This window comes from Myotis nattereri, assembly GCF_964212035.1.
Source record: "Myotis nattereri genome assembly, chromosome: 10".
In the NCBI taxonomy this organism is placed as follows: domain Eukaryota; kingdom Metazoa; phylum Chordata; class Mammalia; order Chiroptera; family Vespertilionidae; genus Myotis; species Myotis nattereri.
Window position 1 is genome coordinate 15432875 of NC_138085.1, and position 71694 is coordinate 15504568.

The 71694-nt window shown below is 49.3% G+C and overlaps 1 protein-coding gene across 2 annotated transcripts; it reads right to left on the reverse strand.

The window, feature by feature from the left end:
• Positions 1-27863: 27863 nt before the first annotated feature.
• Positions 27864-55530, reverse strand: LOC308526502 (uncharacterized protein). Of its 2 annotated transcripts, XM_081101608.1 has the most exons (10): positions 55316-55530; positions 52622-52887; positions 51417-51575; positions 43247-43386; positions 42289-42465; positions 41027-41118; positions 36274-36347; positions 35892-35996; positions 29330-29411; positions 28193-28506 (listed from the first exon to the last, which is right to left on the reverse strand). In XM_081101608.1, exons 6-10 carry the CDS (start codon positions 41106-41108, stop codon positions 28499-28501), a joined length of 351 nt encoding a protein of 116 aa, XP_080957734.1. In that variant the 5' UTR covers positions 41109-41118; positions 42289-42465; positions 43247-43386; positions 51417-51575; positions 52622-52887; positions 55316-55530; the 3' UTR covers positions 28193-28498. The 2 variants fall into 2 exon arrangements, with proteins under 2 accessions (XP_080957733.1, XP_080957734.1); XM_081101607.1 differs by lacking the exons at positions 42289-42465; positions 43247-43386 and adding an exon at positions 38759-38883 and having other exon boundaries at positions 27864-28506; positions 55316-55521.
• Between the last annotated feature and the right edge of the window lie 16164 nt (positions 55531-71694).

The window sequence follows — 71694 nt, forward strand, 5'->3', positions numbered from 1 at the left end:
CCTCCCTTGCTCTCTCCCTCCCTTCACCTACGTCCTCCCATCCACTCTCTCTCTAAAGACCAATGGAAAAAAAAAACCTCCCGTGAGGACTTTTTAAAAAGAAGTATTATGACTGAGGAGTCCAGGTGGACTGTTTCACTGCATGCAGCAGGCCAGAAGCATGCCACTAAGTGTTTGGAGGGGAGCAGGAGTTAGTTGTGTGTGAGACAGGATGTCAGGGAGCCTGTCATTAAAATGGATGAGTAAGGGCAGCTGGTGTGGCTCAGTTGGGTGAGCATCATCCCATGAACCAGGAGATCACCTTCTGATTCCCGGTCAGGGCACACTAGTATGGGCGTGCAGAAGACAGCCGATCCATCTTTCTCATCATTGATGTTTCTATCTCCCTCTCCCTCCCCCTCTCTGAAAATCAATAAAAACACATTGGACAAAAAAGCGGATGAGTAAGGAAAGCTGCCCCCTACATCAATAAACACCCTTGCTTAATAATGTAACCCATGGAAATGGAAAAGCAGTCTAAGACATCCACTCCTTGAGCAGTACAGAATGCTCCTCTAGTGCTATGTGGAGCCCTGGCTCCAGCTGCCACTCCAACACTTGACTGGAGTCCGAGCAGAAAGGGTCCACCGGGCCCTGATGCTGGTTGTGCTGGGGGGAATGCTGCCGTCTCTCCCGGGCTGGACTGGATTCTGACTTCCCAAGTACATTTGGCGAATGTAGCGTCATTTGTCCATTATTCAGTTCATTTACTTGCTGTTTTCTGTGTTTTGATCCTTCCTCCCTTGGTTATCCGGGATGACAATTTAGCGACGGAACAACGCAAGAGTGCCTTTTGGAGCAGAAGGAAGCATGTTGCGGTCAAAGACAAGCCTCCAGTGGCCAGCTCTGCTTGGTCTAACGTCATGAAATGCTGCATTTAATGCACCCACCCTCTCCTCCCTAACTTGCCTCTCCCTTTTTTCCGACCACGAAGATTTATAATCCTTTCCCTTTATCCCCGTCTTGATCATATACCCTTTATTTCTGAAAATTTTTTAAGTTTCTTTTAAAAGAACAAAAAAACTCCAACAACAACAACAACAACAACAAAAGCCCAATGAAAACCAGTTCGCTTGGAAGCAGAAAAATCCTGAACCTAATGGAAACCTCAGTCGCCATGACAACAAGGCCACGCCAAAGCAGGAGTCACCATCGCCCTGACTTAGTGGCTGATGTGTCCCCTACTTGGCCTCTTGCACCGGCTGTAGCTCCTGGGCTGGCACGGCCTGGTCCTCCCTCGGCCTGTCCCCCGTGGGAGCAGTTGGAAACCCGAGGTCTCTCTGGCTTTGCTGTGTCCGCCACTCTGCTCCTCCAGGTGACGCCACGCAGTGGAGGCCTGATGTCAAGCGGTAAGATTTGGGTGCTTCAGACTTCATGGTGGGTGTGACATTGAGTGGCTGAGGGGCAGGGGGGCAGGTCCTGGGAGAGTGAGGAGGGGCCCGCAATCCCCACAGTGGGTGTGGCTCCGGGCCCACAGCCCCGGGGCTGCCTGGAGCCCGATGCTGTGCAAACAGCCTGTCCTTGTGCTCCCGGAGCTCCACCGCACGCCTGTGCCACTGGGATTGGAGAGCCCATCACCTGTCCCATGATGAGGTAGTTGCAGGTCTTTTCGGGGTTTTGCCCTCATGTGTTTTTTTTTTAATTGGGATTCTGTTTAGCTTTTACAAGAGTATACGTTCATGGTAGAAAATTCAGAGATTGCCGAATGCACAAAATACCAGGTAAACTCATGGTGCAGTCAAAGTCACCATGCGGAGAGGAGGGCTTCTTAAACAGAGGGTTGTTCGGGTGGTAACCAACTTGGTTCTCAAATCCTAAGGGTGCCCTCCTGGACCGTGAGGGCCCGGACCACAGGTGTGGAGTGGTCCTAGGCAGACTTGGGTCAGGGTGCTTTGAAATCAGGGATCTGAGGACACAGTGTCTCACAGCAGGTGTGCCCAGGAGTTATGTGTTGGCCTTGTGCCAACATTTGGTGCAGCCTCGTGAGTTGGTCCCCCAAGTTCTCCCAACTGCTCAGAGCCAACCCTGTGAGCGATGGGTAGAGTGGAGGCCTCCACTCAGGCCTGCGGCCAGGGCCTCCCAATCAGACCACAGCCCGTGAGGCGCAGCCCCACCTCTGTCCCTGGGCTCCGTGGGCCCCGCTGCCTCTGCTGCTAGGCCTCGGTGTGGTCGCCCCCCCTTGACATGGGGTGTTGCAGCCCCATTTCTCACTGTCCTTCTCTGCCCCAGGCCCTGGGGACCCGATACTGAAGGGAGTGGCCCTCCACGGAGGCAGCCTTGACCACTCAGATGCCTCTGCTGACCCAACACCCAGGCCTGGCGTCCTGACCAAAGGCGCTGCGGGAGCTGGGGTGACGCTAGGCTGTGAACAGGCTGAGCAGGAGCAGAAACTTTGGTCCTGGCCATGTGGCCTGTGAGGGGCGGCCCTGGGAGGGAAGGGCTCTCCGAGAACCCTCCTGCCCTCACTCCGTCCTCTCCTTCCTTCCTCTCTTCTCTGTAGGACACTCCCAGGTGCCGGATGATCTGCCAAGGTACCTGCTCAGAAACACCTTCATCTCCTGACCACCGGGGGACAGGCAGGCGCACCTGCCAGTAGCAAAGGGAGGATGCCCTCCAGCTCTGTGCCCGCAGGAGGACTGTCAGCCCCTGCGGGGGAAGCTGCTGAAGGCCGGGCGGTATGTGAAGCCCAACTGGAGACCTGCTGAGCCCGAGGCCCACCCAGTGCGCCCTGAGGCAGCCCTGCCTCCCCAGAGCCTTTCTCTGGGCAGAGCCAGGCCACCCCATTCCCCCCTTGCCCCCCCACCTCCCACACAGCTGCCCGCTGGTGCCTGTCCCTAAATAGGGCGGTCAGCCTAGCCTCAGCCCAGCTGCTTGGGACCGCAGGCCACAGGCCGGCAAACAGGAGTCACCTGAAGGCGGGGGTTCTGAGGACTCGAGGGGCAGATACAGCCAGCCACATCCTCTGCCCCAGCTCCTTCACCGCCAGGGTCCCCAGTGCCAACCACTGGACAGGAGGCGCTTCTCACTGGCTCCCCCAAAGGAAGAGAGGCTGGCTCCCCTGCAGCCTCCGCCACGGCCCCGCCATGGCCACGGGAGGTGGCGGCCGCAGCAGCTCCAGCCCCAGCACCACACAGTGACTGCAGCCCTGGCTGCCAGGACGAGGCCTCGGCCCCAGAAGTTCAGGGCAAGTGGCCACCGTGGCCCCTGTCCTGGCAGTGTCAGCTTCTCAGAGCCCGACGGGTCCAGGGCAGGACCAGAGGGAGGGGCTCACTGCCAAGAGCCCACGCAAGTCACCGGACGTGGCTCCCACGCCATCGGGCCCCTGAGAACGTCAGTCATGGGAACAACTTAGAGAGCAGGCGGGCGTCGCCACAGCTGCGTGGGACCAGCAGGTGGAGCTCAGACGATGAGCGTGGCCGTGGGCGACTGGTCTTTTGGACCCGCAGCCCCTGAGCATTAAAACTCCTGACGCCCCTTCTGACCACCAGGGCCCCCTCTCCCATCGGCCTGAGGGGCCGGGAGCGACTTTGGAACAGGGAAGCCCAGACCGGCCAGACGACCAAGACCTCACAGCCCTGGGTGGACCTTGGAGTCGGGCTCACTGTTACCCCAGAGTGTTGCCGAGCCAGGCCTGGGCCCCACACTCCTGAGCCCGGGGCCGTCCAGGCAGGTGGCCTCAGCCTGTGCCTCTCTCCAGCTGGCTCCTGGGCCCCGGACCTGCCCCCGGGTTCACTTTTCTACCATCATGGGCTCTGCCCCGCCTGGCGCAGAGAAGCCCTGCCCGCCCCCTCCCAGCAGAGGCCACAGTGTGCAGAGGGGAGCTTGTGCGAGAGGCGGGTGCAGCCTGGTCGCTAACGCGGCTGTAGCCCCCGGTGTCCACCATCGAGGATGACACTTTGAGTCTTTGTTTCTGAGTCACTCCCCGGGATAGAAACCCAATTTACTACATTCCATACCCGTGTAGGCACTCATGGAATATATGTGTTTTGAGGTGTCCCCCAAATGGATGTTCCACAGGCTGGCTGTCCCCCAAATGTGCACGCACTTTAACAGCTGAGAACTCAGTTTTCCCTCCTTTCAGGGTGAGCGGATTTGACGGAATGGGTGAAGCCAGACTCAGCTTGGAACCAAGAAGATGTATCCTCTGGCTTTGTGATGGGGACACATCCAGGATGAAGTGTCTGGTCCCGAACGGGCCCCAGTCCAGGCATCCAGGGCCGCTGTGGACAGAGGATGCGCAGAAACACCGAACGCAGCGATTCTCGGTGTGTGCGGTTCCATTGCTTCAGCAGCAGCAGCGCCTGGACCACAACTGACGCAGCCACGGAGCCGCACACATCAAGAATCGTTCCTTTGGTTCGGTGTCTGTACGCATCTCTCTCAATAGCTGCCCTCGATTCCTCGATTGCTGGGTGTTGGGTCCCCTCAACTTTATCTTTTCTGTGTCCCCATAAAAAGTCCTGTGGAGACATGGTCTTCGTTCAAATCCTACCGTCTTCACTGATTTCTTCAAATCTGTTCAAACTGAAAAGAAGTGAAAATTAAGTGCGTTATCAGCTGTTAATGTGTCTACATTTTGGGGGGATACTACATGTACATTCAATAGAGAGAATTTTCCATCAGTTGTCTGACCTCTTTGTACCTGTTTTGGGGGACAGCCTGTATTTACATTCAATGGGGACTCATTGTCCATCAGCAGCCCAACCTCTCTTTACCTTTTTGGGGGACAGCCCATATTTACAACCAATGGGGACTCATTTTCCATCAGCAGCCCAACCCACTTTACTTTTTTGGGGGACAGCCCGTATTTACATCCAGTGGGGACTCAATGTCCATCAGCAGCCCAACCTCTAACTTTTTGGGGGACAGCCCCTATTTACCTACAATGGGGACTCATTTTCCATCAGCAGCCCTACCTCTCTTTACCTTTTTGGGGGACAGCCTATATTGACATCAGTTGGCATCAATCTTTCTCTTTGGGAGTCACACCTCTAGTGTGTATATGGCCGGTTTCCTGACACATGGTTTCCGGTTTCCTAAGGTGCTCTCCTGGGATGGGCTTGGCCTGGGGACCCGGGCTCTATAAAGAGGTTTTCCTTTGGCCTTAATGTGCTGACAAAGAACTGGGTGTGCAAAAGTGTTTTGTCTCCGAGTGCTGTGACCTGTACTGATTAGCCATTGATTGTGGAACACAAGGATGGGTTTGTAATAAAATGAGTTGGAGTAGAATTGAGTCCTGCATTTCCTCACCGCTCGTCACTGGCAGCGATGCCCGGGCTCCGGGGTCCCTGCGTCCGTCCCCGGGTCCTGGGCCCCTGGAATGCAGACCTCCCTCGGCCAGGAGGCCAGAGAAGGGGAAGCCAGTTTTCCTGTTTCCCAGGCAGCCGCTCTTCCCAGGCCTTGGTGTATTTTAAGTCCCTCTAAGTGGAATCCCATTTTGATTTGGGATTTCTATCACAGCAGGAGCTCAGCTTACAATGATCCTTGGGTATTCCAAGGCCACTCAACTAGGAAGAGGCCGAGGAGGGAGGAGGACGACAGGTGAAGATCCCCCCCTGACCTGACCTCATGGCGGCCCGTCCAGCTGCCGCCTGCGTGTCCCTCCTCCCTCACCAGCCTCTTCTGTAAGGTGCTTCCTGTGGCCTCCTTTCCCCTTCTTTCCAAGGCCCTGCCCCTGGGGGAGCCGCCCCCTCTGCGAGCTGCCCTCCCCAAAGATGGGAGCCAAACTGAGCATGTGGACCCCTGCAGGCCGCCTCCCCTCCGCCATTGGCTGTTGCAGGGTCTGAACCTGACCGGTCACCCCTGGGAGCTCTCAGACTCTATCCCCTGATTCTCTCCCCTCTGGGACAGCTCTTCAGGGCGCACACTGGCCGGTCCCTGGGTCCCCCCTCATCCTTTCCACAAACACTCATTGGAGTTCCCTGTGTGCTCGCTCCCAGGTTCCACCATGGAGGCAGCCCCCTCCCTGCTCCTCTGCAGGGCTGAGCCACCTGCTCCCCAGCACTGACCGCTCCTGAGCTTCAGGCCTGAGGTCGCTGCCTTAGACCCCCTGCCTGGGCTGCAGGCTTCTCCACTGTCCCTGACTCCTCTGGGCTCCCTGCTTATGCAAGGCCACCAGCTGTCAATCACAGAAGCCAAAACCTGGGGTGCGGGCTGGACCCCTCCTCTCTCTCTCCTTCCCACAGGTAATCGCTCCCCTGAACCTGGGTCTGGAATGGATCTGGAATGTGCCCACCCCTCTTAGCTGACTGTTCTCATCCCAGGTCCCCCCGACACCCCTGTCCCTGGGTCTTGGCAGGGCCTGGCCAACTGGTCTGCCTGCCTCCCACAACATCTCAGCCCCCTGGCACCTCTGGCATCCACCCCGCTGACCTACCTTTGTGAACCTCCCTCCCTCAGCCTCCACACCAGCTACACCCGCCAGGAGCAAAGGGAGGATGCCCTCCAGCTCTGTCAGCCCCTGAGGGGGAAGCTGCTGAAGGCAGGGCGGTATGCGAAGCCCAACTTGAGACATGCTGAGCCCGAGGCCCACCCAGTGCGCCCTGCGGCAGCCCTGCCTCCCCAGAGCCTGTCTCTGGGCAGAGCCAGGCCACCGAATACGCCCCCCCCCCACACACACACACAGCTGCCTTCTGGTGCACGTCCGTGAACACAGCGGCCATCATGGCCTCAGCCCAGCTGCTTGGGACCCACAGGCCACAGGCCAGCAAACAGGAGTCACGTGAAGGCGGGGGTTCTGAGGACTCGGTGTGTGTGGGGGGGGGGAGGCAGTCAGAGAAACAGCCAGCCACACAATCTGCCCCACCTCCTTCACGGCCTGGGTCTCCAGTGCCAACCACTGGACTGGAGGCGCTTCTCACTGGCTCCCCCAAAGGAGAGGCTGGCTCCTCTGCTTCTCACCGCCCCCCCCCCCACCACACACCCACACACACACACACAAACACACACACACACACACACACACAAACCCTATTTGACCAGGTAGTTAACTTTCTGGGGACTACAGATCCGTCTTGTCCCCTGGCTTGAGACACAAGCCCTGGAGAAGCAGGACCCCTCACTGCCTGGCTTAATAGACAGGGGGCCCTGCTGGGGTCTGGCTGGAACTCTGTCCCCAGCTGCCTCCTTTCAGCTCAGCAGCCACCACTCCTCCAGGTCCACGGAGCACATGCAACCTGCCACAGAAGGACAGGGGACCAGCCCAGCTCAGGGAAGGAGCCCACAGGGGGCTCTTGGTCTCGCACTGGAGCTCTTGGTCCCAGGTGGCGACCTGATGGAGCCTCTCCACTCTCCTGCTTTCTCCCAGGACCCTGGGGCTCTCCAAGTCCCACCCTTCGGGAAAGTGACACCTTGGCTGCCCCCACAGAGCAAGGCCCAGGGAAACCCCAATCCTCCAAGCGTTTTAAATACCTGACAAACCCAAGTTCACCCTTGGAATGAGCCCTTCCCGCCCACAACAGCCACTACCACATGGGACACTCCAAGTCCTAGCACCTGGGAGGTGCCAAATAGGCTGGAACCCGCACACAGTTGGGGGTGGGGGGTGGAACGGGGGGTCGACTAGGCTTTTAGGTGGAGTCGCTGGGCAGGTGCGCAGGAGGGCACTCACCTTGGTGACATTGAGGAAGGTGGTCTGGCCCATTGCTGCCCCTCACCAGCTTCCGCTCCAGCTCCTCCCTCAGATGAGCAAGTGGATCCAGCCCACATGCGGGAGAGGAGCGCCTGCAGGATGGTGGCCTGGACTCCAGGCAGATGCACTTGGTCTGGCAGCGGGGGCGGCTCCACACCAGCTGGGCTCGCCCTCCAAAGGCTCCTCCGCCCGCGGGACCCTGGCGGACCCGGACGAGGCAGCAGCAGGAGCCAGGAAGCCCAGCGGTTCCTGTGACTCACGGTACCCCAGGCTTGTCCCCCTCACCCATGTGGGCACCTGTGGCCACATCTGCCAGGCTGGCCTGCCAGGATGGTTTGCCGCTGCAGCGCCACCTGGTGGCGCCTCTGGACAGTACCAAGAGGCCACCCTGGGCTCCTTGCTGCCATCCTGCTGTGCTCAGGAGTCTGGGTTAGTTCCTCCACCCAGCATTGCTTACTGACAGTCTGTCCCTGCAGAATAACTTCAACACAGGACACTTCTGCATTCTGACCAAGTCACTGTCGAGAGCCAGAATTTTCCATTAGGTCACTGGTTTGCTCATCATCATGTACAATATCTGAGCTTTTAATTTTTGACTTATTTTATTAAATATTTTATATTAAAGAAGGAAATAATTTTTTTGTAGATGTTATAAAGGAGTGTATGTCATTATATTGTCTGTGTACCAGGTGTCAGGAAGTTATAGTCAGCGGGTGAAATCTGGACTATTGCCTGTTTATATATGTCACATGAGATAAGAATCATTTTTATTCACTTTTTAAAAGTTAGAAAACAATGAAAAGAATATTTTTGATACATAAACATAATATGAAATTAACATTTTGGTGTCCATAATTACTGTTTGGTGTCCATAATTACCGTTTTACTGGGAGCAGTCATGCACAATCATTTACACATTGTCATTGGCTACTTGCATGTTACAATGGCAGAGTTGAGTAGTTATGACCAAGATGGTATTGTCTACAGAGCCCAAACCATTTACTACCAAACCCTTGACACAGGAAGTTTGCGGACCCTTGTCCTACACAGAGTAGATGAAGGCCGTGTGCGTTATTATTAGCACTGTATTTGGATTTCAAATGATTTTAAATGTCGCATATTGCACACTTTAAAATCAACAAAATATGCCTAGCTAGTCTTGCTCAGTGATTGAGCATCAACTAATGAACTAGGAAGTCACGGTCTGCTCTGAAACCTGGATATTAAAGTAGCATCCTGGATATTTGGTAACATGCCCCAAAGGGGTGTGCTTTAGGGATAAATCTCCAATGAAATCTGTTTCAAGGGTATTTCAAGGATGAACCAACTTCCAGGAACTCTTCACATTTCACCATTCTTGGAAAAAGATATCCTTGATGCCTAAATGTGATCATTTCCCAATTATACTAATTCTAGGAATAACCATATGAAGCCTTATCTGCAAATAGTAATATTGTTGGACTTGGAAGATAACAAGGTCCCTCTGTTTAAAATCCTCCCTGTGTCCCAATCAAAAGAGTGACTCTATTCTTAGTGTTTTTCTAAATATTTACTGTCCTCTGCAATTCATTTGCCCTGTGTACTCACTGTCTTTTAGTCACGCCAGTCTTTAAACTTCCAGATACTTTACATAATCTACCAGATGACTCTTATGGTTTATGAACCTTCTGAAGTTATAAGAAAAAATACTTGCTCATACTTGCTAATACACCTAAGTTCCCAATATTTCAGAAGCAATATTCTAAAAGACCACAAGATGGGGGTATTCCTGCATACAAGCAAATTCTCAAAGCAGTGCATTGAGCTCCCAAGTGTCAAGTTCTGCTTTGTTGGTTTCTGTTTGTTTGTTCGTTTTTCTAAGATTTATTTATTCACTAAGTTATTACAAATGTGTTCTTATCCCCACATTACCCTCCCCATCCTTCCCACTCATGCCCTCACCTCCCTGTTGTCTGTGTCCATTGGTTAGGCCTATATGCATGCAAATAAGTCCTTTGGTTGATCTCTCCCTCTTACCCCCACCCTCCCCTACATTCCCTCTGAGGTTGGTGGTCTGATAGATGTTTCTCTGTCTCTGGATCTGATTTTGTTCATCAGTTTATGTTGTTCATTATGTGTACCACAGTCTCTGGTGGTCTAGTGCTTAGGATTCGGCGCTCTCAAGTTCTGCTGTGACCAATAAGGTAGTCATTACCCACATGAGGCTAATTTAAAATGAAGTAAAAGGAGAAATCACACTCCTAAGTGGCACTAACCACCTATCAAGAGCTCAATAGCCATATGTGCCTGCTGGGTACACTGCTGAGCAGTGCAAAATAAAACATTTCTATTCTCACAGATTTTCTAGTGATTTTAAAATTAATTTCCTTTCATTTAAAAAATGGAGAAAGTTTTAGAAAGTGCTGATTCTTCCTATTATTCATAATGCTGAACAAGTGGAAAAAACTTAAATGTCCAGCGATAGAGTTTGGGTTCTCTGAATTGTGATTTAAACATATGCTGGAATATTACAAAGCCATTAAAATAGTCTTTTCTTAGAATGTGCAGGAAGGTTTATGGCATAATATTAAGAACAAGAGGAAGCAAAAAGTATGTGTACTTATATTTTCATAAATATATGTATATACACATTTGAATATATAATTCCAAATTTTGCAATTTTATAAGAGATATATATATATATACATATACATATATATATATATATATATATATATATATATATATATATATACATATATATATGTAAAAGAAACAAAGGAAAAAGATCATACTATTATCTGTTAACTGTGGGATGTGAAATTATGGCAGATTTTATGTTCTTTGAACATGCCTTTATTTTTTATCTTTTTCCAATATCAGGGGAAAAATGAATAAAAGAAGAAACTATAAAAAGAATGTGAAATTTTTTGAACTTTTGCAAAAGCCAAAATAAGTTTCAGAAGATTCAGTAATTCACTTAAAAAAAAAACACAACTAAAGATTTTTTCGATGTATAAAATGTTTTGTATATCCGCTCAAGCCGTCTGCATAATTCTTGTCACCAAGGCAGGTGTCAAGGCAAGTGTCATTCGTAGGATGCTCCCATGTCTACAGAGCAGCGGAGTGGTCTCTGGATTCTCTCTGTAGCTGCACCTGTCTAAACATTGAGCCCAGGGTGACATTCATTCATTTATTCGGAAGCAGATCTGTAAACATTTTCTATGCTCCAATTGTTCTGAATGAGAGTCTCCTCTGTATCCCTATTGCTAGTCCTTAACCGTAAAAATTCTTTTCCCACTGGTTCTTTAGGAAATTGGTTGAAATTCATGAAGACACCAGCATGAGTCTTAGGAACAGAAACTCATACTTTCCATCAGGGAGGACAAGGAAAACCTGGACACAGGAGGCAGCTTGCTCTGGGGGAGCTGACTTGGCTGGATTTGGAGCCCCACCAATTCTGGCCTCCTGTCTTCAGTTCTCTGAATTCAGTTCTCTGCTTTCTAAAATGGGAGGCACATGGGGACCATTGTGGGATTAGAACAATACATGTAAAGTGCCTGAATTATGGAAGAAAACTAGGTTTTTTTAGTTCTTATTATGCTGATGTTTATTTAACAAAAAAATAATCCATTTTTCCCTTTTATCAACCATTTTGAGCACTGTGAGATTTTACACTGTCTGGCCAGGTGTCAGGCTGTGTTTAACATTTGTGTAGCTGGAGGTGACCGAGGCTCCAACTATCTCTGAAGTCTCTGCTTTTGTTTTTCCTGCTGCCTTCAGATTACCCTAAGAATTCCTTCTCAGATAGGGTTTACTTCATGCAGTATGATTAGTTGGCATGCACTCATACTTCAGAGGGCTGGAGAGTGTCACCCCCAGGGGCAATGGTAAGATTTCTGGGAGGAGGTGGGGAAGGCATGGTTTTCTTAACTAAAATGAGAGAAGAGACTGTGAAAGGTGAGATGGAAAAAAAAAAATCACAGATGACTCGTCAGGCAGACCAAATGTGAAAGCAGCACCTAAAAGAAATGTGGAATTTCGAAATTAATTTTCTCAAATACTTTGTATACACTTGCATGCTCTTGAAAAGCATTTACCTGCCCTGAATTCCAATGTTCTCAAATTTTCCATCGGGGAAGGTCTTTATGGATAGGAAGGAGAAGCAAAGCCTTCTGAGCTCTGGTAACTGTGGGAACAAATGAAGAGATTGAGGACAGGGAACTGCAGATGCCTCCTGCCCCCTCCTCTGCAGCCAGGACTCTCAGAGGGGAGAGGGGGACACACAGACACTGGGGTTAGAATTGGAGGGCTGAGGACTGCTCCCCTGGGATTATCTGGGCAGACTGGGAGCCCCCAGGAGGGATGCTGCATGTCCTCACTCTCTGGCTGAGTAGAACTCCAGAAGGAAACCTGGAGTAGGACCCCAGGCAGGGACCCAGGCTAGCTACTCCCTGAGAGACAATAGGAGATACAAAGACTCTGCCCCTGTTGCCAGAAAAACAAAATAGCTCCGCCTCCCATCCCATATAACACCAATGGGAAAGGCACTGGGTTCATTTAAAGACAGGATTCCCTTCATGAGGCTGAACTCAGATATTAAACTGGGCTAAATATTTTCTTTTGCTCCTCTCCCCTCTATCCTTTGGTGGGGGACTCAAGAGCAAATTCATTTAGAAACAAGTAAATAAGCTATATTGCTTCTGCACATTTAACATACTGAATATATTTGCAACTTTGAGCCCTACTTATCTTTATTCATGCAAAACTGTAACTCTATCTGACATTTCTTCTTAAAGGTGTTTCTTCCTCGCTACAATGTGCAAAGGAAATTTCTTATTATGAAAATAGTGCTGTGGTTTTAGCTGTTGTGTTTCTGTGAAATAAGCTGAGCTTCCTTTCACCAGACACTGAGCAAGTGTCTTGTGAAAATAGCATAAAGGCTCTTGTGAGGAGAGAGCCCTTCCTAGCACACGGGGGCCTTGACTTACAAGTGTCCCCACTAAGGAGTTTTTTGAGATACCAGCTGTCTCTTGGCTGATTTTTTGCATTGAGTTGACAGAGTAATTTGAGTTAAGGAGCACCTTAACGAGCTCCTTAACGAGCTTGGTCTCAGAATGAATTAAACTCGTAAGTCAAGGCTCCACTGTATCTAGTGATTAAAGTAAAATCAGAATTTGTATGTATTTCTTAAAAAGAAACCTTCAAAAGTCATTGCTGAATTCCCACTCAGCACTGGGGGCTCTTTGGTCCTAGCACAGGCCTAGGCACCTTCTGAGAGGGAGATCCAGTACTGAAAAGGTCAGTTCTAGAAATGTCTGTAAAACATACATTTGGCAAATGAATGAAGAAAGAAGCAAAGAAACACTGACAGAGAAGATGTTCCACTCTGCCGACTTAAAGTTTGCTTTCTAAAGGAGGTTTGAAGCTTCCTACTGTTTTTTCAGCTTCTTTGGATTTCTAAAAGGCAGGGCCTTTGAACTCTAATGGGAGAAAGAGAAGAAAGTGCTGGGCATTCAGAATCATGAGCAGTGGGAATATTGGGGAACCTCAGAGCAGTCACTTCATCTCCCTGAACCAGTTTCAATCTGCAAAATAACTAATATGTGATTTTTTAAAGAATATTTTTATCTATTAAATCCACTAGTGTGACATTGGTCAACAAGAACATACAGGTTTTAGGTGTGGGTTCTATGTGACAGGATCTGTATATTGCACCTTGTGCCCAACTGAGGAAGCAACACCAGGCTGGTGAACAGAAGATGAGGTGTAAAGGTGCATCATGGGTAAACTGGTCACCAGAGGCCAAAAGGGCTGGCCTGCGAAGGACCAGGAACAGGAGCCACATCCTGGCGTGAACCTGGTCTGCAGTCAGAGCCCTCTCCTCCCCAAGGCAGGTCATAAAGCAGCTACTGCATTTCTGAACAAGAAATTGAGACATGGGTTTTGACCAAAAAATTAAGATATTTTAAAAATTCATGAATCTATGTGGGATGTCCTAAAGAGGATTAAGATATCATATGTATGTACATGTTAATGAATCAGGTTTATTACAAATATGAAATAAAGGAAATCAAAAAAGAGCTCTTTGCTCAGGAATTCATTCAGCAAGTGTGTGATGTCTACCTGGATCTCGGGGCAGGGCCTTCACAGGTCACCTTTCAGGTGCTGAGAGGGCCTGAGAGACAGACAGGTGAACAAGAACCAAGGCCACACTTTATTTCAGAGGACAGGAAGAGCCATGAAGAAAACAGACTTAGCTTATATGACTAGGGAGCCACAGGGGCACAAAGGATTTCTATTGGTGCCCTGACCTATGACTTTAAAGGCAGAGGTTCACAGGACAAAGTGTGGGGTCCCAGGTGCTGTGGGTCAGAAACCTGAGGTGGTTCATTGGGTTGCCCTCCTCCCAGGAGGCCTCGGGGGGCCTGCTCATGGGGAGGTGGCAGATTCCCTTCCTTATGGCACAGTTCCCTTCTGTTCCCTGCCAAAGCCACTCCCAGCTTCCTGGGGCTCCCAAAAATCTTGGCTTTTGATCCCTTCCTCCAGCCTCAAAGCCAGCAACTCAAATGGGGTCCCTCCCTGGCTTCTCTGCCCCTCCTTCCCAGCCAGTTTTCACTTTGAAGAACACCTGGTTACTGAGGGCCAGGACCTCGGGGGGAGACACACCTCCTGTGCTTTCTGTAGAGGACCTGGGGTGTGTTGGTGTCAATAAATGTTTATTCACTGATTTTTAACAACACCACCACCAGAAAACTTGAGAGGTTGGCCCACATGGCTGACCTGGCATGGTGGCTAGGTTACCTCTATGACCTGTCTTACCATTCTGACCTCTGTTACTATTGTGACCTACTGACGGTGATATACCATAGGGCTAGATGGGGGCTCCTGAGCAAAGTGACTCCCCAGAAGGCTTAGGAAAGGGCTCCCCAACATATTTAAACTGAGACATGGCTGTTGAGACAGAGCTGGCCCCATGGAGACCTGGGGAAGCCACCCCAAAAGGAGAGGCAGTGCCCCAGGGCAAGGACAGCCAGGCTGGCTGGGAACAGCAGAGGGGGGGGGGCATAGAGGGCCCTAGTGTGGGTTGAAAATGCTGTCACAGCAGGAAGGCTTTTAGGCACGAGAATAGGGGGATCTGATTTATATTTTTTAAAGATCACTCGGTGATTTGACATTTGAAATGATATTTGACATGTGTCCTGAGAGCCCGGGAGGATTTGGGCAGATGAAGACGGTGAGATGTGCTTCAGGTGCAGACAGTGGACACGGCCTGGAGGCAGGACAGATGGACACTGGGGACCAGAGCACATGCCTCTCAGAGCCTGTGAGTAATGGGACAGGGCAGGGAACCAGAAGACCCTGCATGGATGGGGCAGGGCAGGGGGAAGGGGTCCTTCCATGGAGAGGACAGGGTAGGGGAGGCAGTAAACCCTCCATGGAGGGGGCAGGGCAGGGAGGACAGGGGACCCTCCATGGAGGGGAGAGGGGAGGGAGGAGAGGGGACCCTCCATGGAGGGGAGCGGGCAGGGAGGAGGAGGGACCCTCCATGGAGGGGACAGGTAGGAAGGAGTGGGGGCCCTCCATGGAGGGGTGGGCAGGGAGGAGAGGGGACTCTCCATGGAGGGTACAGGTCAGGGACAAAAGGGCACCCTCCATGAAGGGTGCAGGGCAGTGGGGACAGGGCACCCTCCTTTGAGGGAACATGCAGGGAGGAAAAGGACCCTCCATTGAGGGGACAGGCAGGGAGGAGAGGGGACCCTCCATGGAGGGGAGAAGGCAAGGAGGAGAGCAGACACTCTATGGAGGGGAGAAGGCAGGGAGGAGAGGGGACCCTCCATGGGGGGACAGCCAGGGAGGAGAGCGGACCCTCAATGGTGGGGACAGGCAGTGAGGAGATAGGACCCTCCATGGAGGGGAGAAGGCAAGGAGGAGAGCAGGCACTCCATGGAGGGGAGAAGGCAGGGAGGAGAGGGGACCCTCAATGGAGGGGACAGGCAGGGAGGAGTGGGACCCTCCATGGAGGGGTGGGCCGGGAGGAGAAGGGACTCTCCATGGAGGGTACAGGGCAGGGAAAAAAGGGGACCCTCCATGAAGGGTGCAGGGCAGTGGTGACAGGGCACCCTCCTTTGAGGGAACATGCAGGGAGGAAAGGGACCCTCCATGGAGGGGTGGGCCGGGAGGAGAAGGGACTCTCCATGGAGGGTACAGGGCAAGGACAAAAGGGGACCCTCCATGGAGGGTGCAGGGCAATGGTGACAGGGAACCCTCCATGGAAGGGACAGTTATGGAGGAGATAGGACCCTCCATGGAGGAGAAGGGCAGGGAGCAGAGGGGACCCTCCATGGAGGGGAACGGCAGGGAAGAGATGGGACCCTCCGTGGAGGGGGCAGGGTAGGGAGCAGATGGGACCCTCCATGGAGGGGAAGGGAAGGGAGGAGAGGGGACCCTCCATGGAGGGGAGAAGGCAGGGAGGAGAGGGGACCCTCCATGGGGGGACAGCCAGGGAGGAGAGCGGACCCTCAATGGAGGGGACAGGCTGGGAGGAGATAGGACCCTCCATGGAGGGGAGAAGGCAGGGAGGAGAGCAGACACACCATGGAGGGGAGAAAGCAGGGAGGAGAGGGGACCCTCAATGGAGGGGACAGGCAGGGAGGAATGGGACCCTCCATGGAGGGGTGGGCCGGGAGGAGAAGGGACTCTCCATGGAGGGTACAGGGCAGGGACAAAAGGGGACCCTCCATGGAGGGTGCAGGGCAGTGGTTACAGGGAACCCTCCATGGAAGGGACAGTTATGGAGGAGATGGGACCCTTCATGGAGGGGAAGGGCAGGGAGGAGAGGGGACTCTCCATGGAGCGGAAGGGCAGGAAGGAAGGGTGACCCTTTATGGAGGGGAAGGGCAGGGAAGAGATGGGACCCTCCATAGAGGGGGCAGGGTAGGGAGCAGATGGGACCCTCCATGGAGTGGAAGCGAAGGGAGTAGAGGGGACCCTCCATGGAGGGGCAGGACAGGGAGGAGATTGTACCTTCCATGGAGGGGGTAGGGCAGGGAGCAGAGGGGACCCTCCATGGAGGGGAAGGGCAGGGAGGAGAGTGGACCCTCCATGGAGGGGCAGGACAGAGAGGAGATTGTACCCTCCATGGAGGGGGCAGGGTAGGGAGCAGAGGGGACCCTCAGTGGAGGGGAAGGGCAGGGAGGAGAGGCGACCATCCATGGAGGGAGCAGGGTAGGGAGCAGATGGGACCCCCCATGGAGGGGAAGGGCAGGGAGGAGGTGGGATCCTTCATGGGAGGAAAGGGCAGGGATTAGATGGGACCCTCCAAGGAGGGGGCAGGGTAGGGAGCAGAGGGGACCCTCCATGCATGGGAAGGGCAGGGAGGACGTGGGAACCCTTCATGGAGGGGACCCTTCATGGAGGTAAGGGCAGGGAGGAGATGGGACCCTTCCTGGAGGGGACAAGACAGGGAGGAGATCGGAACATCCATGGAGGAGATGGGTCATGGAGGAGAAGGTACCCTCCATGGAGGGGGGAGTGTAGGGTTATTGGAACCCTCCATGGAGGGGACAGGTAAGGAGGAGTCAGGACCCTCCACGGAGGCCACAGTTCAGGGAGGAGAAGGATCCCTCAGTGGAGGGTACAGGCCAGGGAGGAGAGGGCAGGGACGGGGACAGAGAACCCTACAGGGATGGGCTAGACAGGGAGGAGAGGGGACCCTCAATAAAGGGGACAGATCAGGGAGGAGAAGGATATTTCCAGGGAGAGGAAGGGCAGGGAAGAGATGGGAACCTCCATGGAGGCGATGGGTCAAGAAGGAGAAGGTATCCTCCATGGAGGGGGGAGTGTAGGGGACAGGGAAGGGAGAAGAGGGGACCCTCAATTTAAGTGGCTCTGCGGGAAGGACAAGGGAACCTCCATGGAGTGGGAAGGGAGAGGAGGAGAGGGGACCCTCCATGGAGGGGGCAGGGCAGTGGGGACGGGAAACAGGGAACCCCAAACAATGGGCTGGGCAGGGAGGAGAGGGGACACTGCATGAAGGAGGGAGGGCAGAGGAAGTGGGGACCCTCCGTGGAGGAGACAGGGCAGTGGGCAAGGAACCCTCCATTGAGGCTACAGGACAGGTGGGGCAGGGGACCCTCCATGGAGGGGTAGGGCAGGGAGGAGAGGAGACACTCCATTGAGGGAAGAAGACTGAGAGGAGAGGTGACCCTCCATGGAGGGGGCTGGGCAGGGAGGACAAGGGACCCTCCATGGAGGGGAGACGACAGGGAGGAGAAGGGACCTTCCATGGAGGGAGAGAATAAAGAGTAGAGGGGACAATGCATGGATGTTTCAGGTAAAGAGGAGAGGAGACTTACCATGGAGGTAACACGGCAGGGAGGAGAGGACCCTCCATGGAAGGCAAGGATAGTGGGAATGGGAACTCTATGTGGAGGGGGAAGTGAAGGGGGTATAGGGAACAGGGAACTCTCCATTGATAGGGTAGGGCAGTGCGGACTTGGAACACGGGACCCTCTATGATTGGCCAGTCAGAGAGTAGAGGGGAATCTTCATGGAGGGGGGAGGGCTGGGAAAGTGGGGATCCTCCATGGAGTTGACTGGGCAGGGAGGAGAGGGGACACTCCAGGGAGAGGGCAGGGCAGTGGGGACAGGGAAACCTCCATGGAGGCTTCAGGACAGGTGAGGGAGGGAACCCTCCATGGATGGGGCATGCCAGGGGTGTAGAGAACCTCACTTTGAGGAGGATGGGCAGGGAGGATAAGGTTTCCTTCATGGAAGGGGCAGGGCAGGGTGACAGAGAACCTCACTTTGAGGGGGCAAGCAGTGGGGAAAGGTAACCCCGGTTTGAGGGAGAAGGGCAGGGAGGAGACAGAATCCTACATAGAGGGACAGGTCATGCAGGAGAGGGAACAGGGATATCTCCATGGAGGGGAGAGGCTGGGGGCATAGAGAACCCTACTTTGAGACAGCAAGGATTTCAGCACAGGTCCTTAGATAGATGGCAGGGCAGGGGAGAGAGGACATCCTCTCGCGAGGTAGCAGGGCAGGGAGGACAAAGGACCCCACATAGTCTGAGCAGGATAGTGAGGTTAGGGCACCATCCATAGAGGGGCCAGGGAAGGGAGGACAGGGGAGTAGAGATAGGTAACAGGGGAAACACACCCCTCCATGGAGAGTCCCCTGTTCCCCCATGGTGGGGCCCTTGTCCCCCAGCCCTGCCCCTTCACAGCATTCCCTGTCCTCCCTGTCCATTGGTCCCTCCCCTGGTCCCCTGCCCCCACTGCCCTGCCTTCCCATGGAGGGCCTGCTGTCTCCGCTGCTCTGACCACTCTGTGGTTGGTCACCTTATCCCTCTGCCTTCTCCTTCCATGCCAGAGTCTTCTGTTTCCCTGCCCTGACCCCTCACTCACAGGCATCTGAGGGGCATATGCTCTGGCCTCTCCAGTGTTCATCTCTCCTGCCTTTAGGCTGAGTGTCCACTCTCTGTACCTGAAGTACATTCTCACCTTCTTCATCTGTCTAAGTCCTACCTGTGCTCTCAAGACACATCTCAAATATCATTTCAAATGTCAAATCACAAACAGGGGAAGGGGGGTGGGGGTGGGAGGTTAGGAGTGGGAAGTGGGGGATGGGAGTGGGAGTTGGGGGTGGGGAGTTGGGGGGTGGGTATGGTAGGTGGGGGTGGTGGGAGGGGAGTGGGGGCTAGGGCGTGTGGACTGGGGAATGGGGGGTCAAGAATCAGGGGGGTGGTGTGCGGTGTGAGGTGTGGGTTGTGGGGTGTGGGTAGGGGTGTGGGTAAGAGTTTGAGGTAGGGGTGAGCGGTAGTGGTTGGGGATGGGAGCTGGCACGTGGGTGGTATGGGGTCGCAGGAGGGGGCTGTGGGTTGGGGGTGTGGTGAGTCCGGTGGGGGCTGGGTGTGGTTGTCGGGTGGCAGGTGGTGGTGGCCTGTGCGGAGTAGGGGGTAGGGTTGGTGGGTGACAGGTGGGGGAGGGAGAAGAGGGAATAGGGGGGATAAATGGTGATGGAAGGAGACTTGACTTGAAGGCAGTGAACACACAATGCAATCTACTGATGATGCAATATAGAATTGCACACCTGACCTATGCAATTTCATTAATGAATGTCACCCAAATACGGTTGATTAAAAGTAAATGAAAGGTGGGTCTTTTGAGGTTGATTAGGTTATGAGGGTGGAGCCCTCATGAATACGATTAATACCCTTTTCAAAGATATCCCATGCTAGACTTATCAGGAGATGACTTTATATGTTATATAAATGTCTAACCACTATTTTGTACACTTGAAACTAATATTGAATGTCATCCCTAATTGAAACTAAATTAAAGTAGTAAAACAATTTTGAATAAAAATGAAAATGCGAATCAGAGTGATCTTTAAAAAATGTAAATCAGATCATTATACTCTGTGCCTAAAAGCCTTAAGCGCTCCAACAGTGGTCAGCTCTACAGACAGCATCATGCCTGTGAGGGTGTTACACTCCTGGGAGAGGAATGCCCTGTTTTCTTCCTCCAGTAGCTCCCTTCATGGCTCTGGTGATGTGTGGCACTGGTGCAGGGCAGAACTGTGCTTCCTTGAGAGTGAGCTAAGCATCACTTTGGCTGCTTATTTGTAGTGTGGGAGCCAACACAGAAAAAATAAATTTAAGCCTTAAAGGTTCTCACAGCATTTCAACCCACCAAATGGACCTCTATCCTCCCTTCCCTACACTCCAGCCAGCCTGGCTCACCCAGCCTGGAGGAAAGAAGGCAGGGACAGTGCTGCCTGGGAAGCCAGTGAGCATGCATGTGGTCAGAAGTCTGGAGAGAGCTTCAGTTCTCTTAGGACAGAAATGGAGGGATGAATCTGCTGAAATCAGCCACCCATAAGGGGACTCAACTTTTCACTACATGATGACTGGATTACACCTGCATGATCCCACCATGCTCTCGCTCCCCTGTGGCATCCCAGGGGATCCATGGATCATCTACAACAGAAAGCAGCTCTCTGGCCTTTGAAAATCCACAGACCCTCTGCAAAGCCCTTAAGCTCACACGGCTGATCTCAGACTACAGATTCCAGACATCTTCAATCCTGGGAAGCAGCCTCTTTTGATTTTTCATTCTCCTCCTACAAACAATGCCAGGTCTGTGTCTTCTGTACACTGCTCAAAGATGTGTGAGGACCCAGCGGGTGGCAGCTGGACGTGGTATACCCTGGGACATTTGCTGAGTGGCCTCAGACCCAACACTGACACTGAGCTTGAACCTGCATCCATCTGGTGAACACCACTCACCTCTACCTGGGGACTCCCTGAGAACCTACCTCATGCAACTTGAGTGCTTCCAGAGACTCTTTCATTAGCGGAGAATAACAGGCACTCGGCACATGGAAGCAGACAGGGAGGCAGAACATGGTGTGCTCTGGGACTTTTGCTGACCTGTCCCCGGGATCAGTGCTAGTAAAAGCCAGCTTTGGTGCCCTGCCAGGGCCTTCCTGAGCTTACTGGGCCTCAGGAGTGCCTGTCACAAATTGTGAATTGCTTTGTAGATGCAAATAGATTGCCCTGGGCCAGTCACATCAAGCATCTGACATTGTTCAGCAACAGAGTCGCTCCCAGGAAGCCTCAGGACCAACAAGCCCAGTGGCCAGCTTCAGAGCACATCAGAGAAGGATACAATTAGCCTCAGAAGTGGCAGATCCAAAGAGAGATCTAGGCAGGCACCAGACCCCGCTGAGATGAATTGCACTCCACGTGGTCAACACCTGTCAGCAGCTTATACACTATACTATAGGCAGGGTACACTGTGGTCGCAGCCAACTAGCCTGAGCATCGACTTAGTACATGCATGGGCCAACAGCCATCAAGAACCAACTGCCACAGGAAGGTTCACATAACACACACGGGACATCCCTGGAGCACTCAACTCAGATGATCAAGAAGAAATCGCCACTGGGTTCCACAGGACTCCTACTACACGAAGCCACACTATCAAGACCTGGATTTTAATACAAAGAAAGAAACACACAGAGGCAGCCAAAATGCAAAGAAACATGCCCCAAATTTAAGAACAGGGGACACATCCAGAAAAAATGCTAAACAAAGTGAGGCAAGCAATATTCCAGATACCGCATATATATATACATAAAATGGTTGTAAGGATGTTAATTGAAGTTAGGTGAAAAATGGATGAAATCAGTAGGAACTTGAAAACTGATAGTAGGCATGAAAAAGTATATTTAAGCCATATAAAAGATCCAGTCAGAAATAAAGAGTAAAATCTTTGAAATGAAGAATACACTAGAGAAAATAAGTAATTTGATTAAGGAGAGAATCAAATGAGTGATTTGGAAGACAAAGTCACAGAAGACAAAACAGCAAAAAGAAAAAAGAACTTTTAAAAATGAGGACTGTTTAGGGGACTTTTGGGACAACATGAAACATTAACAACGTCCACATTATAGGCGTACAAGGAGAAAAGAAAGATTAAGGGACTACACCATATTAAAAGAAACAATGACCGAACAGTTCCCTCACCTGGTGAAGGAAGAGACACACAAGTCCAGGAAGCAGAGAGTCCCAAACAAGATGAACCCAAAAAGGCTTGACACCAGGACACATCATCATGAAAATGACAAAGATTAAAGACAGGACATCTTAAAAGCAACCAAAGAAAGACGGTCAGTTACCTCCAAGGGAGCTCCCATAAGATTGTCAGCTTATTTCTCTACAGAAACATACCAGGCCAGTAGGGATTGGCACAAACTATTCAAAATAATGACAAGCTAGGACCTTCAACCAAGACTACTTTACCCAGCAAGGCTGTCATTTAAAATTGATGGAGAAATAAAGAGCGTCCTAGACAAGAAACAGCAAAACAAGTGTTTTACCACCAAACCATTAGTATAAGAACTATCAAGAAGGAATAAAAGGGAAACAGAGTTAAAAGAATAAAACATATCTACGAATAATCACTTTAAATGTAAGTGGCTTGACTGCTGCAGTTAAAAGACATGGTAGCTGAATTGATAAGAAATTAATAACCATATATATGCAGTCAACAAGAGATCTATCTCAGAATGAAAGATATACAGACAAAAAGCAAGGGGATGGCAAAAGGTATTTCATGCAAAAACAAATGAAAAATAAGCCGGGGAGGTAAACCTATATAGCTGACAAAACAGACTTTAAAACAAAGGCTATATTGAGCAATAAGAATGGACACCACAGAATGATAAAGAGAGCAATCCAACAAGAGGATATAACCCTTGCAAACATGTATTTCCTCAACATAAGAGCAAGTAAATGTGTAAATCAAATCCTGATGTACATAAATGGAGAGTTCAACAATAATACAGACGCAGTAGGGGATGTTAACATCCCATTGGAATCAATGGCTGGATCTTCCACACAGAAAATCAAGAAGCAAAGAGTGGCCTGGTGCTGGACTCTGCAGCAGCAGCAGGAGCACATACCCTAAAGCTGGAATGATACAGATGAGATTAGGCTGGCCCCTGCGCAAGGGTGACACTCAAATCAGTGAAGCATTCCCTTCCCCCTAGCGTGGGACATGCTCTCCTGGCTCCCCTAGGCTCCCCTGGCTCCCCTGGGCTGGGGCCCCTGCGGGTGGGGGTGGAGGGAGATGGGCGGGGGCTGGGGGGGGAGGGAGACGGGCGGGGGCTGGGGGGGGAGGGAGAGGTGGGGGGGAGACTTGGGCACCTTCTCACCCTTGTGCAGGGCGGCCTCACACCTAGTCTTTAAATTAAAAAAAAAAAAAAGAGTGGACAGAAATAACACAATAGATCAAATGGATTTAATTGGTATCTTCAGAGCATTTCACCCTGAAGCAGTAGAATATACATTCATTTTAAGTGGACGTGCAACATTATCTGGATAGACCACATGTTAGGGCACAAAAACAGTCTCAGTAAATTTAAGAAGATTGAAATCATATCAAGAATCTTTTCTGGTCATAACTGTATAAAACTAGAAGTCAATTAGACAAAACTGATGTACAAGTGATCTATTACTGAATTGTACACACCTAAAACCACCCTGCCCCAATAAATTTATTAACAGAGAAATAAAAACCATGACAAGCAAAAATAAATAAATAAATACATAAAAATTTGGGGATACATGGTGGTGAGCATTGCATGTCAATATACTTGATGTATACTTAAATGTGGTTAAAACTCTAAATGTTATATTTATTTTACCACAATAAAAATTAGTAATTATAGGATTAAAAAGAAAACAGAAAAAGAAAAAGAAAAACCTGTAAAACACAGAAAGTCTTGGAGGCTAATTGACATGTTACTAAACAATGAATAGATAACAATGAGATCAAGGAAATAATGAAATAATACCTTGAAACACATGCAAATGAGAGCACAACAATCCTCACTCTATGGAGCACAGCATAAGCAGTCCTAAGAGGGAAATTCCTAACATTACAGGTCTACCTCAAGAAACAAGAAAAATCTGAAATACATCATCTAACTTGACACTTAGAGGAACTAGTGCAAAAGAAAAACAAAGACACCATAAAGTGAGAAGAATAAAGAAAATAATAAAGATCAGAGCAGAAATAAACAAAGCAGCAAAAAACAAATGCAGGTGCTGGACTGGATGGTTTCACAGTGCATTTCATCAAACAGTCAGAGAAGAACTAGCACCTGTTCTCCTCAAACTCATCCAAAACACTCAAGACAAGGGAAGACTCCCAAGCTCATTTTATGAGTTCAGCATTCTCCTAATCCCAAACCAGAATAAGACTTTACAAAGAAAAAAATTATAGGCCAATATCCCTGATGAATATAGATGCTAAAATCCTCAACAAAATATTGGCAAACTGGATCCAGTAATACATTAAAAAGATTACACACCATAATGAAGTGGGATTTATTCCAGGGATGCAAGCTTTGTACAGTATCTACACATAAAAAACATGATACATCGTAAACAAAATAAATAAAAATCACATGGTTATAACAATAGATGCAGAAAGAGCATCAAAACACAACACCTATTCATTATAACAACTCTCAGCGAAATGTGAATAGAGGGAATTCCCCTGAACATAATAAAGATTATGAAGAAGAAAGAAAGAAAAAAAGAAAGAAGAAAGTGAAAGAAAGGAAGGAAGACAGGAAGAAGTTGAAGAAGATACAAATTAATAAAAGCATATATGGTGTTCAAAGATAGGAAGAATTAACAACATTCAAATGTCCAGTGACGTATTCCAGAGAGCTACAACAAATATCACAAAAATCTATATGGAAGTACAAAAACAACAACAACAACAACAACAACAAAAAACCCAACACACACACACACACACACAAAAAAAAAAAAAAACAACAAAAAACACACACACAAAATAAAACCAAACCAATAGCCAGAGTAATCTTGAGAAAGAAGAACAAAGTGGGAGGAATCATGCTACCTGATAACAAACTATACTACGAGGCCATAGTAATAAATATAGTATGGTACTGGCATAAAACGCACATAAAGATCATCGGAACAGAATAAAAAGTCCAGAAATAAACCCATACACTTATGGTCAATTACTATTTGACAAAGGACACAAGACTATACAATGTGGTAAAGATAGTCCACTCAATAAATGCAATTGGGAAAATTGGACACATAAGTAGAAAAATAAATGAATGCTGACTACCTTCTTACACCATATTGAAGAAAAAATGCAGAATGGATTAAGACTTGAAAGTGAGATTTGAAACCGTAAAAATTCTAGAAGAAAATAAAGGCAATAAGTTTTCATAGAAATATTTTTTATTCTGATATATCTATTTGGGCACCAGAAGCATAAGAAAAACTAAACAAATGGGACTACATCAATCTAAAAAGTTGTTGCACAGCAAAGGAAACCATCAACCCACTGAATGGGAGAACATATTTGCCAATGATACATCTGATAAGGGTTTAATATCCAAAATTTATGAAGAACTTAAAAAACTCAGCATCATCACAAAATAAAACAATCCAATTTAAAAATGAGCAAATAACCTAAACAGACACTTCTCCAGCGAAGATCTGTAGATGATTATTACACAAATAAAAAGATGCTGAGCATCACTAATCATTACAGAAATGGAAATTAAAATCATAGCGAGGTTTCACCTCACCTCTGTCAGAATGGCTATCACCAATAAATCAATAAACATCAAGTGCTGGTGAATATGTGGAGAAAAGAGAACTCTCGTGTATTCTTGGTGGGAATGCAGATTGGTGCAACCACTGTGGAAAGCAGTATGAAGTTCCTTCAAAAATTAAAAATAGAACTGCTTTATGACCTAACATTTCCATTTCTGAGAATATCTCTGCAGAAACCTGAAACACAGATCGGAAAGGATATATGCAATGCTATGTTCACGGCAGCATTATTGACAATAGCGAAGATTTCATAGCAGCCCAAGTGCCCAGCAGCAGATAAATGGAGAAAACGCTATGGTACATTAACACAATGGAATACTACTCACCTACACACACACAATAGAAAATGAAGGAAATTTTACCTTTTGCAACAGCATGGATGGAACCGGTGAGTATTATGCTAAGTGAAGTGAAGTAAGCCAGTCAGAGAAATACAGGTTCCTTATAGTTTCACTTATATGTGGAATCTAATGAACAAAATAAACTACAATCAAAATAGAAAAAGGCTCATAGATACAGAAAACTGACTGAATACTGTCAGAGGGGAGGAGGTTGGGGGACTAGGGGAAAAGTGAAGGGATTAAGCAAAGAAAAGACCTATAGACACAGACAACAGTTTGGTGATTATCAGAGAGAGAGGGGTGTGTGTAGAAGAGGGTTTAGGAAGGATAAATTGTGATTGAAGGAGACCTGACTTGGGTCGGGGGGAGGGCGGTGAGACACATAATTCAACATACAGATGATGTATTACCGAACTGTATACCTGAAAGCTACATGATTTCATTACCAATCTCACCCCAATATATTCAATTTAGAAAAATAGGCCATTGTGGCACATGCTACAACCTGGATGGACCCTGAAGACATGATGCTCAATGAAATAAGCCAGTCACAAAAGGACAAATAGTGTGTGATCCCACTCACATGAGGTCCCTAGAGCCATCAGAGTCATAGAGGTAAGATGGAGGGCACCAGTAATGGGGGAGTGGATGCAGAGTTGCTGTTTAGTGGGGACAGAGCTTCAGTTGGAGAAGATGAGAACAGTGATGGAGCCAATGGTGGTAAGGGCAGCACAACAATATGATTGTTAAGTTGTGTTAAGGACCACTTACCACCACTGGACTGTGCCCTGAAAAATACTTAAAATGGTAAATTTCATTGTGTATATATTACTGTGATAACAATATACCAAAAAAAAAATAAAAATAGAAGGCACTGTCCTGGGTGTGGGAGAATCGGGTAGAGCTGTTTTCTATGGGCTCTACATGGCTGGTTGGGTCACTGTCAATATCCTGGTTGTGAGATTTTAATAAGATATTATTGAGGGAAACCGGGTCAGATTACATGGGCCACCTCTGTCTTATCTCTTATAAATAATGGGAATCTACAATTGTAATTTTAAAAGGTTAAAAAATAAAAGGGGCGACAACCAGATTTGGTTGTCTTGCCCCAGAGAATCTGGTCCAGCAGGTCCCATTGGGGTCAGGGCTGAGTATAAGGAATTGCCCACAGGAACTGGTGGTCAGTGGGATTGAGGGCCACCATCCAGACCAGTCACCTACACAGCTAAGTTCTCATCCCATCATGAAGCTTCCACAGCTTTTAATACAGCTGCTGTGTCTCAGCCACCTCTAATGCGATCACTGGGGGGAACAGCTCCTTCACTGTGCCACCTGGTTTCTTAAAGGAGCTTCAAACCTTTTAACCATCTCACAAAACACAACGCAGGTAGTGCAATCCTCCCACAGTGACCCTCTGCTTCATTAAACCACATCCACCAAGTGACAAGGATGGGCCTTTTGTGCCATTCCAGGAACACTGGGCCAGGGTCCTGTCGACAGAGCAGATTCACTTCTCGGTGTCAAGGTTGGGACCAGGGTACAGGGCCCAGGGTGACACTTCCCAAGGACAAGGATGAAGGAAGGCAGCATTGTCGTTGGAAGCACGTGCCTTTTAATCATCTGCAGATCTCAACTGTAGAAAAGATACCTATGCTCTGTTAAAGGTCTGGAAAGATAAATAATTTTTTTCTTTGTACTCAACAGAGTGGTGCTCAAAATTAAGGTAAAAATAATACCCTGTCTTCATATGCTCTCTCCTTCCATAGATGGCTCCAATTTTCCTGTCAACTTGAATGCAAGATGGAAGAAGTAATGCTGGTGGATGAAATCAACACATCCCTATTTTAAGGGGTGAAATGAAGATGAGAGACGGAGTGTCACTCATTAAGGTTTCATACTTTACTCTATGGTCAAGTAGGGAGTTTGTAATTGTCCATCCAAACCTGTATCATTAGGGTAATAATGTAGGGCTGTCATGAAGGCCTTTTCAGTGTCTGTACCCCATAAAATCTTGCTCTTTTTGGTCCATGATGTGGGCCAGGGAGCCACCAATGCTCATCCTCTCCCACAGTGACTGAGGGCTCCAGGGCTCCCCTGGCTTGTGGATTTAGCTGGCAATGAGCACAGCTCAATCGTGTGGAGGTGGGACAGACGAGTGGAGTCAGGATGGACTTGGAGCAGCCACTCATGGCTGTCCTTGCCTCTGGCCAGAGCTGATTCACATGGTGAGAGAGGCTCAGAAATGCAGAACAGCACAAACTCCTTGCTACTTGGCACCCAGGGCAGCACACTCACCCTCTTGTTCCTTTACCTGTGCAGCCAGCCAACTCAGTCACCTTCAGGGAGAACATCCAGAAAGAATAATAAAACAAAAGTACCTCATGCCAATCCACATAGCACTTCAAAGTACTAAGAGTAAAAAACTCACTGTCCATGCATTTCTACAGAAAGGCTACTTTCTGTCCAGACCCATACTCTTGCTCTTTTTTCTTCTTCTCCAAAGAAGAAAACACATCATTCTGGAGCCACCGAGATGGAGCAGACCAATGGCCAGCTGTCCACCCAATGATGACAACCGTGGTCTCAGAGAGAATACTATCTGCAGACTCCAGAGAGAGCAGCAGTGGGCTGAGTGGGGAGCGAACTGAGAACTTGACCAGTGACCAGCACGGTGGTGAGCTGATTTGTCTTGAAGACAGTGAGTCTTAGCACTGCTCTGTGCGCAGGACGGGAATGACTCAGAGAGGACTGGACCAGGGGCCTGTTGGAGCCAGAGTGGCGGCTGCCCTGGACCCTTCCCCCTTCTCTCCTGGCCAGGCCCTGGACTCCAAAGCATTGTGGCGACTCCTGATTATTTTTCTTCTTTTTCTCTTGCCAGTTTTCCCTGATAACCATCCTGTTATATGAAGCTGCCACACAGCTCATGGGTGGAGAGGAGTGTAAGGTTCTGAGAGAACCAGAGCTTCTAGCAGAAGGACCAGGAAGGTGGCTGAAATCCAGGGAGAGAGGAGCTGTGGGTGAGCTGGACCCGCACAGAGCACACCCTGGAGGCCAGCATAGGCTCTGCGCATGCTGATGCTGAGGTCACCCCCAGAGCTGCTGAGACACAAGTGACTCTGAACTTCATATGCTCCACAGCCTTACACAGGGGCCTCTCACCTCTGACACTCCGTGGTGGGAAGACAGACTGTGGAACCCGTCCAGCAGGGGCAGCACATCCATCACCAGCCTCATGTGAAGTCTGGAAGGAGAAAGGATCTGCATGTGAATAGGCACAGGGCTCAAGTGCAAGGGGCCAGGGCAGTAGAGCCCCAGCCTGCAGACCCACCACACCCTGCACTTTAGTTCCAAGTACAAGCTCTTTTTTGCAATAGTAACAATTGTAGATTTGACTTTGAAGAAAAAATAACCCAAATTACATTAGAGATTTCAATTTTGGTTTGTCACATCTTCAGTACATGTTAGCTGAACTCACTGTGGTAGTCATTTCACAATGTAGGCAAATCAAACCATCCTTTTGTCTGCCTTCAACTTATACAGTGGTGTATATTGATTATTTCTCAATAAAGCTGGGAAAAATAAACAGTGCCTTCATAAACGGGGAAAAAGTGGTTATAGATGCAGTGGAATGAAAACACCATAACTAAGAGAAAACAAATCAGGATACACACATAACAAATAGTATCATCTTGCCCTGGTGGCGTGCTCACTGGTTGAGCCTTGATCTATGAACCAGGAGGTCATACATGGAGTCCCTGTCAGAGTACGTGGGGCTCCATCCTTAGTAGGGGGCATGTAGGATGCAGGTGATGAATGATTCGTTCTCATCATTCATATTACTACTACCTCTCTCTCTCCCTCTCCTTTCCTCTCTGAAGTCAATACAACATATATTAATATAAATGAATTAATAGTATCACCTCAAAAAGGTATCTAGATATATAAATGTACGAAAGACAAAAGGAAATACTTTGAAATGTTGACAGTGGTTAACCTTGGATAGTGGAAAGAAGTGATTTCCTTTACTTTATACTATTCTTTTTAAAATTCTAATGATCCTATATTATTTTGATAATGAAAAAAATCTTCTAAAACACATTTAAGTAACTTTTTTTGGTGTAAAATGCATTTTGCATCCATGTTCAGTGACCATCCACTTATCTTTGAGAAGCTTAAAAAGTGCTTTGCGTTGTGAAATATCCTTTAAAATGCATTCTTGCACTCCAACAGCTCCTGAATGAGAACACTGGGCTTTGGAGATGCTGGGTCTGCTTGGAAAAAATAATGGGCAGGGGTTGGAGGCACGGTAGGGGATGGGGCGGGTCAGCAACCCTGAAGAGAGGCTCCTAGGTAGGATGCCTCAGGGTCCACAGCTCAGGCTGTATTTGAAGAATTCCTCATTGGAAGGCTGATATCTACAGTAAAGTTTCAGATTTGATAAACTTCAGACATGAGCCACAGTAACTTTTTTAAAAACGGTTTTTGCCGTTCTTATTGCAAATCCATATATATAAAAGGCTAATGTGCTAAGGATTCCACCACCTGACCACTCGCTATGAAGAGCACTGACCACCAGGGGCAGACGTTCAATACTGGAGCTGCTGTGACCTGAACTGGCCCTTTACAGAGGCAGGGCACTGCGCACCCAGAGTCCACAAGCAACACTCCGCTTTTCCCAAGTGGGACACAGGCCCGGCCACGAACCCATGGCACAAAGCCCACAGGCCAGCCCAGCACAGAAATGGTGGCTGTGGGCACCAGGTAATGATGTCACATAGTAATGCCAGGCTTCCTCTCCCTAGCGACTAGCCTCCTTGGAGTTTCTTCACCCACTTGCTTTATAGCCAGGTGCAAACATTTTACACTTTCACCAAATGTCTTTGAAGTGTTTTCATGTGCCTCATCTCATTTGATCCTCACTGAAGTCCCGGAATAGGTAGAGAGGAGACTCGGTAGAATCCTGTTTTCATTTCATTAGCCAGAAAATGAAGATTTAGAATGTTTTAAAAATTGACCCAACTGAAAAGAAGCAAGAAATGGTAGAGCCTGAACATGACTTCAGGTTTTCTCACTGCAGGGAATATAGTCAAACGGGGTTATAGTTAAATATTTCTCCCTTTGTTATCTCTGCATGATGCACAATAATAATCTGCTTTCATTTTGGTATTTATGCTGTTTTGCTGTCAATATCCTGAAAAAGAAATTGGGGCACTTCACCAAGCTGGAAAAAGTTTACCTAATCAGAAAGCAGGTCTAAGTAAGCAAATATCTATATATCTATATCTATAACTATATCTATATCTATATCTATATCTATATCTATATCTACATCTATATCTATCTATCTATCTATCTATCTATCTATCTATCTCTCTGGCGCCAGTTGCATGTGTTTCCATCTGTCATTGTTGATCGTGAATTTGGTATACACTTCTATTATTGAGAAAGGGCAAATAGTGATCTTACAATATTTCTTCTAATTAATTTCCTTTCAATGTGCACCAATTCATGCACTGGGACTCTAGTAATTAAATAATACTATCAAGACGCCTAAGAGAAACATATGTATACAGAAAAGATTTTTAAAGAATTCAGATCTCCTAAGTCACAGCTCTATGGTTCTAACCTCAACTGGGTCTACAGAGGCTGACAGGAAAAATAGAATGAGCACTTGCCCTGGGTTCTCATTTGATCTCTGCTATTAATAGCTTGTGGTCTTGGGGATTTCACTTACCCTTTCTGGGTCTCCTAGCTGCATCTATAGGATGAGGGTAAAATTAGAACTCTTAAATAAGGTTTCTTCAAAGGCTTCAAAAAATAATTGTAGGTTCTGATTTCTACAATGTTCCTAAATATCTCAGCAATAATAAACTTTTCCTTGTTTTAAACTTTGTGGTACAAAACTTCACAAAAATGTAAACACAGTTTTATAATACTACTCATTTTAAAAATATACAACCTCTATAAACCTTATCCTATAACATTTTGGTAGATACTATTAAACATTTCTTAGTAACTGTACTATAACCCAAATTAGTAAATTTAGCATTATCTTTTTAAAACATCAATTGCATATTCTTTGTATTGGTGTGAAAAGGCTCAGAAAATACAGATGTGTTGAGCACCATATGTCACTTTTATTAAAATTCAACAAGTAACTTCCCAGGTATGGAAAACTTCAGCTGAAGCCAATTTTGGGGGTGTAAAAATCAACTCCTGTAAACATCAAATTAAAATGTGGCTGTATTTTCTGCCTTAAAAATTAAAAAAACATAAGAATTGTTATTTAACTCACTCAAATGGTTTGTGAAGCTGAAATACTTCCATGTAGGGTCTGCCCCAACCTGACATTAGTTTAGTGCAAGGACTGAGAGCCACATGTCACCTATTCTCCCCAGTGAGGAAGGGAGCTGTGTGTGAATCATTCCTACCACTAAGCCCCTCGGACAGCCAGCTGCTAGGCAGCAAGGAAACCAGCCTCAGCTCACAGGTGGGAGAAGTGCTGCCATCTCTCTCAGAATACTTCCAAATTCATCCTGAGAAGGATAGGCCCTACCAGCCAAGACCCAGTCAGGCCACTGCTGGGCTCTAAGTAAAGACTGACAATTGTCTCTACCTCTTATTTCTTCTGAGACCAAACCAACCAACCTCCCACCCACCCACCCAACCACCCACCCAACCAACCAACCACAATTTAATCATAATCCTTGCACTGAAGCCACTGCTAAATAAACACCAAGTTGTATATGGGCTCACGTGGTGACTACCCTCCTAGACACATATTCCTAGGCCTGGAATAAGCTCTGCCCATGCCCATTCCCTTCCCTCAGCTCGATTCTCCAACCTCCCCTGCTCACACCCCCCCACACATACACCCTATTTGACCAGGTAGTTAACTTTCTGGGGACTACAGATCCGTCTTGTCCCCTGGCTTGAGACACAAGCCCCAGAGAAGCAGGACCCCTCACTTCCTGGCTTAATAGACAGGGGGCCCTGCTGGGGTCTGGCGGGAACTCTGTCCCCAGCTGCCTCCTGTCAGCTCAGCAGCCAACACTCCTCCAGGTCCAGGGAGCACATGCAACCTGCCCCACAATGACAGGGGACCAGCCCCGCACAGGGAAGGAGCCCACACGGGGGCTACTGGTCTCTCACTGGGGCTCTTGGTCCCAGGTGGCGACTTGATCGAGCCTCTCCACTCTCCTGGTTTCTCCCAGGAACCAGGGGCTGGCCAAGTCCCACCCTTTGGGAAAGTGAATCCTTGGCTGCCCCCACAGAGCAAGGCCCAGGGGAACCCCAATCCTCCAAGCGTTTTAAATACCTGACAAGCCCAAGTTCACCCTTGGAATGAGCCCTTCCCGACCACAACAGCCACTACCCCATGGGACACTCCAAGTCCCAGCACCTGGGACAGCCATGGGAAAACTATGGCCCGCGGGCTGGATTTGGCCCTTTCGAAATAATAAAACTAAAAAAAAAAAAAAAAAAGACCGCACCCTATTATTTAATGATGTTTACTTTGAATTTACATTAGTTCACACAAACACTCTATCCATGCTTATCTTACAGCCTGCCAAGAACCCATTGTGGCCCTCAAGTCAAAAAGTTTACCCATGCCTCTTCTAGAGACAACTTCCTTTCCAGCTCACTTGAGTGGAGAAGGTCAGGAGACCAGGATGTCTCTCTGTTGCTTCCCGTTCTTCCGACACTCTGCGAAGAAGAAAGTCCAGGGCAAGAGATGTTTCTGTTGCTGGGGAAACAGGCGCAAGCGCCACCACTGATACCCCTCGCCCTCTGGCACGAGGCACACACAGGTAACCAAGGGCAGGCCCTTTCAGCTCACACTTGTGCGCCAACTGGGGGTCATACCTGGGGAGCCCACACCTCTTACCCCTCATCCCAGGTGTGTGTGTGTGTGTGTGTTTGTGTGTGTGTGTGTGTGTGTCCGGGATGGTGAGGTGAAGAAAGCGGGGGATGAGGGATGCTCAACCTGGGCTAAGGAGCAGGTTGGTAAGTGTCAGAAGCCTGGAGGGTGTTGGAGGGTGTGTCATGTTCACTGCCCAGGTCATGGCTCACAGGAAGGGAAGCCGAGTGCTGGGGTCAGAGCTCTGCTACCCACTTATTAAATCGCAGGGGTGCTCAAGGGGTCATCAACTTCACTCCCTGCCTGGAGGTCTTTGCAGATGCCCCTCTCTGCCTGATCTGGGGAGCAGAATGGGTGGTGGGCATCTTCCCCACTGGTAATGCCCGGGCCCCTCATGCCTCCTGGCCCGGTAGCGGGCTCTGTCTTTGCAGAGCTCCAACAAGGGCACGTCGAGGAGCTGGCTGACAGGTTCACTTATGCCCTCAACGGGTACAAAGGACAAGTGCGTCAGGACAGGAAAACCATCCAGTGCCAAACTGAGGTGAGAGCTGGCCCACACCTAGGACTCTGAGGTGACTGGGGTGGGACCAGAAGTCAGACTCAAATCTGGGGCCTCAAGTTCTCACAGGCCCACTCCCAAAGTGATCTGCACCTTCAATCCTCCTGACCAGCTCCCTGGTAGGGGAGAAAAGCAGTCTTTCTTCCTGTGCTTCTTGGGATCAGAGAGAAAGCATCTGTTGCTCTCTTTGCCTCATGCTCCTTTCAACTGATGAAATCCCTGCCCAAAGTATCCTGTGGACCAGCCCCAGCCCGACTGTCCTTGCAGACCTTCTCCAAGCTATACACATCATCCCACTTGATAGTGCTGTGTATTGAAAAAAAAGGGGAGGGGGAAGCGGGGGTGGGGGTTAGGGGTGTAGGAAGGGATAAAGGCCTTGAATACTTTTCTCTGCAACCTATCACCTCACAGAGGACGACAAACCATTGCAGTGCGGCCAGCTCAGGAGCTGTGGCCTGACCCAACTCCATATCATCCCAACAAGGACAGAGTTTTCCTCAGTCATTCAGGCTTTCACTGTGGCTACACCTTGACACAAATCAATTGTTGCAAGCTCAGCAGGGCTGCCAGAAACATCCTCACTGTCCTCGTAGGCTAGGTCTGCCATGACACAGGACCACAGATTGGGTGGAAGGTTCCTGATGCCTCCTGGCTCAGTACCCACTCTGTCTTTGCAGAGCTCCAAGGAGGACATCATTGAGGTGCTGGCCCATGGACCCGACTACACCACCTACGGGGTCAGGGTGCAGGTGCATCAGGCTGACGACACAGACCAGTGCCTGTCTGAGGTGAGAGCTGGCCTCGAGGGTCTCTACACCCAAAACCCCAACACAACCTGGCAGTGCCCAGAACCCACACTCCAATCTGGGGACTCCACAGATACCCTCCCAGGACTCTCCCTAGTGTCCCACTGCCCCAAGACAAAGAAATGAGGACCCCCCGCCCCCGTCCAGCTACATGGGACGGTAAAGACAAGCTCCTCACATATTTGTAGCAATATCAGAGAGAGAAATGTCGTGTGAACTGTGTCCTGTCCCTCATCTTGCCATGGCCACGGTACCAGCTTTCCCAGGGGGAATCACCCCCACGTCTCCACGCTGGCCTTCTGCAGAGCCCAACGGTTCCTGGACGAGCTTCTATCTCGGTGAGCATACACTCGTGACTCTGCCCACTGCTAGCTGTGAGGCATGAAAATGTCACCACATCTTCCCGAGTCTCAGGATGCTCCTCTGAAAAGTGGGTTGCTGGGGGGGGGGGAACCTCATAGCACTGCTGTGGGGACAAGCCATGGCAGGTCTCACCTTCTCCCTGGCTCTGCAGACAGGGTAGCTGGATGTGCGGCAGTTGTTGTTGGCAATTCTTTCACTCTGTCCCACGGAAAGAACTCTGACACACCCATCAGCGGCCTGTGGCATCAGAGGTTGGAAAAGCACATGCAAAGCAACCTGTTAAGCAGTGTGAGATTTCACCTAGCCGGTCCTGGTCCTTGGTGTAACCACACTGGGGATTTCTGGGGAGAGCAGGGGCCCAGGCCCACTCAGATGTATGGCATGCTCCTGGTTGGAGTTTCTTTACTCGACAATGTGCACGCACTTTTGGAGACACTTAGCCTGACTCAAGGAATGAAGCAGACACAATCCCTGGGCCTCAGTTCTGGGCATTGGGTCCAGCAGTCACGCTCACCATCATTTGCAGCTCGTGTCCACCATCCACCAGGGCTGATGCCATCAGAGTGATTTTTCCATCTGGATGCACACCTGTTTAGAATGACCGGGCTGACACATCACAGGACCAAGTCATAAAGTGAGTGGTCTCCGGGTCCAGAAGGAGGGCCCTCAGAGTCAGCATCGTGGGGACTGTGGTGGGTGGGGGATGGAGAGTGCCTGGCAGAACCCTAATCTTATACATCATCTGATTCCCAAGAAAGGCCTGGGCTCTGGAGTCTTCTATTCCAGGAGGATAGGAGTCAAAGACGACAGTGGGTGGGGTCCCGGGCCTTGTAGACCCAGAGGGGACGCTGTGCTGATTGGTCCCTCACAGTCCCCTCCCCCCCACAGACCCACCCCGCTCTGCCTGCCCCTCTCCATATCCATCTCCCCTGACCACAGTGGCCAGGCTCAGAACAGGCCTGTGGTGAGCAGGGTGCTCACAAGCCTGTCTCAGTCCTCAGTCCAGATGCCCAGGGCCTGGAGGGTGGGGGTGGGCAGTGCACTGGACCTTTAGGTGAGCTGCCAGTGGGAAGAAGAGTCTCACACAGACTCCGTGTTAAACCTGCTGGATCCCACAACTGCTACAACCATGACAGCCACACAAGGGCCGGGGTTACCATGGTGCTCTCCCATGGGTGGTCATGGGAGACCTGCACAGAAGCTCATATCTAAACAAGTGTACCATGGGAGGGCAGACTGGAAGGAAAGAGCAGGACTCAGAATCTGCTGCCCACCTGCCTCTCCCCAGGGCCTTTGCTGCGATGGTGGGGACCTGGCTGGACCACGTCCAGGGTTTGGGGCAGCCCCTTCCTTCCGCCTGCTTCAAGGTAGAGCAGGCCTTGGTGCCCGTCAATTCCCCTGCCCAAACCTGGTGGGCCACACCCAAAATCTATGGTTGGCGCTGCAGCACCTTGAGCCCACCGAGGCAACTCAACAAGGTGAGGCGGAATGATCATCTGGGCAGATCATCGGGGGAGGGCAGGCTCATGGGCTGGAGTTCCCTTAAAGGCGGTGGCATCTTTCCTGTCTGCACTAAGTCACAGGAAAGCCAGGAGTGTGAGTCAATGTGTCTCTTTCTCCTGCTCCAGGTCCACGCCCAGAGCTCCAGAGCTCTCCGGAGGCAGAGGAAGGGCCTGCTCAGGGGCCAGAGCCTGGTCCAACGAGAGGCCCTGCCCTGGCCAGGCCTGGCTCGAGGCAGTACCTGAAGCCATTATGGAGCCAGCTACTGGCTGCGCTGGAAGCCTTCCCTCGTGCTGTCAGAAGAGTTCTAGGCGATTATCTTAAATAATTCAGAGGAATACATCCCAACTGTACATTTATAATAGTAAATAAGGATAATTTCTAAAAGTACCTACCTATTTATGTAGACTATTTCCCATTAAGTTAAATACTCCTTTTGAATAAATAAGGTTGTTTATTAAAAACACGTGTAGACCATGTCTTCTCACGTACATATACATAATTCCATACACACACACACACACACACACGTACACACACACACGTACACATATATGCTGACATGGAAGGTGCTCACTGTATAATACAGTTTTAAAATAAGTTTTGAAACATTTAATTTCCTCTGATAACTACGTATACACTGATAAAATGGGGAAATAAAATCTGGAAATATATACACCAGAATGTTCACACTGGTGAACTGTCAGCAGTGAAACTACCAGAAGTGACAGTTTCTTCTCATTTTGCTTCATGTATAGGTTCTGGTTGACACAAGGATCATACCTCCAATATATAGACATAGACAGTAGAGAGAGAAAGGGAGAGGCAGAGAACACAGATGAGAGGTGCACCAGCCGCCTCGTGCCCACCCCGACATGGAACTGACCGCAAAACCCTGCCACATGCCCTCCCTGGGAACTGATCCGGAAACCTTTCAGTGCAAGGGGAGATGCCCATCCAATGAGCCCCATCAGCCGGGGCTAGACTCAGTATATATTTTTAAAAAATACACTTTGATTGATTTCAGGGAGGGAGAAAGGGCGAGACAGGAACGTAAACCATGAGAGAGAAGCATGGATCGGTTTCCTCCTTCACGACCCCTATCGGTGATCCAGGCTGCAACCGGGCCTGTGCCCTGACCCGGAATCAAACCAACTGTGCACTCCTGCCTGCTTCACAGGCGGACGCTCGACCACCGTGCAGCACTGGCCAGACTCAATCATATCTTTCTAAACTTTCCCAAGTGCCAATTTGTATCTTGAAATGGTCTCAGGAAAGGAAAAATTACTTAATGGGGGGCATTCTACTTCCCTCGCTGTTTAGATGCATTTGCTATTTGGCCAGAAACAACCAGTAGACTAGCTCTCAACCATACTTAAAATCACTAGGGATAGCAAGAGCATTGCTTTGGTTGCAACAGGAGTAACTCAAAACAACTCCCTCCACTAAACACTTCCTGAATCATTTCCCTTCCTCCATGAGCCCAGAATTTAACTCACCAGTCAAACTCAGCTTAGGGAGAGGAAATGGTTCCACTGGAACAGGACGGTATGGAAACAAGGTACACAGCCCTGGTTCTACCCGAGGGGCCATAGTTCACTGACACCACCACCACGGGAACAATCTATAATTAAAATGAAAACCACCATGTCAGAAAATTCTAAGCAGAAAAGGACAAAGGAATGCCACTGGTGAGTATTTCAAAAGGAGGCACGCTGTGCAAGAGGGATCCATTCAGTGCTGTGGCCCACTCATCCAAAGCTCATCGTTCTCATGTGAGCAGTACTCTTGCTCTGAGGGGAGACACATTTCCTTTCTTTCATTTCATATTTGCTTTCAAGGAAAACCAGCTAGCTGGTCAATACACCAAGCCAACACTCCTCAGGTATCCAACAGGAGAAACCTAAATGTCTCAGTGAATTTTAAGTTTTACTAAATTTGAATTAAAAAAAGTTTCATTTTAAATTGATATGTGGCTGCCCGACTGGCGTGGCTCAGTGCTTGATCGTGGACCCCGGAACCAAGAGATCCCCGTTTCATTCCCAGTCAGGGCCCATACTGGGGTTGCGCGCTAGGGGCTATGAGACGGATGATGCTCTCTCATCATTGATGTTTCTCTCTCCCCTTCCCCAGCCTCCTCACCGCCCCCACCTCCACCCCCCTGCTCTCTCTGTTCCCCTTCCCTTCCTCTCTCTGAGATCAATGAAAACATATATGTTTAACCAGTTCTATGTGGATAATATGGACCCTATGAGACAGTGTACTTCAAAACACTAGGCAACTGTTGTGAAACAGTCATCGCTGAATCTCGGGACACCTGTCCTCCACAAGTCCACACAGAAGAAATGTACGGGGCCCTCAGTGATCACAGTAGAAACAGGAAGCTCTCCATCTGACACGTCCCCACTGCCCTTCCCCTCACCACCTCCTCCTGGGCTGAGGCACCTCCTTCGGGAGCACTTTGACACTAAACTGCCCCATGTCCCTTGCAATTTGGCCCGTTCTGCCCAAGGGTTCACGCAAGAGTCTCATAGTTGATTTCTGAGACACTAAGTTCCTCCCTGATATAAAGCACAACAGCGAGGAGAGGATTTTTTTCCTCTCGTTGATGCTGGGAGCTTACCCTGACATCACTGAGCAGCTGAATTCAATATTGGATCCACCTACCTGTGGACTTGTTCTTTTGTGAGAAAGACAAGTCCCTACTGTTAGCTGCATCACTATTCTGCTGCTTATAATTCTCAGCTTCCACACTGAATGAGATCCTTAAAACTCCTGAGGGTGGACAAGGTTGTAGCATTTCATGGTATTGCAAAACAACAACAACACCAAACACGAAAACAAAAACAAAAAACAATGGGAGCAGAGAGCAAGACAGGGGAAAGATGGGAGATGCCGGAAAGTACACCAGCCTTCCACCGACTCCAGAGGGAGACGTCGGGATACAGGGCATGGCACAGCTCTAAGCTGGGCTGGCAGAGTGTGATGCCAATGAGGATCTCAAAGTGTGACCACAGAAAAGGGGTGAGGGAGAGACAAGACTGCAATAGGAGCTAAGGTCGGATCATGGTCGGCCTGGACGGACACGCTAAGTATTTGGGACTCATTTCTAAAGGCCATAGGAGACCACTGGCAGTTTTCAGAAGAGACATGATCATATTGACATTTTCAAAAGATCCTTCGGTCTGCCCGTAGAGAATGCTTAGGGACCTGGCGATACTAGAGGTTGACAGGTCACAGAGCACACATGGGATCAGGAGGCCCCGAAGTCAATGGGGCTTAGTACTCTTGCTGCTAACCTTGATGGCTTCACACTAGAATCGTTGTATCAGGAATGTCAAGGTGGAAATCTATCCCACTCAAGGCACTTGACAGCTTATGTCTAGAAGTTACAATAAAGTAGCACGATATGCCGTATCTTTTCTCAGATCAAAACACTCTCAGAACAAAGTGGAGAACATACCAAAACCAAGACTTGCTAAAGTGGTAAGGAAAAGGGTGTGGACTCAGCTTCCAGACAGAACAACAGGTCAGTGGCACAGACAGAGACACGCACACACACACAGAATGCGAGAGAGAGGCTGAGAGGAAGGAAGGGACCTCAAGAACGAGAGTACAAGACAAGTGACAGGACCTGACACCCCATCAGCTGGCCTGTACTTGATGTTGTTTAGAAGTGAGTTTATAACATAGAGTCCAAACATAATCGAAATACAAGCAAATGTCACCATACTGTTCACAAAACCTTTAATGACACAGTTGCTTACCTTGATCAAGTGTGCATACTTCTTCAGTTGTTCTGAAAAGCATTGTGTAATCTTTGCAGTAATGATCTAAGTAAAACTCCATTTTTAAGTCCCTACAACAACAAGAACATATAAAATACAAATAACTAGGAAGGTATTCCAATATTTACCCCCAACAGTTAGCAATCATCAATAGAACTTTCCCATTTAAAAACACTTATGAGAAAAAAGATAATCAAATCCAGAGCCCCTTTATTCTATTTCTGGACTTTCCTGTGCCCAGTATTGTAAGTGCAACCTCAACTACTTTTGCTAGACAGATGTTGTGCAGGTGAAACTACTGTAAAAACACTGTGATCTCGGTTCTCTTCCATTACCTATTGGCTGTTGATCTTGAACAAACCATCTCTAGAGCCTCAATATTTTCTTCCAGAAAATGGGGAAATACCAGTTAATTCACTGTGAAGTTTTAAAACTAAATAAAATATGTAAAAAATACCAGAGCCCATGATTAGGGTTGGAAATCATTTCATTATAAAACAGTTTTCACGATAGTAATGATTTGTCCTAAGAGAAATAAAAAAAAAAATTAAAAGTGCCATGTCTCAGAATACAACTTCTTTATCTCAAGGAAGATCACAAAAATTAGAAAACGTTCTGTAATATTAACTCAGATGTTGGTATTTTTATTCCATTCAATTTTATTTATTATCAACGGTCACAATACCCAAGTGTGTGACCTTTAGAATTCAGTGTTAAACAGAGTGCTGGCCAGGCTGTGAGAGTGCAGTGTTAGCACCATTTAAACGTAGATCCACCAGGAACCTGACAGACACCGAAGGCAACAGCACAAGTGCAGCAGAGAGCCCACAGCAAACCAAGCGTCAGGGTCTTGGAAACACACTGACAGGTTTTCTCATCACTAATGGGGGTCATGGTTCCCTGGCCTGGTTGACAATTTATGTAGCTAAACTGCAGTTCTCTGAACTGTAAGCACTACTAGAATGTAGGTATTGTTACAGCATAGCAGGTATTGTTATAGACCTTCCACCACAGTGCAGGCAGTCAGCCTGTCAACATGAAATGCTCTTCGGGTCACCCCCAGTGTTTACCATGTTTCCTGACTTCCTACTGATCTTAGGACAAAGATGACTCACAAGCCCTTACATAGCCAGTATCTTCAAACAATTCTAGGTTTTGCAAACAATGCTCTGGGTTCTTAAGGCCAACGTCTGAGTCACCTGAGCACTCCTGGAAGTTTTCACTCTACACACAGTATTTACCTTGCCAACTGAACAAGGGGCGTCAACAAGTGAATGAATTCCTTCTCCCATCAGAGTATTCCATTTAGGCTCCTCAGAGACCCAGTGAAGTAGGAAAAAGATTGCAGGTATGTGAGAGAAGTGTAGAAGAATCCAGACTAAGATTCTGTGACAAGTCTTCATCCTTCATCTGAGAAACTTTCCAAAAGATTCAGACATAAAGATCTGTTCAAAAGGTGAGACTCAACCTTCTGGTGGTGGTCTGAATTCAGTAAATAATCCCAATCCCGAGAAGAAGAAACAGATATTGATTTTTTAAATCATGCCTCCTTGTAATTAGGGGGGTGGGAGTGATCAAGGAGGGGTCGATGAGGGGAGAAGGAGACATATGTAATACTTTAAACCAGTGTTAAACTCAACCTTCCTAATGCCGCGACCCTTTAATATAGTTCCTCATGTTATGTTGACCCCCACTTTCACTGTTACAAATTAAATATAATTAAAGCATAGTGATTAATCCCAAAAACAATATGTAATTATATATGTGTTTTCCCATGGTATTAGGCGACCCCTGTGAAAGGGTCATTCGACCCCTAAAGGGCTCACGACCCACAGGTTGAGAACCGCTGCTTTAAACAATAAAAAAATTCAATTAAAGCAATTCAAGTTCCATTTTCATATTCAGTTGATCTAAGAATATGAAAAAAAAATCACAATGCTGGCCCAGCAGGTGTGGCTCAGTGGTTGAGCATCAATCCATGAACCAAGAGGTCATGGTTCAATTCCTGACCAGGGCACATGCCCAGGTTTCTGGTTTTATTCCCAGGAGGGAGTGTGCAGGAGGCAGCCAACTGATGATTCTCTCTCATCAAGGATATTTCTATCTCTCTCCCTCTCCCTTCCTGTCCCTGAAATCAATTAAAACATTTTAAAAATTAAGTAATCACAATGCTGGAAAATGAAAGGAATATCAAAACACCTAAATGACTTTAGTGATCTTCTAAATCCTCTGTTGTCATTTCCAGTCTCCAAAGCACTTTCTCCACGAGATTTGAGGCTCTTTGTTGTCATTTCCACAGTCTCCACAGCACCTTCTACGGAAAGAGATGTGGACTCTTCCTTTAATGAATAATATAAAAATGCTTAGACAAAACCACCATTATTCATTTGGTTTTGAACAACAAAAAAAGAGGTATACATTTGGAATCAAAAAGTTCAATAAAATTCCAAAAAGAAACTTATTGTAGGCTTTTTCAGACTTACCCTGTGATATGATAAATGCCTAAAATTAAAACAAAATGCTTATCTAAGAATTGCATCTAAATAATAGCCTATTAACAAATCATATCTAAATAAGAATTGTGGTGAGCTAGAAGGGGACAATAAAAAAGGGGGGACATATATAATACTTTCAAAAGGAAAGATTTTAAAAATAAATAAATAAATAATAATGACATATAGCTATATACTACCTTCTCACCAGCTCAACACATGCACCATGGGAACTAAAAAAGGTAAAATAAAATTAAACAAATGAATGATAAATATTATAAGATAAAGTATGTGTGTAAATAAATTTTAAGAAAAGAGTAGACAAAAATTTAAAAATCAACTAGCTAGAAGCCTTGCCACAAAAGTGACCTCAAACCGTGGCTCAACCTGTATTGACCTTATGTCCTTTATAAAACTAAAGATTACCAGAAGAGCTATTCATAACCTACAGGTTTCTTAATGATCTTATCATTCTTAGACAGTCAGAAAAATATCTTTAGAAAAACTAAACTTTCCCTTTCATCTTGCAAAACATAAACTAGGAAATGCCATTCAACTTTCACTAGCATGCCTAACAATCACTTACTTGAAATTATTTAATGGTATTTTATGGGTTTTTTAATTGTGGTTAAATATACATAATGTAAAATTTACCATTTTAACCATTTCGTGGTGTATAAATTCAGTACCATTAAATACATTCATTCATAAAGTTGTGTAACCTCAATGCTATCCATTTCCAGAACTTTTCCATTATCCCAAACAGAAACTGCCAATTCAACAACTCCCCCTTTCTCCCTCCCTCAGCTTCTATTATATTTTCTGTCCTTATGAATTTACCTATTCAAAGCAAAGTACCCCATGAAGGTGGAATTATACAGTATTTATGTTATGTTGGGTATAACATCCTCAAGGTTCATCCATGTGGTAGCACATCTCAGAATTTCCTTCATTTTAAAGGCTAAATATTTCATTGTAGGCATATACCACATATTGTATATCCAGTCATCTCTCCATACACACTGGGGTTGTTTCCAATTTCAACTATTGTGAATAATGCTGCTATGAACACTGGTGTTCGACTGAGTCCCCACTTTCAAATCTTTTCCTTTTATTTCAACATTTTTTTTTATTAAGGAATTACATATGTCATTATCCCCCCATTGCCCCGACCCTACTCCCATTCATGACCTCACTCCCCTGGGTCTGTGTCCATTGGTTATGCTTATATGCATGTATACAAGTCCTTTGGTTGACCTCGATCCCTTACTCCCACCCTCCCCTACCTTCCCTCTGAGGTTTGAGCATCTGATCGATGCTTTTGTCTTTTGTGTATATATAATCAAAAGGGGGATTGTTGGATCATATGGTGATTCTAGGTTTAACTCCCCCCCCCTAATTTATCTTGAAATTTATTGTTGAAATTATTATAGATGTCCCTTTCTATCCCCCATTCATCCCCTCCACCCTGCCTAGGTTTAATATTTTGAGAAACAGCAAATGGTTTCCCACAGTGGCATTTTTTACTTTTCCACCAGTAATCACAGGGTTCCAGTTTCAACATCCTCACTTATTTTTTTCATTGTTTAATAAATCAGTCATCTCAGTAGGTATGACATGGTATCGCACTGTGGTTTTGATTTGCATTTGCCTAATGATTAAACATGCTGAGCACTGTTTCATGTGCTCATTGGCCATTTACATATCTTTAGAGAAATGTCCGTTCAAGCCCTCTGTCCAGTTTTAAATTGAATTGTCTGATCTGTGGTTGTTGAATTTAGGAAAAACCGGCATGTACCTATTATTGACTCAGCTTCCTTTTATGAAATCCCATCCTCCCAGTCTCTAAAAGCAGATAGTATTTTATTTTATTTTTATTTTTTAAATCTATATTGTTGAAAGTATTACATAGGTCCTCCTTTCCCCGCATTAATCTCTTCCGGGCCACTCCCATCCCCACCCCACCCCAACAGTATTTTCATACTCTCCCTTACTCCTGATGTCTCAGGACTTACACATTCCCTCAGCTCTGTCTCTCATTTCTGTCTTCTCTCTTCAGAGCCAATCTTTTTCCCCTGAACTATCATAGAACAGTATCCTTGACAACAGTCTCTCTACTCTCCAGCCAATCCTACACATCCTACACATTGCCACCAAAGTCCTATCTTCTCAAAATACAGAACTGAAGATGTACTTTCCATTTTAACATCCTTGACAGGCTCCTTCTGTGTACAGTTTAAATTTCAAGTTCCCAGGTACAAACAAGGCCCTTCAGTTTGGATCCACTCAGCACCTGCAAGCATCTCTCCACACCCAAACCTTGTGTACATCCATTCTGAACTTAAAAACATCATGTTTTTCCATAAATAGTTTGGCTGATTCGCTCTGCCTAGAATGCCCTTCTTTTACCAACTTCCAGTTCAATCAGCAACTTCTTTGAGAAATCCTTCCTTCAGAGCCAGTCCCCTGACTCTCACCACACTGTGGACACACAGGTATTATGTGGCATTTTAATTCATCTGCATACAGCATTTTAGTTATCTGTTTATTTGTTTAACTAAATCTGAGTCACATACACCTGGTATTGATTCCTAACCAAAATATAAAATATCTTCCCGCATATAGTAAGAAGACTAAAGAACAATATGTTTTCCAGACCAAAAGGACTGAAATTAAAAATCTTATCGTTCTATTTACAAGCAGTCTTAAGATAACGGAGACAAAAGAGACAATTCATCTAACTGCACATCCATGGAATCTAGTAAACATGCAATCATCCTTTGGAGAATTTAAGATGGAAACATAGAAGCAAAGAATGAGTTTGAGCCCGGCCAGCATGGCTCTGTGGTTAAGCATCGACCAATGAACCAGGAGGTCACAGTTTGATTCCAGGTCAGGGCATATGTTTGAGTTGCAGCCTCGATCCCCGGGAGGCAGCCAATCAATGATTCTCTCTCATCATTGATGTTTCTATCTCTCTCTCCCTCTCCCTTCCTCTCTGGAAAATAAAAATACATATTAAAAAAAAACCCTTGTTGGATATCATCATGCCACTTTCACAACTACACTAACCATATGGTTACGGGGGGGCAGGGGGGGCGGAAATATCATCAAAATGGTCACTGGGGCCCTTGCTGGTTTGGCTCAGTGGATAGAGCATTAGCCTATAGACTGAAGGGTCCCAGGTTCGATTCCAGTCAAGGGCACATGCCCAGGTTCCGGGATCAATCCCCAGTAGGGGGCGTGCAGGAGGCAGCCGATCAATGATTCTCTCTCATCATTGATGTTTCTATCTTTCTATCTCTCTCCCTTCCTCTCTGAAATCAATAAAAATATATTTTTAAAAAAATGGTCACTGGCTTCAACACTCCTGGACAGAAATGCTTTTACACATGCCCTCAAGTTTAGGAATAATTCAGTTTATCGTTCCCAGTATATTGTTAGAAGGGTACAATGTTCATCAGGAAACAGTTAATGGGGGAAAACACAAAAAAGCAATGTCCAGGTACCAAGATTGCAGTGCTTACCACTAAGGAATTTAACATTAGTCAAAAAGTCTTGAAATCTCTTGTCAATAGCCCAATAATTAATTCAACTGCTATAGATATATTCTCCCCCACCCGAAAACTTTTTATTCTAAAAATATTCAGTAAGAAAAGTTGAAATAATACAGTGAACACCTGTTTCATCTAAATCTAACAGTTGTTAAGGCCTAGCCGGTTTGGGCCAGTGGATAGAGCATCGGCCTGCGGACTGGTCCTGGGTTTGATTCCAGTCCAGGTCACATACCCAGGTTGCGGGCTCAGTCCCCAGTAGTGGGCATGCAGGAGGCAGCCGATCAATGATTCTCTTCTTACCATTGATGTTACTGATGTTTCTCTCTCTCTCTCTCCCTCTCCCTTCCTCCCTAAAATCAATAAAAAATGTTTTAAAAATAAACAAATAAATCTAACAGTGGTTACCAATATGCCATATCTGCTTATGTGCATGTGAGGGATTTGACTGGGGGATGATGACTACCTGAAAATCCCCCACATCATGACTTCATCATGCATTTCCCCAAAATAAATATTCTCTCCTATACACCACAAAACCATCATCTTGCCTAAGAAAAAATTTTTCTAACATCACCTAATATTCAGTCCATTTGCAACTTTTTCAAATTTTCCCCAAAATGTTTTTTTAAGACAATTTTCTAGAACCAGGACTCAATCAAAGTTCATTCAAAATGGTGCAAAATATATTGCATTTGGTGATGTCCTTTAGTCTCTTTTAACCTACAATAGGCCCCACCTTTTTCCCCCTCCATGCCTCTTTTTTTTTTTTTTTTGCTTTCTACTACTGTTCTTTTTTTTATTAATTAAACCTTTATTGTTCAGATTATTACTTTTGTTCCTCTTTTTTCCCAACATAACTCCCCTCTACCCTGTTCCCACCCCACCCACTTCCCTCACTCCCCATCCACTGTCCTCATCCAGAGGTGTGCGATTTTTGTCCAGTCTCTTCCCACATCCCCCTCACCCCTTTGCCCCCCAAGAATAGCCAGTCCACTCCCTTTCTATGCCCCTGATTCTATTATAATCACCAGTTCATTCTGGTCATCAGATTAGTCACTTGATTTTCAGATTCACTTGTTGATAGATGTGTATTTGGTGTTCAAAATTTGTATCTTTACCTTTTTCTTCTTCTTCCTCTTCTTAAAGGATACCTTTCAGCATTTCATATAATACTGGTTTGGTGGTGATGAACTCCTTTAGCTTTTCCTTATCTGTGAAGCTCTTTATCTGACCTTCAATTCTGAATGATAGCTTTGCTGGATAAAGTAATCTTGGTTGTAGGTTCTTGGCATTCATCACTTTGAATATTTCTTGCCACTCCCTTCTGGCCTGCAAAGTTTCTGTTGAGAAATCAGCTGACAGTCGTATGGGCACTCCCTTGTAGGTAACTGACTGTCTTTCTCTTGCCGCTTTTAAGATTCTCTCTTTGTATTTTATTCTTGGCATTTTAATTGTGATGTGTCTTGGTGTGGTCCTCTTTGGATTCCTTTTGTTTGGGCTTCTCTGCGCTTCCTGGACTTGTAAGTCTATTTCTTTCACCAGGTAGAGGAAGTTTTCTGTCATTATTTCTTCAAATAGGTTTTCAATATCTTGTTCTCTCTCTTCTTCTGGCACCCCTATAATTCGGATGTTGGTACGCTTGAAGGTGTCCCAGAGGCTCCTTACACTATCTTCGTATTTTTGGATTCTTTTTTCATTTTGCTTTTCTGGTTGGATGTTTTTTGCTTCTTCATATTTCAAATCGTGGACTTGATTCTTGCAATCAAGGCTAGAGAGTCTGCTGTTGGGAGTCTGTATAATATTCTTTATTTCAGTCAGTGTATGCTTAATTTCTAGTTGGTCCTTTATCACAACCTCGAGGGTCTCATTAGATTTCTTATAGATCTCATTAAGTTTATCGGCAGTTTCTAGAAAATTCTTGAAAAACCTTAAAAGTGTGGTTTTGAACTCTATATCCAGTAGTTTGCTTTCCTCCATTTCTGTCATTTGTGTCCTTCTTCTTTGTCTCCGCATTTTTATGCTTCCCTGTGTTGATAAAGTGGTTTTCTGTGCTGAGTGTCCACTAGGGCCCAGTGGTTCAGCCTCCCCAATTACCTGAGGAGGAGACTCCTGGTGCACCCCCTGGTGGTCTTTGTGAACACTCTTGTTGTAGTTAAGCCTTGATTGTTGCAGTTATCACTGGGAGGAATTGACCTCCAGGCCAATTGGCTGTGAGTATCAGCTGTGTCTGCAGTGGGAGAACTTCTGTGCTGGACACACTCCTCTGGGGCAAGACTTGCTTCAATGGGGCTTTGGTGCTCACTGAGTCTGCCCCCTGAGTGTGTCCTTTATGGTTCCACGGAGCTGCAAACTGGATGGTTCCACTCTGACCTCTGGGTTTCCTGGCTCCTGGATCTCTAGGGAGGTGCTAATCTAGCCTTTGCCTGATGCTATACAGCAAAATCTTCCCTGCAGGGCTTAGGCGGGGCGGGTCCCACGGGATCAACAGGGTGGGGCTAGCAGTTATGGCTGCTCTCAGTCCAGCCCTCAGAGGCTCTGCTTCTCAATGTCCTGGTAATCGCTGCAAGCACCTCGGAGAGAAAGCTGCCCTCGAGTTCTGACCTATGCCAGACAGTCCCGCTTCTCCCGTATGAGTCTGGGTCCCTAGAGACTTGCCTGGAACCGGAGCTCAGAGCCTGAGACTACCTCCTGATTGAAAACGACAACCATGCCCTCAGCCGCCAGCCCGCTCCGCATGCACCTCCGCACCATAGTATTTTACTGCCATACTGCGTCTCCTCTGAGTCTCGGTATGCTTTTCTCTTTCCTTCTCCCTTCTAGTTGTACAATTTCCACTCAGCCAACCTTCCTGTGGTTCTGGATGGTGTCCATTCCGTCTTTTAGTTGTATTTTTGAAGTGGTTGTTCGAGGCAGTAAACTCCAGTGTTTACCTATGCTGCCATCTTGGTTTCTCTCCATGACTAACTCTTTAAGGAGACCAGAATGTAGACTATCCCATATTCTGGATTTGTCTAATTGTATCTCATAGTGGTTTTTTCTTTAAGTCTTTATTATAGAAAATTTCAAATATATACAAAGGAAACAGAGTAACATAATAAATCTCCAACAGCCAGCTTCAATAATTCTCAATTTCTGGTGGTTCTTGTTTCATCTATACCTCCACCCATTCCTCATCTCATTTTACAAACTGATCCTCTAGGCCCCATACTTCCTATAACTGGAAGTTAGGTCTACATATTCATATCAAATATTTGGGGGAAGAAAACTGAGTAGATGACATCATGTCTCCATGCCACATTACAGCTGTAGGTATAAAGGAGTCCTCTGTCCCCTATCAGTGATGGTAACCCACCAGGTTGTGGAGGTGGAGAACAACATGCAGCTTCAAAGTAGAGATGCATTTATTTCTTCACTTTGGGTGACACCTTGGTGCCATGCTAACACCTTTCACGCAATGGCATTACTATCCCATTTACAATCCTTGTCTGAATCAGAGGTTACACTGGAGTAAGAGGTTACACAGAATAGCGATTTTCAAATTCTACCAGTCCTTCTATATTTATTAGCTGGAATTCTACTTTAAATAAGGGTTTTCCTTTATTAACTGGAGATGAACTGCAAGACTTCCTAAAAAGGCAGAGCAAATGCTTAATTCTGTCCCTTTAATTACTAATTTTTATTTGTTTCTATTCTTTTTTTTATAATCAGTTAGAAATACATGTAGTTTACATATAAATAAATATACATATAAATTTATATATAAATTTATGAAATATAAATACATATATAAATATATTTTCATTGACTTCAGAAAGGAAGAGGTAGATAGAAACATCAATGATGAGAAACTTTCATTAGCTGCCTCCTGCATGCCCCCTACTGGGGATCAAGCCAGCAACCCAAGCATGTGCAATGACAGCAAATTAGATTTTTTTTTCCTTTCCCGTACTCTCTATTTTCACTATGAACTTGATTTTTATTTATTCAACACTTTGCAACCAAATATAATCATGTGCTAATATATTCTTATACCCTTAAATTTAAGTCATGAATTTTCTCGGCAATAACTAATTAAATTACTCAAGTGTTTAAACATTACCATGAAATTGACAAAGAACAGTGCAAAAAAATGATGATATAGAAAATAACTGAAATGTTTATTTCCCTACCATTATCTTCACTACATGTTAAAACATATATCTAGCTACTGAGATCATTATATATTGTTTTTATTATTTCTGTTAAAATTAGGATAAAAGCATTGTTTAAAAAAAAAAACACTAAATAATCAATCAAATACTAAAATTCAAATCAACTCACCTGTTGAACAGGACTATCAACGGTAAAGGCCTTGTAAAGAGCCAATGCCTGGCTTTTACTCCCTTTGCTCCAGATCACCATATTTCCAGCCACATAGAGTTCCTCGTCATAATCCATTTCTCCAATTTCATTTCTGCCTCTCCTTAACTGCCAGCTTTCCTAAAAAATTTACATATGTAAGACATGTTTAAGCAGTTTTTATTTCTTTTGCAACATTATGGAGCAAGATTTATTAATTAAAATTGAACCGCAATTCAGATACAAGTCTCCTGCTCTGTCTGTGGAGTAAGGCTCAGTCCAAGCCCAACTCTTAGGTTTGGTGCCACCGATTAACAGAGGAGGGGGTGTGGGTGTATGTATCATACTGTATCTTACAGGATTTCAAAAATGGGAATTTACCTCAAGAATTCTCTATATTAAGTATTTTATTATTACGTTACCATTTTATGCTGCCAAAAACATAAATAAACAAAAATTAGACCTTACCTATATATCCAAAAATTAAACCAACATTCTTGGGAGACTAAAGACATATGAAGCATATGGGGGGTGAAGCAGAGGGGGCAGTGAAGTGCACATGGGACACTGGGGGAGCTTACCAACCATGCAGACTTCCCTGCTTCACAACTGCATATACATTCACTTTCCTGCCCTTGTGCCAACCATCAGAATGAACAGGGCAGAGAAAGGTTTGGATTCCTAACTACAGACTTCCGCTCCTGGAAATTTTGGTATCCCAAAAGGGATACAGAAATGGAATTAAGATGAGAATGACTGACTGTTTAACATGCACTTACTTCTCATTCCCCTATTTAAAAACTAGTACTGTATCTACTTATGTGGCATTTCCTTTCTCCTCTAGAAATATGTAAGTTTTGGGCAGCAGGGACCATTGCTAACTCGACTATCTAACCATCAAATAACATGAAATCTGGTCCCACGTACTAAATGAAGAAAAAGAGATTTAAATGGACCATAATCATAGTGACTCTCATTATAAATCCCTGAGTTATATGTCTAAACAGCCATGACACTGTAATACAATTAAGGTCATTATTTTTAGCTTTCATGAAAATTACCAAATCTTAACCAATACCCTAGAAGTAGCATCATACTCATTTCTCAGTTGCATCTGGGTAGCCTTAAATTACAAGTAGATCGAATCTCTCTACATTTCAAAAGCAAACTGAGAAACTTGGTAAAACCTTCTGTTTTTCGTGGATTGTAACCTCCTGCAGGGATCCCACCAAGCCAGCAGCACCATCAGACGACCACAACTCAGAGGCTGGCTGCAGTTGCCGAAGCTGAAGGTTCAAAGCATTAGGGTGCTGTCTGCAGTGGTCTCGACGGAAAGGAACAAATTCCTGCAAATCCCCAGCTGCAATCATTGTTGCCCTTTCTTCAGAGAAGTTCAACATGGCTTTCAGATATCAATATTATTTCTGTATGAATTCAAACACATTCTGGCCAGCTGCTGGGATCAAAACGAGAAGAAAATTATCAGAAGTTTACAGAAGAGCCATGAATCCTTAGATGAGTGTCATACAATCCTATCACATTGTAGGTGTACAAGTAATCATAACATCAAAGAGCATTCCAGATCTGATTCTTTCAGGGAATTAGTTACCATTTCATAGTTACCTCACACTATCAGTACATAATTAACATTACAGCTACATGTTAGCTGCTGACAAAATCAACTGTAGGAAATCACTGGGCTGAGAGATAAGCACTGATGTCTGACAATATTGATCCTACATTTCCTACTACTACTCACTAATTTCTCCACATTTCACATTTAAGGATTTAGACAAGTTTTACTTTATAGTAAATGGCTCTCAACATTTAAGGGCATTTCTGTTCAAATGCTGGAACAACATTTAAAAAGCACACCTGACAGATGACTGGCATATTGAAATGAAACAAACAAAAACAACATATCATTTCTAATGCATCAAAAGTTGAACCACTTGGTGCTTTAAGAAACTAGTAAATGTCATCATTAATTTTGAGGCTCAATCCACCTAAACATATAATTGCAAGCAATTCCAATTTCTGGTGCTAACCCAAAAGACCAAGGCATGAATAAAATTACTGGCAATGGAACAGTCGTGCTTGTTTGCAAACTTAACAGTTCAGCTTATTACTACAAAGAAGTGGATGAGCTGTGGGTGGTAAGAGCCCTCACCCCTTACTTCCAGAACATTTCTATGAACAGTAACTAACAGCCAGTCAAATTCGGCCACTGTAGAAGGTGGATGACAGTTCTGCCTCAGACAACTCTTATATGTAAAACGGTTTTGTGGCATAGCGGTTAAGCTGCAATCCTCAAATACAGGAATCAAAACAAACATTCATGTCAGCACTAGACAACCTTTAAAAACAGTGTTTGAAATGGCTTTCACATCACAAACAGTTTAATTTGACTTCGTTTCTCCTCTGAGATCTTTTTGGCACCAGCAGCTTTCTTGGCTGAAATATCTAAGCCTGTGGTTCCCATGCAGCTCCTCTAGGGTTGCAGTTATGTTTTCTGTGAATTAAGTGTTATTCCTGAGAGAACGGTTATGTCACATTCATGACACTTTTTCCTCCTTCTGATAAGTCAGTTTTGAGAACAGTTTAACTTGGGCCATGACTGAGATAGTGCCTGTGGGAGCCTCATCAGGGTACGCCAGATGTTCAAGGCCAATCTGAGCAGGAGAATCCTAACTGGGATGTTCAAGGCCAATCTAAGCAAGGACACAGAGATTGTACTGTACACACTGGGCAGGAGTACCTTACTATAACCCAAATACTGATGTCACTGTTGGGCAGGAAGCCTTTGTGTCTAAGTTAGTACAAACGTGTTCCTAACCAGCCGGTGGGTGGCTGCTTGGTATGGCTCCTGTTTGCTACTGTATTAGCAAGGGCTGCTTGGCGCAGCCACTGTGTGAAGCTACTTTGAAGAACTGTTTTGTCTGATGGCTCCTTGTTAGCAATGGCTACATGGCCTGCAAAAGAGACTCTCCTGCCCTAACCGGTTTGGCTCAGTGGATAGAGAACAGCCTGCGGACTGAAGGGTCCCAGTCCAGGGCATGTACCTTGGTTGCAGGCACATCCCCAGTAGGGAGTGTACAGGAGGCACCTGATCTATGTTTCTCTCTCATGATGTTTCTAACTATCCCTCTCCCTTCCTCTACGTAAAAAAAAATGAAAATATTTTTTTAAAAAGACTCTCCTATATGCCTCTGTCTCTCATGTCCTCTTTGTCTACTGCCCGGCATTCACGTGGGTACAGCCCCTGGCAGAGGACTGTGCACCCCACAGTGCCTTATAAAACTTACACCAAACACCACAAAATCCAGCCGGCCTTCCTATGTTCTAGTCAACAGGTTATCCAACATATTAACTCTGAGAGGAAGCCACAGAATCGGTAATTAAAGGATCGCCTGCACAGAACAATGACCACTTTGTGCTGATTAGTATATTTAGATCTTTGCAGCCCCAACTGTGTGTGCGGTTCCCCGGGCCCTATAACAGCTCCGCATGGAACTGATGCGCTCCCAGGGAGACCGCGGCCTGGCTTCCTGGGAACAGGGACCTGCCAAGAGCACCCGAGGCGGCTGGGGGGGAGGGGGGGACCCGAAGGCACAGGAGGCACCGGAGCCGGGTCTGGGCAGAAGGGCCGCGTCCGGGGCCTCAGGGTCAGCGAGACCCGCGGGCTGAGCCGGGGCCTCAGCAGCACCAGCCGCCTGGCGGCCCGCTCTGAGCTTCGGCCGCGGGGACACCGCGCTCAGCTGGGAAGGAGGCCTGGGAGGCGCGGGGAGGGGCGGCGCGGAGCCCAGGCCACGCCGCCCGGGGCGGTCGGGTGCGGGGTCAGGGACACACGGCGACCAGCAGTGCCGCCGGCCGGGACTCGCCTGAGTCACTCGGGACGTGCGAGGCGCGGGAGCCCGGCTGCGCCCCCGGGGCCACAGCAGAGTCGGTCACGGGGACTCCGCCGCCGCTGAGCGTTTCCTCCCCCTCCGCCCCCCGCTCCCGGGAACCGGCGAGCAGCAGCCCAGGACCGCGGGCGTCAGCTCCCGCTCTAAAAGCAAACGACGGACTCCGCTGAATTTCCCGTCCTGCTTCGCGCGGGGCCCGGGGGCGGGGCCTTGAAGCACCGGGTCTCGCGGGAGGTGCCGCAGCCCGCGGTCCGGCTCTGCTCGCCTCGGGGGAGGATGCTGGGTCCGCCCGCCGGTACCGCCTTGTCCCCGGCGCCGAGTGGAGCCCGGAAGCAGGACCTGGTCAACTGGAGGCTGAGCTGTGACTGGACCGTCCCGGCCTCTCCATCTGCGCCGAGTCCTGTCACTAGGAGCCTGAGATGCCTCCACCCGGAGCTGCCGCACTTCCAGGCCGGTTCTGCTCGCTCCCCGGTGGGACTGGGGCGGTGAGGGGCGCGCTGATTTCCCCTCTGCCAGTGCTCCTTCACCCTGTAGGGCCAGACCCTGTGAAAAGTGCAGGAAAGACACGGAGGTCCTCACAGAAACATGGCATGCCATTTCTGAGCTTCACAGACACACCCCCAGGTGACGCCTAGACCTGGATGAAGCATCCCTGGAGACCGGATACTGAAGGGAGGGGCCCTCCACGGAGGCAGCCTTGACCACTCAGATGCCTCTGCTGACCCAGCACCCAGGCCTGGCGTCCTGACCAAAGGCGCTGCTGGAGCTGGGGTGACGCTAGGCTGTGAACAGGCTGAGCAGGAGCGGAAACTTTGGTCCTGGCCATGTGGCCTGTGAGGGGCGGCCCTGGGAGGGGAGGGCTCTCCGAGAACCCTCCTGCCCTCACTAAGTCCTCTCCATCGTTCCTCTCTTCTCTGTAGGACACTCCCAGGTGCCCGATGACCTGCCAAGGTACCTGCTCAGAAACACCTTCATCTCCTGACCCCCGGGGGCCAGGCAGGCGCACCTGCCAGTAGCAAAGGGAGGATGCCCTCCAGCTCTGTGCCCGCAGAAGGACTGTCAGCCCCTGCGGGGGAAGCTGCTGAAGGCCGGGCGGTATGTGAAGCCCAACTTGAGACCTGCTGAGCCCGAGGCCCACCCAGTGCGCCCTGAGGCAGCCCTGCCTCCTCAGAGCCTTTCTCTGGGCAGAGCCAGGCCACCCCATTCCCCCCTTTCCCCCCCACCTCCCACACAGCTGCCCGCTGGTGCCTGTCCCTAAATAGGGCAGTCAGCCTAGCCTCAGCCCAGCTGCTTGGGACCTCAGGCCACAGGCCGGCAAACAGGAGTCACCTGAAGGCGGGGGTTCTGAGGACTCGAGGGCAGAAACAGCCAGCCACACCCTCTGCCCCAGCTCCTTCACCGCCAGGGTCCCCAGTGCCAACCACTGGACAGGAGGCGCTTCTCACTGGCTCCCCCAAAGGAGGAGAGGCTGGCTCCCCTGCAGCCTCCTCCACGGCCCCGCCATGGCCACGGGAGGTGGCGGCCACAGCAGCTCCAGCCCCAGCACCACACAGTGACTGCAGCCCCGGCTGCCAGGACGAGGCCTCAGCCCCGGACGTTCAGGGCACGTGGCCACCGTGGCCCCTGTCCTGGCAGTGTCAGCTTCTCAGAGCCCGACGGGTCCAGGGCAGGACCACAGGGAGGGGCTCCCTGCCAAGAGCCCACGCAAGTCACCCGACGTGGCTCCCACGCCAACGGGCCCCTGAGAACGTCAGTCATGGGAACAACTTAGAGAGCAGGCGGGTGTCGCCACAGCTGCGTGGGACCAGCAGGTGGAGCTCAGAAGATGAGCGTGGCCGTGGGTGACTGGTCTTTTGGACCCGCAGCCCCTGAGCCTTCAAACTCCTGACGCCCCTTCTGACCACCAGGGCCCCCTCTCCCATCGGCCGGAGGGGCCGGGAGCGACTTTGGAATGAAGAAGTGTTCCCGCTGCTGCTCCCATCTTTCGGTGAGTGACAAGGCTCTGCCGGACCCTAGGGTCACACTCCCACGATGGCTGCACACGTCTGACCCTTCAGAAACTGGTCTCTTTGAACAAATCCACGTTGGCCCGGGGATGCTCACAGTGCAGTCACAAACACACTCCCTGAGGCAGATGCTGTGCCCCTTACAACATGTGTCAGCAACCTGACCTCCATGAAACCGTCCATGTGTGTGCTGCTGTGGGTGAGCAGGTACATGAAGGCACGCTCTCAGGGCTGGGCCCTGTGGTCTGGACTTGACTCCATCTCCAGAAGCCTGGGGCTCCCAGGAGAAGCCCAGACTGGCCTGACGACCAAGAACTCGCGGCCCTGGGTGGACCTTGGAGTCGGGCTCACTGATACGCCAGAGCATTGCCGAGCCAGGCCTGGGCCCCACACTCCTGAGCCCGGGGCCCGAGGCCTTCCAGGCAGGTGGCCTCAGGCTGTGCCTCTCTCCAGCTGGCTCCTGGGCCCCGGACCTGCCCCCGGGTTCACTTTTCTACCATCATGGGCTCTGCCCCGCCTGGCGCAGAGAAGCCCTGCCCGCCCCTCCCAGCAGAGGCCACAGTGTGCAGAGGGGAGCGTGTGCGAGAGGCGGGTACAGCCTGGTCGCTAACGTGGCTGTAGCCCCCGGTGTCCACCATCGAGGATGACACTTTGAGTCTTTGTTTCTGAGTCACTCCCCGGGATAGAAACCCAATTTACTACATTCCATACCCGTGTAGGCACTCATGGAATATATGTGTTTTGAGGTGTCCCCCAAATGGATGTACCACAGGCTGGCTGTCCACCAAATGTACACACACTTTAACAGCTGAGAACTCAATTTTCCCTCCTTTTCAGGGTTAGCGGATTTGATGTAATGGGTGAAGCCAGACTCAGCTTGGAACCAAGAAGATGTATCCTCTGGACTTTGTGATGGGGACACATCCAGGATGAAGTGTCTGGTCCCGAACGGGCCCCAGTCCAGGCATCCAGGGCCGCTGTGGACAGAGGATGCGCAGAAACACGGAACGCAGCGATTCTCGGTGTTTGCGGTTCCATTGCTTCAGCAGCAGCAGCGCCTGGACCACAACTGACGCAGCCATGGAGCCGCACACATCAAGAATCGTTCCTTCGGTTAGGTGTTTGTACGCATATCTCTCAATAACTGCCCTTGATTCCTCGACTGCTGGGTGTTGCGTCCCCTCAACTTTAATTTTTCTGTGTCCCCATAAAAAGTCCTGTGGAGACATGCTCTTCGTTCAAATCTTACCGTCTTCACTGATTTCTTCAAATCTGTTCAAACTGAAAAGAAGTGAAAATTAAGTGCGTTATCAGCTCTTAATGTGTCTACATTTTGGGGGGATACTACATGTACATTCAATGGAGAGAATTTTCCATCACTTGTCTGACCTCTTTGTACCTGTTTTGGGGGACAGCCTGTATTTACATTCAATGGGGACTCATTGTCCATCAGCAGCCCAACCTCTCTTTACCTTTTTGGGGGACAGCCCATATTTACATTCAATGGGGACTCATTGTCCATCAGCAGCCCAACCTCTCTTTACCTTTTTGGGGGACAGCCCATATTTACATCCAATGGGGACTCATTTTCCATCAGCAGCCCTACCTCTTTTTACCTTTTGGGGGGGACAGGCTATATTGACATCAGCTGGCATCAATCTTTCTCTTTAGGAGTCACACCTCTAGTGTGTATATGGCCAGTTTCCTGACACATGGTTTCCGGTTTCCTAAGGTGCTCTCCTGGGATGGGCTTGGCCTGGGGACCGGGGCTCTATAAAGAGGTTTTCCTTTGGCCTTAATGTGCTGACAAAGAACTGGGTGTGCAAATGTGTTCTGTCTCCGAGTGCTGTGACCTGTACTGATTAGCCATTGATTCTGGAATACAAAGATGGGTTTGTAATAAAATGAGTTGGAGTAGAATTGAGTCCTGGATTTCCTCACCGCTCATCACTGGCAGCGATGCCCGAGCTCCGGGCTCCCCGTGTATCCTCTTCCCAGGCCTTGGTGTATTTTAAGTCCCTCTAAGTGGAATCCCATTTTGATTTGGGATTTCTATCACAGCAGGAGCTCAGCTTAAAATGATCCTTGGGGCCGAAACCGGTTTGGCTCAGTGGATAGAGCGTCGGCCTGCGGACTGAAAGGTCCCAGGTTCGATTCCGGTCAAGGGCATATACCTGGGTTGCAGGCACATCCCCAGTGGGAGATGTGCAGGAGGCAGCTGATCGATGTTTCTCTCTCATCGATGTTTCTGACTCTCTATCTCTCTCCCTTCTTCTCTGTAAAAAATCAATAAAATATATTAAAAAAAAAAATGATCCTTGGGTTTTCCAAGGCCACTCAACTAGGAAGAGGCCGAGGAGGGAGGAGGACGACAGGTGAAGATCCCCCCTGACCTGACCTCATGGCAGCCCGTCCAGCTGCCGCCTGCGTGTCCCTCCTCCCTCACCAGCCTCTTCTGTAAGGTGCTTCCTGTGGCCTCCTTTCCCCTTCTTTCCGAGGCCCTGCCCCTGGGGGAGCCGCCCCCTCTGCGAGCTGCCCTCCCCAAAGATGGGAGCCAAACTGAGCGGGTGGACCCCTGCAGGCCGCCTCCCCTCCGCCATTGGCTGTTGCAGGGTCTGAACCTGACCGGTTACCCCTGGGAGCTCTCAGCCTCTGTCCCCTGATTCTCTCCCCTCTGGGACAGCTCTTCAGGGCGCATACTGGCCGGTCCCTGGGTCCCCCCTCATCCTTTCCACAAACACTCATTGAAGCTCCCTGTGTGCTTGCTCCCCGGTTCCACCATGGAGGCAGCCCCCTCCCTGCCCCTCTGCAAGGCTGAGCCACCTGCTCCCCAGCACTGACTGCTCCTGAGCTTCAGGCCTGAGGTCGCTGCCTTAGACCCCCTGCCCAGGCTGCAGGCTTCTCCACTGTCCCTGACTCCTCTGGGCTCCCTGCTTAACCAAGGCCACCAGCTGTCAATCACAGAAGCCAAAACCTGGGGTGCGGGCTGGACCCCTCCTCTCTCCACTTCCCACAGGTGTTCGCTCTCCTGAACCTGGGTGTGGAATGGATCTGGAATGTGCCCGCCCTTCTTAGCTGACTGTTCTCATCCCAGGTCCCCCTGACAGCCCTGTCCCTGGGTCTTGGCAGGGCCTGGCCAACTGGTCTGCCTGCCTCCCACAACTTCTCAGCCCCTGACACCTCTGGCATCCACCCCGCTGACCTACCTTTGTGAACCTCCCTCCCTCAGCTTCCACACTAGCTACACCCATCCTTCTGCGGACTATGTGTTCCATGTGACTCACCGCGGGGTGTACCCCACCCGCTCTCATCCCCCTCCAGCCCCAGACAAGCTGGTCGTACCTACAGCTTTCACTGCCATCTTCCCAGAAGACTCCCAGCACCGCTAGGCCAGGCCTCTCCTGGGAACCGCCTGATCTGTTCCCAGCTTGTAGGTCCCAAAGACACCTCCACCCCACAATGCTCAGGACACCGTTCACGCTCCTCCCCCACCAAAGCCTCTCTGCTCCTCCTCTCATCCCCTCTGTCCCCTTGCCCCAGACCATGCTGGGCATCGCCCTCCCTTCCCCGTGTCCTATCCCTCACTCCCCCAGTTGCTCCCAACTCTGACTTCTCACTCACATACCACCCAACCCAGGGGGTGGTCCTCCCAGGGTTGTGCCATGGGGTCCTATGGCTGAGGGAGCACCCAAACGAGGCCCTCCTGAGCTCCAGGACCCCACCTCTCTGCACTGGCTGGGAGCTGTGTGCTCTGGGGGGTGGTAAACATCCACGTGACTGCTCAGGGCTGAGGTCTGCCTGCAGAGAGGGCGGGGTCACCTGTGGCACCAGAGGGGCTCCCCCTGGGGAGAGCAGGAAAGTGAGAAAATGGGAAAAGGTCAGACACACCTCGGGAAAGAAGCATCCAGCCACATGTTTATCAACCAACCAGAGGAAGAGGAGGGAGTGTGTTTATATGTCCACACACACATACACAAACACAGACACACATAGAGACACACACACATAAACACACACACACACACACACACACACACACGAGAATATAAACATGTAGATACACAGCCCATTGACTCCCTTCGAAAGCTCTTCTTGATTTTTGCCAAACAGGTGAATTTATAGCTACCCTATGCTTGCCCTCAACTGACGGATGAGTGTCATTCCAATGAGAATGTTGGGTGATGCTTGCTGTTATGTAAGCAAGTAAGACAAACTGGAGGTGCCTATGAGATGCTCACTCTTTTGTTCATGATGTGAGTGACTACTCAGTCAGGTAGTGCTTTTCTGAATGCCAGCCCAGTCCCTCAATTCTTATAATGTGTTGACACTGCAAGGCCTACAGAGGTCTTTTTAAAAACCAGAGAGACGATTTACGTGTCATAATATTCACCCAGGGCACACTTTCAGGTTTAATCTTCACTATTAACATTTTCTGCATCACTTTCTCAAGTCTAGAGACCACAGGCACAGAAGAAAACAAATCAAGTCCCGATTTGGTAACACTGGCCAATTCCTAGGGTGCAAATATTTTCACCAGAGGTGATTTCAGGCTGCTGACATGGTGTCCCGACCACGAACCTGGGGATAGATGTATGGTCCACCCTGCTCTATAATATCACCTCCACCCAGGTACGATAGGTCTGAATAACCCCAAGAGTATGGGTAACAGGGAAAAAATTCCAAGTAACCAGTTTTGGATTTTTGTGTTTTTTTAAATCTATTTTTATTGATTTCAGAAAGGAAGGGAGAGAGAGTGAGAGAAAAGAGAAACATCAATGATGAGAAAATCATATATTGGCTGCCTCCTGTACACCCCCCACTGGGGATCAAGCCTGCAATCCAGGCATGTGCCCTTGACTGGGAATTGAACCGTGACCTCCTGTTTCATTGGTTTCTGCTCACCACTGAGCCACGCCAACAAGGCCAAGGGGCAAGTTTTGAGTATTTATAACCTTTCTTTCTTATTATGTTTTTATTGATTTTAGAAAGAGGATTAGGGAGAGAAAGAGAGAGAGAGAGACATTGACCAGTTGCCTCTGCCAACACCCCTACCATGGACTGAACATGCAACCTGGGCCTGAACCCTGACTGGGAATGGAATCGGTGACCTTTGGGAGCACAGGACAATCAATGCCCAACCACCTGAGCGACACCGGCCAGGGTTACCACCTTTGCTTTTAATATAATTTATTGAATCCCAAGTTCATATGAGTTAATTGTTAGCCATGTCTGTGTGTATCACGTGGCCTCTGAAGCCCCTGGACACACCCATGGGCTCTCAGCAGCAGCACAGGCTGCTGCAGCTCAGCCAGGGCCACTGCCTGGTAGGGTGGGCTGAATGGCAGGGGCCTGCGAGGGTGAGAGTGAGCCCTCTGCCAGCGCGTGCACCGAAGAGGACCCGCAGGAGGAGCGGCAGGACCATGGTCACAAGGATGGGAGAAGAGACTGGGAGGCTCCCAGGGTCTGCCCGAATGTTCTCCCCAGGCTCAGGGGGGAAAACAGCTGGGTGTGGCTGGGTGGCTGGCTGGAGGGAGCTGAAGAAGAGGGTTGGGTGACCTTGCAGCCTAGGGTCCCCCGTATCCCTTCCCTTCTCACAGGGTCTCTCTATGCTGACCTTCCACCTACCAGATGGGCACAGATGAAAACCCAGGAAGGAGTCAATGATGGAGGGGGTGTGGCGAACAGGCGCTCACTCTCCATTTGAGTGTGAGCTGGCACAGGAGCAGCTTGGACATTTGCACTTACCTTTTCATTAAAATAGATTCATGCATTTTCCCTAAGCTAGTTCTAGGATGACAGCCTAGGAAACACTGCATGTCCTGCAAACACACACATACCCACTCTCTCTCTCTCTCCCTCCCTCTCTCTCTCTCGTGCACACATGCGTGCACACCAGCACCCTGTCCCAAGCTCTCACCTGTCAGCCTCCGTGTCATTCTTGAACTGTCTTATGTTTGCGACCAGGCCTTTCACCAGGAGCAGAGAAACAGAACTTCCTGTCCACCATCTGCCCTGAGTGCCTGCGGAGGGCGCTGGCATTCATTCACTGAGCAGCTCCTCTGTGCCAGAGCCCTTGTCAGCACTCCTTGGGAATAAATGGATTCACTTCATTTGGTTCCTGTGAAAGGGGGCGACTGACTCCCTCTTCCCAATTAGCACCAGAGAAACCATTGCATGAGAAAGAGTCATGGGCTCCAGGGTGTAAGACAGAAGGGAGACGCTGTAGAGACTTGGGTGGGGGTAGTGAGGGTGCTGAGTACAGGCAGCACTAGAGGAGGTGGGCTCAGACCTAAGAGGAGCTTTGTCACGCCTGCTCTTGAGTCTCCCTCGCACGGCCCTGCACCCTGGTCCTCAGGCCCTCTGGGCAGATATAAACCCAGGTCCACAGGTCAGGGTATAGGATGGGAGGTGCCCAGGGCATCAGGGATGAGCCAGCGCCCCAGGCACCCCTCCTCCTGCTCCTCAGCCCCAGCCTGGAGCCCCTTCCTCTCCTGTGGCTTCTCTCCAGGAGCCCAGGAGGCAGTGACCGGGCAGGTGGGCAGGGACCGGAGCTCTCCACGCTGCCTGTGAGACTCTCAGCCCCGGGATCAGGGAGAGGGCAAGGCTGGTCCTCCTGGTGCTGCAGGGAAAACCTCTCGCAGCTTCAGGTGGAGCCAGCTGTCCTCGGTTCCCGGGCTGGGAGCCCCATCCGCCCACCCATCTCTGCGTCCAAGTCATATGACCTTCTCTCTGCCAGCGAGTCTCATTTCCCTCCACCAGGACACCTGTCACTCAGTGAGGCCCACCCACCCCAGACCCTGAGACCCCTCTGACCTGGAGTCCACAGGCCAAGGCCGTTCTCAACAAGGCCACGGCCACTCTGTCCCATCCGCATGGACCGGGGGCACAGAACACACCACAGAAGAGGCCCCACACGGCACACGGAGGCACGAGGCCCGGGGTTGAGTGGCAACAGCAAGCTGAGTAGAAATTTCCCGTCAATTCTGGCCAATAGGCGCCCAGGCCAAGGGCACATTCCCTGTGGGCATGGTCTCCAAGTCCCTACGCCCACGTGTGCCTACGTGATGCCTGCGAGCAGCAGGGCCCCTCCATGGCGGGGCAGGCGGAGGCGTCTGCACTGGGACCTGCAGGGCTTTGCTGTGGGAGCTAGAGCAGCCCCTGCTGCCCCAGCTCAGAGCACAGAGCTCCCCCAGGAGGCACCTGGCTGCTGACACTTCCCTGTGCTGCCGCCTCCCGCCACGAGGTGGCGCACAACGGGCCCTCGCAGGTACCGCCCACTGCGCGGAAGTCCCGCCCCTCCCGGAAGTCAGCCTGGAGCCTGTGGAGCCAACAACTTGGAGGTGTGGGCACTGTCCGACCTGTGTGGCTGCTGGCAGCGCACGGCCAGGGCAGCCAGGAGGCTTCTGCAGGGAAGATGGCGAGTGGGGGCCGCGGGGCCCTGGGGCGCGGGCTGAGGACCGCCCTGCTCAGGCCCCAGGTCCTCTGGGCAGCGACCCCCGCTCTGCCCGCACCAGTGGCTCCAGGAGGGAGGCGCCTTCCTAGTCGGGGTTTGTGTCTGAGGAAGACGCCCCCTCACCGGCCAGGCCACCCTCCTCCCTGCAGAGGGCGCTGGACCCGGCCACGGCCCCGCCCTATGTGGCCCCGCTCAGGGCTCTGCTCCAGGGCTTCCCGGACCCGCAACCTCCTCAGCCACAGGGTTCGGCTCAGACAGAAGGTCCCGATGGGGAGTGAGAGCCACGGACCCCGACCTCCCGCTGCCGGTCCAGCGTCCACGGAACGCGGCCCAGGTGGTCACTGTGCACTTGGCGCTGCAGCCTTCCCCGCGGCAGGACGGACACCGGCCATGACGCGCTCAGGGACGGCCTTCCGCTCCAAGCCTGTGGCGACAGGGGCGTCCTCGTGGGGCCCAGAGTCTGTCCCAGGGTCTGTCCCGAGCCTGTGGGCCGCCCCCGAGCTGCCCTCGGCTCCTGGATCCATCAGACAGCAGGCCTGCAGAGCTGTGTGCACGTCCCCTCGGAATCACTGCAGGTGCTCCAGTAAGTCCAACACATGAATGCTATTGCTCGTTTGAAAACCTCTACTAAGCTCTATTTTATTTATTTTCATTTTTCATTTCTTTGGCATTTTCTTTCTCTTTTTCTTGAAAAACTATTTAAAATATGTTACATGCCGTAAACAAGATTTCAAGAAAAACAATTTGACCTATAACTAGAGGCCTGGTGCCCAGATTTGTGCACCAGTGGGGTCCCTTGTCCCTCTCACCATCCGGGACCCCTCAGGACATGTCCGAGCCCCGCAGGCCAGAGGAGGGACCCCCACGGGGGCCTCTAGTATGCATAAAAGGTTTTTACTATAAAACCCACAATCCCATCAGGCCTCGCTCTCTATCGGCCACTGGGGCTTACCGTTGCATCGGTGAGTGTGGTTGGGGAGCCGAACAGGTACGAAATGAAAGACTCTTTGCTTTTGCATCGGACTCGCTGGCTCCTTGCTGGGCCATTTGGGAACCTTGAAATCTGGGCACAACACCCACCATATCGTGTTCACGTGCAGGCTCCGTGAAATTCCGGTAAACTCCCCGATCTAAAAAAATTGTGATTGCATGTCCATGGGTTATTTAATTAACCTGAGTTCCTGCATCGCTGACAGCTCATGTGTCTTTAAACCAGCTGAGAGCTGCAGCTATTCCCGGGAAGCGAGTCATTGAAATGTCCTCTGAACGTGAGCAGTCCCTGCTCCTCTCTGTAAGCCCAGTTACCCTGGGACAGGCTCATGGGGGGATTTGTGTGGCCCATTCTGTCTTTCAAATTTCCTGGGTCATCGTGTTACCAGGTTAGTTGATTTCAAAATCTTCCCACTAAAAGGCACAGAATAAGAAAAAGGAAGTGGCCGTTAACGTCGCAGCCTGGGGGTCACTGTTCCAACGTCACACAGCCAGGAACCCGTGAGAGTCCATTTTTAATCACCAGGCCCAGAACAAAGGACTGTGTGACACACAAAACTGCCAGAGAGTAGAACATTTCCAGGGAAACCGACGCTTCCCAGAGGCGGTGGTATCCTGTTAGATCAACAGGCGCCAATGGCAGGTGCCGGCTTAGGGGGCCCTGGGGTTCATGCCCTCAGCTGAGGTCAGGGTGCCACGAAGCTGCGTGTCCTCTTCTTCTTCCAGCCCTGGGTGGGGGGGGGGGGGGCGGAGGAGCGGAGGGGGGCCTTGCCCACGTCCACAGATGTTCTCTGCAGCATCGGTGGGCTGTGGTGTTATTTTATCCAACCAAACCTGTACAGAGGAAAAGGCCTGAACCAGCAGGTGCTGTGTTCCAGTCAGGGCGTCGTCACCACTCACCGCGTCCACGGGACAGAATAACTGATAACAAACACCATGCAGGCAGGGCTCCCCACGCGGCCCTCACCAAGCTAGGCATTCCGAGTATATTGTCCTTTTCTGTTCTTCGTGTCTCCATTCAGCAGTGAGAAAATTAAAGTTCAGAAAAATGGGAGTAATTCTCCCCAGGTCACACCCTAGCGATGCTATGGGAACCGAAGCTGCAGCCCCGCCTGCTCTGCGCCCAGTGTGTCTGAGCTCAGCCCCGTCCTTGAAAAGGCCGAACAGCTTATCTCAGGACCAAATGCGCTCTCCTCTATGAGAAGTCTTGGGAAAATCTCTTAAACGCCCTGCAAACAAAGTGTTGTTGTGAATGACGGTGTTTGTGCTCCAGGCCGCCCGTAGGAAGCTTTTCCTTGCAGCACCTACAGGCTGGCGGCCTCCTGGGCGGCCTGGTGTAATTATCTGCCTCCCTCGTCTTTCTCGGGACTGGCACCCCAAAAGGAGTGGCAGCGCTGGCCCGGATACTTCCCTCTGAGTTCTCTGCGGGCTCCAGAAAGCAGTGGTCAGAGCCCCCATAAGACACTGAGCCCCGGGGAAAACACAGTGCTCCTCCCGGGAGGCTGCCCACGAGTCGGGGAGGGGAGGACTCATGCTCAGGGACAGCCTCTTAGCTGAGGTCCCCTTCCCCAGGGGTGACCTAAGCATGTCTTTTCATTTTACACTGAACTATTTTTTTTTTTTTAATTTAGGTCAGAGCCGAGGAGGGAGCCAGGGAGAGGTGGGGCTGGGGTGGGGGTTGGGGCGGAGCAGGAGGGGATTCCTGAACTGTTTTTTTGTTTCAGATGCATATTATATCATCTGAATACTATCTGTAATAAGAAAAGTGTAATATGCTCATTAGACCAGACGTCCTTCCCGACAACCTTCCGGACGACCTTCCTGATGAAGCCAGGGCTGTGAAGGAAGCCTGGGTCCCAGGTACCAGAGGGAAGCCAGTGCCCGCAGCCGGGGGAAGGAAGGCCTACTCTTGCACAGATTTTGTGCATTGGGCCTCTAGTTATATATAATAATTTGTAACATCCTAACCTTATTATTTCTATTTTTTATCTTTATGTTAATCCGCACCCGAGGATATTTTGTCCATTGATTTTAGAGAGAATGGAAGGGTAAGGGAAGAGGGAGAGAGAAACATCGATGTGAGAGAGACACAGAAATTGGTTGCCTCCCGGACATGCCCCAACCAGGGCTGGGGATCAGTTCTGTAACCCAGTGTACATGCTCTTGACCCGGAATGGAACCGAGACCCTTCTGTGCTCCGGCCGACGCTCTAACCACTGAGCTACACCCGCCAGGGCACTAGTCCTTTTTAAGTCCACTTACGTTACCCCTGTGCTCACACCTCCAGGCACACATTTGCCGGCTTTAATTTGCATGTGTGTGATGACCATCGGGGTCAATACCCTTAGTAAGTACATTTACCATTTCCGTGACATCTTCTGTGAAAGCCCCAGGGTTCTGGTTTCCGGGGTGCCTTCTGGGCCTCAGGAGAATCAGTCTTGGGATTCTATTGCCACATGGTCCTTGGCCCCTCAGGAGGGTGTCGGTGGAATGAAAGGGACACTGACAGGCATCCCCTGTGGCTACACGTTCTGTGAGCGGCGCCCCGAGTGCCAGAGCGGTCAGTGTCCTAACACCCCAAAGGGCCCGAAGGGGAAGGGCCGGGCGTGCGCGCTGCTCGATCCTCGTGCTCCGGGCCTGATCGCCTTCAAAGTCCACACCCAGGAGATTACACCAACTCCCTCGTCTTCCTGATAAAATACAAAGCCCATTCCTTTGCAGTTCAAGTGACGCTTTTGCTTAGCAAAGCCATTGGAAGGAGACTTCTTCAAGGCATGGACACAGCATTGCGCTGGTGGGACAGTGGCACCCCCAATATCTCACTGTAATCCCAGCTGACGTGGCCGCCTCATCAACTCAGTGTCATTCCCTGGGCAGTTCTGGACGCCATGCTGAGATTCCTGAGGCTGGGAGCCCGGGGAGGCCTGCTTTCTGTTAGTAACAGGGAGGTAAAAGGCAAACATTGTTTGTTTCTATCCTGTGACTTAACGTTTCATTTCCAGACACTCCGTTTAGGGAAGAAAAAAAAGGGTGCCCTGGCCGGTGGCTCAGTGGTTAGAGTGGCGGCCTGCGCCCTGCAGGGTGTCAGGTTCACTTCCCAGGCAAGGACACATCCTGGGGTTGCAGGTTCAATCCCCTGCCCTGGTCGGGTTCCATTTGGGAGGCAACCAATTCCTGTGTCTCTCTCACTGAGGTTCTCTCTCTCTCATCCCGCTCCCTCCTTCCCTTCCACTCTCTAAAAAAAATTCAATGGGAAAAATATCCCTGCGTGAGGATTCTTTTAAAAGGAGGGCGGGGGGAACTAGGCGCACTGCGCGACTGTGAGGCTGGGCCTCTTGTCCGCTCCAAAAGCCTCGCGAGGCTTGGGGCAGCGTTCTTTGTGAGGGCGTCACCAGGCCAGGCGCTGGGGTCCGGGTGCCGGGATGGCATCTGGAGCGGCTCGCTGGCTGGTATTGGCGCCTGTCCGCTACGGGGCTCCCTGGAGAGGACCCAGCTTGGCGAAAGATGGAGCTATCTCCGCTGGACGGGGCGGCTCAGGTCAGAGCCTGGTACCATCAAGGTCAGTCATCCTTACTGGCAGTGGTGCCATTTTGCCCAAACCGGTGAAAGTGAGTGTCTGCCTGGAGGCGGGGCAAAGGTGCCGAGGCCAATCGTAGTGGGAAATGTGTGCGGTCGACTTTGATTGATAGGAGCAATGGCCAATCGAATGGCGGCCTTAGACGGGAAGACGGATCCAAAAGTTTTGCGCAGACAAAGGTGCTGATGCCGGGAGGACTGAAGGTTGGGTTCCTTCAGCCTTGCCTCTGAGTCAGGCATCCTGTGACGTTTACAGTGATCATGGGATTCTAAATCTCGTCTCAAGTAAGTTCCTGCTCCCCGAAGGCCGGGCCGCCCGCGTGCAGCTCCTACACACACCGTGCTGCCTCCTCAGCCCCGTGCGTGGCCGCGCAGCACAGTCCAGACACTGCCCAGCATCGGGTTCTGGATGAAGGCGGAGAACACGGAAATTAGAACACCGAGCCAGCATACCCCAGCTGCCCCAAGAGCTGGCGCCTTCAGTGTCCCCTTCCAGAGGGGCAGCACGTGTCCCGGCTCCCCCAGCTCCGGCCTGTGGCAGGGGGAGGCTGGGAGGCCGGGAGGCGTGGCCGGACACAGCTCTCCCATCTCAGGGCTCACAGTGCAACTCGGAGAAAGTGAAGACAAAGTCTGTGGCTGTCCCCCCAACACCCCCCCAAATCATCACATCCCTGGGGTGTGACACACCCAGGAAGGCTGCGAACATCCTGGGCCTCCTGCCCATCCGCCAGGGCTCAGAGGTGGGCACGCCGCCCCCCTTCCACTGCTGCCCCGCCCTGCCCTCCCACCTCCAAGTTCCGGAGGCTCCGGTGGGTGGGGGGATCGTGAGTCTCTGGGACTCACACAAGAACAGACCCAGTTCTTGGCCACGCCACCCCCAAATCCTTTACTCCTGAGCCAAGTTACAGTCCCTTGACTCTCCAGGGGCCCTGGCGCCCTGTGTGTGGTGGTGCCACTCGAAGAAAGGGAAGCCAGGAGTGAGGGGGTGTGGAGCCCTGGAGCCTGAGTTTGCAGGCATAAGGGGAGGCAGGCTGCTGTCCCTGGGGGTTCCTCTGCATGTGCCTCCAGGACGGGGCGGGGGGGGGCGGGGGGGGGCGGCTCTCTTGGTGGGTTTCATAGAAGGACGTTTGTTTCATTGCAGCATTGTTCCGATTCAAGAGGAATCATCTCTAAGGGGAAAGAATGCTGGAAGGGGAATTGAAACTAGGGAGCAGGGACTGTCTGGGAGGCGGGCGTGACCTTCCCAGAGTAACTCCTGTGTGGACCCTAACTCGGTGGTGCCAGGATGGGGAGCTGATTGTTCTGCACCAAGACCTCTCCACACAGGTAACACTGAAACAGGATGCTTAGCCAGCGACGGGGAGGGCGTGTGCATGCGAGTGAGTGAGTGTGTGTGTGTGTGTGTGTGAGAGAGAGAGTGTGTGTGTTCAGAGTGTGTGTGTGTGTGTGCGAGTGCAAGTGAGTGTGTGTGTGTGTGAGAGTGTGTATGTGAGAAAGATGTGTGTGTGAGAGAGTGTGTGTGTTGAGTGTGTGTGCGTGTGTGTGCGAGAGTGTGTGTGCGAGAGTGTGTGTGCGAGTGAGTGTGTGTGTGTGAGCTAGTGAGTGTGTGTGTGTGAGTGAGTGTGTCTGTGTGTGTGTGAGAGTGAGTGTGTACGAGTTTGTGTGTGAGAGTGTGAGAGTGTGTGTGTGTGTGCGCGAGTGTGTGAGTGTGTGTGTGTTTGAGTGTGTGTGTGAGAGAGAGTGTGTGAGAGTGAGTGTGTGTGTGTGTGAGTGTGTGAGAGTGTGTGTGTGTGTGAGTGTGTGAGAGTGAGTGTGTGTGTGTGTGTGTGTGTGTGTGTGTGTGTGTGCTGCAACAGAGAGAGAAACAGACCAACACAGGGACTCAGAGGAAGACACACAAAGAGACAGAGCGAGGGGCAGAGAGCGACGAGGAAGGACACACAGACAGAGGTCAGAGACAGAGACACAGAAACCGGGTTTCGGCTAAGCTGCTCGAAGCCCCACCACAACCACAGTGTGAGGACTGAGGTAGTCTGCCCGCCACGCTGCTGTCTCTGTTGGCATTGCTGTCCTTCACCTCAGGGAACGACAAGGGACCTGCCTCCTGATGGGCGTGTGGCGGAGTTGCCCTTGAGTCCCAGGCGGCTTTTCAGGGAGCCATCCGCACGCCCTTGGTCCTGCCGGTGGGTCCGCACGGGTCGCACCAGCTGGGAACCACGGAAGGCCTTGGGCTGCCCACCCCCAAAAACAGCCTCTTGAAGACATCCCACTTAAGCGCCTCCAGCCACAGACAGAAGCATCTGCTGTCTTTTATCCCAGTAACAAACAGC

What these genes read in the sequence shown, in the direction of transcription:
- LOC308526502 (XM_081101607.1), bottom strand. Translation starts at nt 38,852, where the DNA reads ATGGCCCCTCGGGTAGAACCAGGGCTGTGTACCTTGTTTCCATACCGT. An exon ending in CCCTAAGCTGAGTTTGACTG is followed by an intron (nt 36,348 to 38,758) that starts GTGAGTTAAATT and finishes CATTCTAAACAG; the next exon opens with GTGTGCATCCAGATGGAAAA. An exon ending in TCTGCAGAGCCAGGGAGAAG is followed by an intron (nt 29,412 to 35,891) that starts GTGAGACCTGCC and finishes TTCTCCTTCCAG; the next exon opens with ACTTCACATGAGGCTGGTGA.